The sequence below is a fragment of the Pholcus phalangioides genome, unplaced genomic scaffold, assembly GCF_987345545.1.
Source record: "Pholcus phalangioides strain wild (caught in Gottingen) unplaced genomic scaffold, Ppha-v1.0 ptg000018l_1, whole genome shotgun sequence".
Lineage (NCBI taxonomy): Eukaryota > Metazoa > Arthropoda > Arachnida > Araneae > Pholcidae > Pholcus > Pholcus phalangioides.
Genome location: NW_028301611.1, coordinates 14,590,092 through 14,659,536, shown reverse-complemented (window position 1 = coordinate 14,659,536; position 69,445 = coordinate 14,590,092). Strand labels below are relative to the sequence as shown.

The following is a 69,445-nucleotide window of genomic DNA, read 5'->3' as shown; positions in this document are numbered from 1 at the left end:
TGTATCTCTAGATTTCGAATTGGAATTTTGAGCGGAATTTTTTTTTTATATTTGCTCTACAATATTTATGATTATTATCATTATCATTAGTTGAGAGGCACAGATAGTAAGTAAATAACTTATCGTCATTAATTGAAATGGATAATTCTGTTCTTGTGAGAAGCACGAGTTACAAGAAAGAAAAGTCGATATTTTCGATTTTCTTCGTGTAGTAAAAAATGTATGCAGGTTTTGACCATGCATAGTATTTTCGTAAGTAAAACGTAATACTGTATTATGTAACGCATCCGATAGTAATATGACGATGTTTGTTATATGGCTGATTCACTTACCTTTTTTTTATATTTCGAATGGGGTTCGATATTTGATGTTCTTATGCTGTGTAGGTAGCTGGTGGTGTGGACACATGACCTAATTTTTTTTTCTTCGGTGATGCGTAGTTTCACGCCAGTTCGTCATATTGTGAATGATTTGTCATTCGGGAAATCACGTAGCTATTTTATTATACGGCACACATTTATTTCTTTCAGCTTCCATTGTTCCACAACCTTAGTTCCTTAATCATGACTGTGCAGTTTTTAATGTTTCATTTTTCAACTGCATTCATTGCAATTAATCTGTCTGAATTTCTGCCTTTTATTTATGTTTTTTACAACGTTTGATAGTTTTGTTTTATGACCAAGTATGTGGCATTCACTGCGCATGTGCAATGATTATTTTTTGTCAGAAATTCTATTTGATGAATTTCTGTCTGAAATATAAACATATAAAAGAGTAAATGTATGAAATGCGTGTCTCTAATTCATCATAAAGTTTTCAATCTTAGATTCGTTATTTAAATATATTTCAAACTTGTGAAATTTCTCTTGTGATAATATACTTTTTCATACTTAATATTCAACTAAATAAATATTTAGTTGAATAACGTTTTTTTTAAATCAACAAGTTCTTGCGAACATGCCTGTTAATTTGTTGAGACATGCACGTTGATGACATATATAATTTGCCATACTACCTTCATCTATTAAGAACATGGTCAAGATGTTCCGGTTTTGGTACTCTTTGAAAAAAAAAAACTACATATTTTCTGTTGTGATATAAAATGAATGAATATTTTTCTCCTTTTAACAGCGCATCAAAGTATTTTTTTAACATTGTCTCTTTTTCAGAATTTACCTCACAGGCCTCAACAAAAGTCCTTAAACATTAGCATGGGTCCATATTGCTGTCATATACCATATTCAAATTTTGTTTAGTTCCAACGGAATACATTTTCATTGTAGCATTGTATCATAATAAATGAAATTAAAACAAAATAAAAAATATATATATATAACGTCGATATAATATATAAATTCCGTCAAAGCTAAAAATTATCATTTTTTAACGCTTCGATGTAACGATCTCCCAATGTTACGTCCGTTTTCCGTGGAACGAAGGTGGGAGTTAAAACGAACATCGACAGTACTACATGCATTATTGCTTATTAACATTATGTATGAAATTTAAAAAAAAAAAATCAAAAATTTATATACCATCTTCACTTCTTCGCTTTGATAAGCAATATAGATTTCTGCAAAAACACGAAACAACCACATCTCTGACAACATAAATGCATAAGTTGGGGTGAGAAAAAACCGTATCACTCTCTTTTGTCATCCTGTGCATGAAATTACCTAGATTTTTACACTAAGAAAATTAATATGAAGCTCGTTGCTGTTTTTATCGATAACTGCTAGTTTGGTTGTGGACATTCATCAGATCTTCAACGAAGAGTTTTTGTTTTTTTTTAAATTACCATTGATAGAAATTTGAAAAATGCATTGTTTCATATGTTTTAGAATGATGATTTTATTACAGACGACTAAAGTTTTATAAAAAAAACAACAACAAGAACAAATTATCTCTAAACATAATTTCTGTATGGAATCTCCTATGAATTACTAGTATTTCCAGGAATCGAGGGAGGAGTTATAATCGAAGCAATAAAAATGTTACCAGAAGGGGAATAAATTCAAACTAGTTCCCGGTGTTGTCTTTCCTCTCTCCTAGTCATCGCGAAGCTGCATTTTTTAATTCTATGCACCAAAGTCTGTTTTCCCCCTTATTTTTTGCTATACTCTTGTTAGTGATTTTTCAACCCACATATCATTTATTTTTCTGCTGTATACACCGTACATTGTAAGAACGTTAGGTCGAGGTTGAAAAAAGAAAAAAAAACTGCTCTTGTCTACTTATCTATTACTCTGTTTTTTCCTTTTCTATATTCTATGCCTTTCCATTATAGTATTTTTTTTCCCCCCATTTTCCTTTTCCTAACCAGCAATTATTTTAGGATAAGGTTACCGTATTCATCGCCAGTTGTTCAGATAGATATAATCCAAATTTATTGGCAAAAGCTTGTGAGCGAAGGGGTTAAGATATCGTTTGTTTGAATTTGATAGAAAAATAGTCATTTCAATTGTTAAAAATGGTTTTGGTTAATAAAATTGCATTTCCTTTTTATTTTGTTAATTAAAATGTGAGTTTCTCAAGTTCACATGGTTTATAAATATAAAATATTTAACTAGTAGGTAAATATAAAAAGCAGGTGGATAATCATTCATCAGATTTACTTCGCATGTATCCCTTACAAGTGGTGTACTACAGATAAGATCTAGCGCATCACCAATCACTTCGGTTGGAGGTATCTTTCACAGTAGTTCATCACTCTCGTTCACTTCTCCATGCAGATGGTTATGTTGATGGCTTATCGGAACAAGACAACGGTTCATCGCCAGTCAATATCAAGGCAACCGTGAAGAAATCTATTTGCCCCTCGGATGAAATGTAACTCTTCCTTAACTCCATTGCACAACCGGGCTATACCCGAAGTTGCAGCAATACACGACTGCATATTCTTGCTCTACTTCCTACACGAGTCGTATCTGATCCATGGAGAGGTAGTTTTGACGAAGCTCAAATTCAAGAACAACGCCCTCGAGGGAGTAAATGCGAGGTGAGGAAGACTACAGGAAAGATCTCACTGAAAGGAGAGCTGAGAGCACTTCATTAGTATTCACTGAGTTGGAAAATGCATTCTTCCCTTTTACTCACACCCTATATACCCTCTGACACGCGTTTCCTCCTCCAAACTATCTGCATATATCAGTGAATTTAAGGGTTACTAAAATTGGAGGGAAGGGAGTAGACATTGAATTATCTGGAAAAGAACTTGTCTCTGAAAAATCATGAGGAAAAATGATCCAGTTATCACTGAAGGAGAACAGAGAAATATCAGTGGGGAAAAAATATGTTTTCACACAAATTTATAATTTTGTATATTTTGTTCCAAAGATTTCTCCTGAACTTGATCTAAAACTTTTTTAATATATTCCATTTAATAAACATCAATTTAATTTCTTTACATTAAAAGTATAACAATTCTTTTGTGAGCTCTTAAAATATTCATAGATATTTAATGACTTCTGTGATGGTATTAAAAAATAAGATTTTTCATTTCAATTTATCCAGGAATCAAACATGTACTATAGGGTGGATGTTTTATTATTCAAATCAGTTTGATGGAAGGTGGTAACTATCGACCGCCCAATAATTACATGCGTGATTCCATGTGAAAAACTAATATGGAAAAGTAAGTTATAACGCTTTAAAAATTGATGACGTCACTAAAAAAAATTGGGAAATTCATCAAACGTAGAGCTTAGCATTTTTGAAACTGGGTAACAATAGTATAACCCTAAGAGAAGTTGACAAAAAGCAAACAAGCTTTTTTTTTCTCCTCTCTTGCGAGAGAGTGTGTGTGTGTGTGCGCAGTTTTAAAATTTTTTCGCGATCGTTATACCCAAAAATATAAAAAGGTTATTTGCTTTTTGATTAATGTCTGTATTCATTGACTTCTCTCGTTTAAATACATTACGTATGAATAACAATTTAAGATGAGATTTTTCCCAGTTCACACTTCAAAGTTTTACATATTGCATCAATGCAGTGCAGTCTTAACGCATGGACCCACCCGGACCCAATACGTGGCTACAAGGGAAAAAGGCCTAAAAAATGAGGTATAGTTGAAATGTTCAAGAGGTATGCGTGTAAATTTGCGTGGTAGAGTCTCAGAAAAATCCCCAAGCCCAGACACTCATGGTTCTCTTAAGACGGTGATACACCCATGGTCGCCAACACGGGTGGGACTGACAGAGTGCTAGCCCTGGGGGCCTATACTTCACGAAACACCAACTCTGACCATATCGCTATATATCGCAATTTACTGTCATCAATGAAGTGGAAATGAAAGCGTTGCGCATGGGTGGTCGCTTCCAGCTCGTTAGGGTAAATATCTAAACTATATCCTCTGTCGGTTTTGAACCTGGGACTGACGAGCATCTTACCACCACACTACTCGGGTGGTAGGCCCAAACACCTGTTCCAGGCCCCACGGCTGGGACATATAATATTATCATCATTTTTTTTTCATGTTATAAATTCACTATTGAACGTCCCCTGAAAAGTCTGGCTGGCGTGGCCCGTCAAAGATCCCAGTGTAGGGGCCCTGCCTTAGATGTGGCTGTCACGGCTGCACCACGTCTTTTGAGATTGTAATTCTGCAACATAATTAACTTGATTAACACAATAAGCATGTTGAATGAAATCGATCACAGTTACAATTCGTACCCGATGAAGTCTAAGAATTGCAGTTCAAATTTATCGCGGCATCTCTTTTATGTTATGAGTGTGCATGAAATAATTAGTTTGGTTAAAAGTTGTTGGACTGAATCGTTATTGTTTTACTGTTTCCAGTAGTCATTTTTTCCAATCTACTATTTTGACATCCTTCATTGAAGATTTTTACACGTAAAAATTGCGATGAAATTTTGAAATAACTCAAAAATATATAGATATTACCGTGATTCAATGAACAACATTTCATCTAACTTGAAAGACAGGGTAAAGAAATGATCTCGCAGTAAATGTGTACTCAACAATGAAGGAGAACGAATTATACCACGTTTTCGCATACAAATGTTGATTATGGGAAAAAAAAAATCGTCAACGGATCTCATTTGGCTAACTATTCACAGATTTGGTGATAAATTTGCCAATATAGTGGGGCGAATTTATTACGCTATAACAAGGTTACAACGTCACACAAGAACGAAAAAAAAAAGCTCCAATCACGAGAGAATTGGGCTTCCAACAGGATTGGGTATTTCAGTTCGTTCATGAGTGGCGCAGTGGTAAGATGCTCCTCTTTCACTATAAATGCTGCCGTCATGTCCACGGGTTTGAATCCGGGTATAGAACGTCAGAAACAAGTTATTTACCTACCGAGCCTGGGTGACTACCAAGATGGAGCCTTCATTTCCCCCAACTCCACTGGTTGGAAATTGCCGTATGGAGATATATGACCAGAGTCGGTGTGTGGTGAAGTAGTTCGTTTATGAAAAGCAGCAATCTACCCCTGCTGAGGGAGAAATTGACCTGTTCGCTCACAAGCGACTGGCAAGAAATTCGGATAGTCGGGAGTGCATATGATAGAAGTTTCGATAACCTTGATCTAAAGTAATGATATGTTGGATATAGTAGAACCTATTTAACCTTAGAATAAAAGCCTTTTAACTCCTCATCGCGTTGATGAAGGGAACTACATTTTTCATAGGGTTGCAGCAAAGTTTCGCGTTGGTGAGAAGAGAGGAAAGAAAAGAGATTTCCTCGAATTTTTACGTCCTTGATCGTAAAGTGGTTAACTTTCAGTCCGTGTCGCGCGTAACTGACTGTTAGAAAAATGAAGCGTCATAAAATTTGAAAACGTTATAACTCCCATGATATTCGTCCGCGATTATACAACGGAAAACACATTTCCATATTAGTTTCCCATAAGGAATTATGTTTGTAATTATTGGGCGGATAGTTACCATTCTATATATTGCTGATAAATATTTACAAGAATAGGGTACACTGGAATTTCAAATTCTTGAGCAGTTTATCCTTTAATTATTTATGTTAAACAATCTATGCACCTAAGTACTCAGAGATACAGTCAGGTACTTATATTTGATCGGGCAAATTATTTGCCCGATCATATATTCTTAGACCAGAAGTGAACTTTTCCAGTCCGCGGACGACACCAGATGTACTGTATTTCTACAACTCGCGAGCCAAAAACTTGCATGTAAAGATATGACCACATGTGAGCCGTACTTAACTGAATATTCCAGTAATTTTTGGTGTCCCAAATGTGCTTTTTTATAATTATAATAAAATTCCACTTTTTTCATTATTTTCAACAAATATTAGTTGGATATTTGAAATTATGAATTGAGATTATTTTCCTGACTCATTAATTTTTAATTATAAATTATGTATTTATGGCAATTTCAATTATCTATAGTGAAATAAAAATTACTCACATACTTGTCAAAGACCTACGTTTTTTGGTAAATTGTATTGCTACCCAATGCGACATGCAGTAACCCTCTATATCAGCCGTCATTGGAAATTTTTCAGCAATCTTAACGATAGTTGTCAACTCTATTATCATTTGGCAATTTTTCGCATTAATGGGCAATGTCATGGTTCCTTCTATTTCTATAAAGGGAATATAGTCATGCTAGGCATTTATCGTATTGTTTTCGTATTGATACTTTCTTACCGAAACCTTTCTCGGGCCAGGTGGAACCCTATGTCGGGCTGCATTTAACCCGCTGGAAGGAGTCTGTACACCCTAACCTTAAACTCATTTCGTACTGATTCTACATTTTTGTCTTCATCTAACTAGCTGGTCAGAGAGGCGTCGAAACTTTTTTTCGCCAAGTCGTCATTTTGAAAAATTATTTATACAACCTGATTATATTTTTTGTATTGGAATAAACATTTGCAGATGCAGATCAAACTGGAACACAAGTTAGGAAATGGATTCCTATCATCGAAGCTCTATTATGCAAGCAAAAAATACGCCACATATCCACGGTTTCCCCTACGAATATTTATAGCATAAAAAAGGGTTGTTGTTTTTTTCCATATTGCAATTACGAAAGATTTTCTTTTCAAAAAACAAAACAGTAGGAAAATAAATTAAATGAAATTTCCAATGGTATTTTTACATCATGTACACATGACTTATAATTTTTCTATGGCAGGTGTTCGAGAATCCCTTCTCTCACAATCGTCAAGATCTGAAATTCGATTACGGAATCGTGAATTTAGTAAACGGGTAAATTTTCGGGATGAGGGAAAAGACGGGTGGGGGTGAAGGATCAATTTTTCGAGCATATATATATGGGGGGGGGGGAGAGAACGAGAGATCTTATACCCGGAGCTTTTGCTTTTGGATTTGGTCCAAAGAAATACTTTCTAGTCTAGTTGTAATTCAGGCGTTCTCCCACCCTTCAACCTAAATAGACACAAGGGATTAATTTCTGCGTAGGAGGTAAGGGGGGATCCCCTTTCTATCCAAACGGTTTAATTTGCATATATTTACTATGCCGTATAAATTACTATTGGACTTGCCCTAACCTCACCTCTTTCCATCCGAACAAAAGAGATCTTTCGTTCCCACCTCACTCCGGATCCTCATTCTTTCGTTGTTTCTCCAGAAAACGTAAGATCTTGAATTCAATTACCGCATAAAATCTCTAAGAATAATCTGGTTTTAGCCGAAGGAATTCCTGCCTTGACTCTAAGCGCTCCTTCTCATTCTGTTTTTTTTTTGTTCTAAATAAGTCTTACTCTTGCTTTATTTTTCTTACCTTAACTAGGTTTTAAAATGCAAGATGTTGGATTTGAAATTAACCCTCTTCTTTTTTTTCCATTCTTATTCCATATTCGTTTCCTTTATTTGTCTGAATTATTTCTTTTCTTTATGTTAAAGTTTCTCCTATTGGATCGGGAAATGGTCGTCATTAAAATCTAACTTGTTGTATATTCAGTATGTCTCCTCAAATGGAGGTAAAATGAACGATTTTTCTTCAGCCGATATGTTGCATGGATAAGGAGCGAGAAAAGGAGATATAGAAGAAGGAGAAAACGGTTGATGATTGGGATAACCAAGAAGTTTCCAGTTCCCACGGAAATGTTCATTGGAAATGGCTTAAAAGAAAATTTTCATGGTCGAAATGATGGCTGCCATCTATCCTTTCAAAGCTGCATTTTATATTCTACTTAATCGGATCGGACGATATTCAGACGTAGAGAATTAAAAAAATAATAATAATAACGAAATCATTTTATAATTAGTTCGTTTTGAATATTAATACAGTTCTTTAAAAAATGCTAATTTTCTTTCAAAGATCAGCATTTTTTCCATTATATTCTAAAATAAGCAGATTAGGGCAATGCTTTTTCCCCCTCCATCGTATTCAATACGTTAATTAGTTATAGCTCGATGATTTTTTTTTTGCTTCGGGAGGTACATACAATGAAGAAATTGTCATTAATATTAAAGAACATTTAAAAATGTAATTATAGAAAATTTCTTGTACGTGAATACGAGCCATGTAACCAGTTACTTAATATTAATGTAATTAATTTATGTATCCTCATGGATTTCTAAATTATTTCTGGGGAAGTAAGGAATCGAATGATAGATATTTTTCCTTTCCATTTGGCGCCCTATAAATGGATTTCATTTATGTTTATCTTTGTTGTGCAATTGAAACTAAGTTGGGACGGTCGAATTGGATGATTTTAACACTAGGAAGACGGGCAGGGGTCTGTGTGACTCAAGTTACATCTGACATCAGCCCTGTCTGTGTGACTCCATTGCTTTTCCAGACAATTTTTAAAACCACTGTCATTTAAAGAATACTGTCATAACTCAGAAACTGACGAAAGTGAGTCAGTCAATTCCATATTAAAAACATTTTATTTTTCTCTACAAGTCAGTAATATTGACATTCCTGCAGCTACAAAACTGCCCTCTAAGTAGCAGAAGTTTCGCTCCAGTAAGCAACCTATTGTATTAAAAAAGTGAAGTTTATTTTCGTTATTCTGCAATTTGACGTTTTTTGAATTGTGACAGCGTTGCTTTGGGTGTGCGATATTTTGTGTCGTTCGGTTTTCTGGCCCAGTATTTAAATAAACTGTCCTTAAATGGTCATTCAAATATTACGTCATCATCGATGGGGTTAGAGGGGGGTTTACAATTTGATGACTTTTTATGACAAGGGGGGGGGGTTTGGATGATGCTTACGTCATGAACATTTCCCCTGATGATAAATCCTTTACAGAGCCACTTAAGCGGTCTCAAAATGTTTCACGGATCCTTCGAGTGCTGAGGAAATGAGTCCGTGCCGCTTAAGTGTTGTGGAACTGCGCTACGCATCACTCAAGTAATCCGTACATATGCCGAACCACTTAAGTAATCTGTTAAGTAATCTGGGAATGTTCCGCGGGTAATTTGAGTGATATGTAGAACCGCACTGAGGGCTGCTTTAGTGCTCTTAAACTGTGCAACATCTCACTCAAGGAATCTAAATGTGCCACGGATCGTTTAAGTGTTCTGTAACTGTGTCGCGGGTTAATTAGGTGATCTTTTTATGCATGAGGCCTACCTCAATGATCTGAAAATAAGCCACGGGCCACTTAAATGTTGTGTAATTGTGCCACGGGTCATTCAAGTTAATTCGCGCTTAATTCATTTCTTCAAAATTAGGTTTGAGGGGGAACAAGCCGCATCAGATAATCTTGAGGATCACATTTGGTCCGTGGGTCAAGGGTTTACCATATATTGCTTAAAGGGTGGCTCGCAATGAATTTTCTAAAGAGAAATTTTGAGTTCTTACCCTTCAAATAGCATTGAAATTAACAGGAATCGATTATGAAAACACATATAAAGTCATTTTCTTTCGAAATTTTAATTTTTTTTTTAAATATTTGCATTAAAAAAGTATTTTTTTTCGTCTGGGGGGAGGGAGGCGCACGAGCCCCCATACCCCCCTCCCGCGCACGTTTCTGATCCCACCAATATACGTTAAGATTTAGGGGGCAGCGATGACGGAATTTTGCTGACAAGGACTGGAGAGGGGGTTAGAGTTTTGCTGATTTTTGCTGACAATGGGGGAGGGGGTCAAAAATTTCTACAAATTTGCTTACATAATACTTTAACGGCCCCTAAGTCGAATTCGCAGCAAGAAGTTCCAATATTAAAATGAGATGAATCAACATGAGACATGATTCTTGTCTCTAATGGTATACAAAATATTTTATTATAGTTCTATATTCTTTCCTTGATTTCGCTTTTTTTCATATTGATCATAAATAATTCTAATAACTCAGATAATAGTCTTATGATTTCCATCCATGCTATCAGGATCGAACATAGCTACAAATAATTCCCGTAGATCTGGTGTTGCTCATCTTGTTAGATTGAACGAAGGAAAGTAGTTGCAAATCACCATAATATATATATATATATATATATAGATATATAGATAATCATCAATAATCAACTCATCTTTTTTCTCACCCGAACACTATCACAAAGCAGCTTTAAATAGCCCGCTAACTATCCCCATCGAACGCTTCCTGGAATGTTTTCACCGTGCTAAACTCCACGTGTAATCTCTGAAATTTATCAAAACCATAATCAAGACAAATCGTGCGCACATCGCACACCTCGCAGCAGCAGTGGTGTTACGATAAACACATGTTGGGTGCCAGAGCCAATGCCCTGCACAACACCTCAACTCTCTCTCTCTCACTACTATATAAGGAAAGACTGGAGGTTAGCGCGGTGTTCTGGAAGCAAATCTGTGCTCTTACATTTATTACGAAGAGTCAGCTTTATAGGAAAACAAGCAATCAGAATGGGAAGAGAGGTGGTGGTGGTGCTTCTGGATAGAGGAACACAAACTTGGACGTAGATGATGGCGTAGGCAGATATCAGTGGCCCACATCCAGTGCGTCTCGCTTGTGCTCTCTATCTCTCTCTCTCTCTCTCCAACTCACTCTTTCTGTATATAACATTCTCTCTCTGCAAAATGGGGCATCTGCACTTTGTAAAATCCACTTTTCTCTCACTAGAACTGACGGCAAGCATCGCTGAACCCACCCTAATGGTATTTAATGACTTGGAGCTTTCCTAACAATCCCTATTGTATTATTATATCTACGGAGTACCCGTCCCGTTTTTTGTGTTTTTTTTTACCCACCCTACACTTGATAATGTAAAAAAAAAAATACATAAAAATACACACACACACACATTCGATAGGATTTTTTCCTCCTCTTCTACTTCATGTTTTAATAATGTGGTAGAAATAAAAAATGAAGCACTCAGCATTATGTATAGCATTATTATTATTATTTTGTTTTCATTTTTTTTTTCATAATGCTGAAAAATTCACAAACATGTTTCTCCATTTAAGTCAAAGCAAGCAAAGAAAAGTATCAACTTTCTCCGGAGGAATTCGTTGGGTTAATGTTTAATCTTGGTCCCGAAATTATTTCCCACTTTCTCGCAAATGACTTTCCGGAGGCATTTAAAAAATATTAAATGGAAGGTAGATTCAGAAGGCTCCATATTTCACGCTTTTCTTATTGATCTCATAAGTAAATTATCTCGGCCGGTCTTCATCAAGTTATTTTTACTTCTTTCTTTTTTCTTTGCAGTTGGTGGGGAGCAGTATATATTGACTGCTGTTCTTCGAAAGTAATTTCGCGAACAATTTTTATGATCTGCGGGTAAATACACATTAATATTAATTTGGTTTGCTTATCTGCTTGTAATATGGACTTATTGTTTTCTTTCCATACTTCAATAAATCAGTTCAGGGTTTTTAAATGATTGCATACTCTACCAATTAGCATTATTATTATTATCATCTCTCGATAAAGGATTTCTATCCAGTATACTCGTGTATTTTTATTTTCCCCCCTTTCTTTATAAACAGGATGGAAAAAAACATGATTTTAATATGCATGATATACAGGGGGATTCCACAGTTTATCTTGCTGCATTTTACTGGCGGACCGTGTATCCTAGAGGCATATTTCAAATTGGAAAAAAAAAATATCCAAATAAAACGTGTAGAACGCGGATACGTCATTCGGCTTGCAAGGGGTTGTATAGTTATGGAGATAACTAAAAAATATATTAACTTAATTAAACCTGATATTCGCAGGCGCAACAGAAGTCCATGTGTACACAATCAAAACACCGTTACTTATTTTTAGCTGTAAGCTTCTAATATCAAAGTTGAGGAAAATTTTTATATGATCGTTCACATGGCATGTTCAGTTTTTCGTCATACTTTTCATAACTCTTCATGTGGCATGAGAGCTGCTGTGAAAACATCTTAAGAGACAGAGGCTCAAATTATTATTTTAATGATTTTTGAAATTATTTCTGTTCACATTGATTCTGAAGTTATTTCTGTTGACACTGATTATTTCTGTTCACCAATTCTGAGATTTCTTTTTGAAACCGAGCTCAACTCAGGTATATGGCAATCAGGTATCGCCATGGGCAATTTACTACCTAGTGAGTTGAGCCGGAAGTGTAAGTGTGTGTCCCTAACAGTCTGATTGCCTATATAGTGTTGTGTATGATTTTTCAGTGCTGCCATCTATATTTCAGAAGTGAAGCGAGTGAAGTGTAATGTCTGAATACTTGTACTGTTTGTAGGACTGCTGCTCTCTAATTATGAGGTTATTTATGTTCACTAATTCTGAAATGATTTATGTTCACTAATTCTGAAATTATTTATGTTCACTAATTCTGAAATGATTTATGTTCACTAATTCTGAAATTATTTATGTTCACTAATTCTGAAATTATTTATGCCACTTTTTTGAAAATTCTGAAATTACCTATTGTGGTAATCCGGAAATTCTTATTCTCAAAAATTCTGAAATTATAACTAAAAAATTAGGTGTGTGTGACTTACTTCTTCCATTAATTCAGAAACTTTATCTGTCACTGACGACACAGGTAATGCACCCGATGCACGACGTTAATGGTAGTTGAATGCAAGCGTTTAATCGATTTCTTATTATTTTTAAATTTCATCGACTTTCAATGTTTTTTTAGCTATTTACTAAAACTAATCGGCGGGACATTTCGAAGAGCCCGAAGACCACATTCGCCCCCCGGATCGTGCTTAGAAGACCTCTGATTTATAGGGATCTTCGTAATAAAATATCATTTTGTCCGTACATTTGATCATAATCATCTTATACGTCGTAAATTCGAATCAAAAAGTCGGTGCCCGAAGTGCCACTGCCGTTGTTCTGGACTCTGCAGTTCCCCTCGGAATAAATTTCGCGTGTATAACTGCCGCTCAGTGAAGTGACAGTGACCGTCGCTTATTCGAAAACGCGTCAACTTCATGTTTATCTATTTAAGCAGAAGTGGGGGAGAACAACGGAAGCTGTCAATGTCCTGAAACGTTAGAGCAACATTGGTTGACCTATACTCGAATCTCCCCCGGTCCACTCTTCCACCGCTTTCTGGCCGTATGATGGTATGCGGAAGTAGGAGGTATTGCAATTGCCGGAATTATTTAGAGTATACCCACCTATGTTGGTAAACCGGTAGTCTACAGTATTTATACACACGTATGTATGTCCACATGTATGCACGGCGTATAAATTCGAGCGGTTTCAACGGTAGGAGAAATTGTAGCGAAAACGGTTAACTACTAATCGGTTTACCATTTGATCTCGACAAGCTGTTCGGATTATATGACGACGGAGAGAAGTATTGAATTTGTTATGTTACGCGTGTGCCATGTGTCCGTTGATTTTAAATGTTTAAATTTTCTTCGTTGAATCAAGTTCTTAAAAAATGCATCGAGTGGTGTTTCCTTCTGCTTAAATCAAAATTTATAGTTTATTCATGATCATCAATATTCGCTAGAAATGTATGTATGTGCATCTTCTTGAAATATCATATTGTCTGATCATGCATTGTTAGCAAGCGACTAAAGAAGACGCTCGTTATAACGATACCCATCCTTCCACGGGAAACGGACGTTATATAGGGAGATCGTTATATTCGAACGTTTTAAAAAAATCATGAAATTCATCTTCTTCGCTGTTGGAATTTCCTTTTAGGTGATCGATAACGTAAAGAAAGAAACTCGAACTCTTAAATTTGCTTTAATAATCAAATCACAGTTTTTAATTAGGGAGAACAAAGTAGGCTTACTTTTTGGAATATTCAATTATTCGGCTCTTTTGGCTTTCGTCAACAATTTCTAGTCAACTCTGTAAACATTTTCAATTTGAGATCTAACGTTTTCCCCCGCATTAACTTGCAGGCCACCAAAGACGAAGGGCACCAGCTATTTGAATGTTGGGGTCTGCATGTCATGTGATTCTGTATTTTTTCTTCCAGTAATTATGTATTTTTTTTCTTCCAGTAATTCTGTATTTTTTTCTTCCAGTAATGCTATATATTTTCTCTTACTCAGTAATTGTGTACTCTTTCAATAAGTCTGAATTTTTTCTCTTTCATCGATTCTATATTTTTCTCTTTCAGTGATTCTAAATATTTTTTTTTCTTTCAGTAATTCGGAAATTATTATGTTTTACTAATTACGAATTTTGATTCATTCCGATATTATTTCTTCCGGAAATTGTGAATTTATTTCTTCCGCTAATTCTGAATTTTTTTTTTTAAAGTTCTTAAGTTTTTTTTTTTTAAATTATGAAATTATGCATGAGTTTTTTTGGATGCGGACTTTTTCCCTTCAAAGCTAATGACCTATGATTTTACCACTCTTACATTTTGTCCCATGATTTCATAATAATCCTTTATACATATATAGAATACACGCACAATGTATGATGATTAAATATGCACGTATACAAAATACTGATAGATAAAAGCGAGTACACAAAACAATGCAAAATGTAAAAACAATACATAGAATATGCCTCGACAATTTCACATAAATATAAAAGAGAAACAGGGTACACAAAAAATAATTAAAAAAACACAAATATGTAGATTATGCTTTGTACATCTTGCAGCAGATGAGGGAATACAATGCATAAAAATGTAGAATAAAAACGTGAAAAATGTGTTTAGACATGCCACAAAAATTGAGGAAACACGGTACACATAAAAATGCATAAAAAACACAACATTATACAGATTAGACCTTACACATTTTCCGTAAATTGAGAAGACGGTACGTACGCATAAATAAGTAATTCTACAACCATTAACAGACGGTTATTGATACTGTCATCTGAAAATTTTAATTAAATTTGATTTTCCGAAGATGGCAACTGCTTAATCTGAACGATGATTTTAAAAGTTGAAAAATTCCTGATTTAAATACGACTTACTGCCAAATAAATTGCGTCAATATTCCGTTGATATAATATTACGCACCTCAGTTTGACTGAAACACATTCAAATTAATTTCACATTATGACTCCTTCACTGAATCAAAATAAATACCAAGAACAAAGCTATTTAATGCAGATAAATTGTAAAAACAAAAATATACACTATTCGTAATCACAGAGAAAATATCAAAGATCCAACACCACTTTATTTAGAGATCCAGCACCAATGTATTCTATCCGCCTAGATATGCGTCGATAGATTTTTTTTCTAATAAATAACAAATCGTAAGATCGAGAAAATAACTATTTTTTTTACGAAAAATGCGTTTCAATTTCAATAGAATCGTAATTCAAAATTAAATGGAAAGCATATTCCCCCACGAAATAATGTGAATATAAAGAAACTTTTCTTTACATTAATATAACGAAAAAAAATTGAGATTTTATTCAAAATAAATCCTGAACCCAAATTCAACCAAAATATCAAGGATAATTTGATTTAAGAGTGAAAAATATGTATTTTATGTTAGGAAATGATTTTCTGAAAACTATCGCATATTATTTACGCATTACCACAAAATATTCACTAATGTTTTGTAGATTTCGTGGGAATGTGAAAATATATTTAGCATTTTTACTGTTTTTTTTTTGAATTTTTATTAGACAATAATCCAATTCGAATTGATGACCCTGAATAATAAATCTCGTATATTTTGTTAAACCGCTTATGTCCTTTTCCTATTATGTATGTTAATGCTCATCACTTAAATAAATTATACTGAACTGTTTGAATCGTTATTCAAATCTACTTTACGCATAATACTTCGGTTGATGTTGCTTGCGAAAATCCACATTAACGTAGTATCGCTGGAATCCGTAATAAAAATTTTATCACGCCTCTTTATCTAATGTGTAAGGATAAAAAAATAATAATAAATTACTTAATAATTAACTTAATTAATATTAAGAACTAACTAAATAAAAATATTACAATAACTAACATTAATTTTATTTTGTTTGAAATGTAAAAGAGGGGGAAGGTGGTGGTGGTTTAGCGCCCTTGAATAGCATAATACTGAAAAATTTCAAGATGTTAGTTTTCATCAAAAGGGTAAAGCAATAATAATGATTTATCATTCCATTGGTAAATATTTATAAAAATTTTGAAGACTAAGTTTATTAGAAGATATAACAACAAATCTGGTATTTAATCTCTGATTATATTTCGTACGATTTTGTAAGAAATAATAGTGAATATACAAAATGTCCGAAATAAAATCATAAAGTATAGAAAGTTATCAAGAACAGTGGTTCCCAACCGCTGCTCCCCGGAGCCATTGGGACTCATGTGCACTTCCCAGTGGCTTCGCGGTGACTCGAGGAAAATAAAATAAATCGGTAAATTTGATAGATAAATTATAATAGAGGTCTACAGGGCTGCGCCATAGAAAATATAATATAAATAGGACTCCGCGAGTCAAGAAAGGTTGAGAACCACTGATCGAGAACAATACAATAAAAATTTGTATACATAAATCAAAATATTATTAATTTCTTATAATTTACCTATACACATTAGGAAATTTCCGAAAACATGCGACACCCTTCTGATAAGAACACACTTTACAGTACTGCACATAGTAATTGTTCAGTGGGGTTCGTCTTTGGTACTGTAAAAGTACACTTTTGTGAAGTACACTTTACTGGCACGTGGATGTTACGTTTTGTATTTTTCTTCAGCGAAAGGGAAGGACACTCTAACCTCTCCACAAAAACACATAATTCAGTTTACCCACCCCTGCAAGCATATAAATTATATTTTCAGTGCAAACGAGCTCAAAGGAAATATTGAGAGATTCCTTTGCAGTCTAGTGCATTCACTAAACTGGAAGGACATGGGTTTGATTCCCAGCAAAGGCAGTTGAATTTTTTCTCTCTTTCGAAAATATACCTTCGCTATAGCCTGTTACTTAAAAAAAGTTCATATAAAATATAGCCTAGCAACAAAAAATAAATAAATAAATGTCAAACTTCTTAGCTATAACTAGGTAGGGGTTCTACCAATGAAACAACCTAAAAATTTGAAAAAAAATATGGAAATGACCCAAAAATTTGCTTGGTATCTGAATTATAGTGAATAAAAGAGTACATAGCTGAAAATAAGTTTTGTTCAGGTTATCGATGACATTATTTGGAGATTAAATGAAAAGAATCAAAATCTTTCATACGGGGTGATTATAAAAAAACTATCCCGACATATGGGCGCCTAACTATCATACCATTCACAGAAACTGAATGGAATTTTGCCATAAGGTATTTTGAGGTATGCGCTCAAGAATGATATGGAAAACAACAGTGTCACTCTAACAGTTACGGTTACGGTACAGTACGGTTACGGCTAGGCAAGGAAAAAGTAAAAAGGACTTTGCCGTGCACCAAAGCATTAATGTCCGTTTCATTTGTCACACCGTTTCTTCGGCTGAGATCCCAGCCTGATTAGTCCTCCACAAGGTCATGTGGAAAATTTGTGAAACACAATAAAATGCTTTATTTTATGCTGCTTCTCTGTCCTTATTGGTTGTCCTCACTTTTAGCCTATCTACCGCCGATGATTTTCATGCTACAGTTGCCGTTCGAACGCTATTTAGGGGTTTTCACAATGGAGATCACATTCCAATACAAAAAACTTGGTGTTGCAATTTGATATTTTCGAAATTTTCTCACTGTAACCGTAACTGTTAGAGTGACACTGTTGTTTTCCATATCATTCTTGAGCGCATACATCAAAATACTTTATGACAAAATTTCATTCAGTTTCTGTGAATGGTATTATAGTTAGGGGCCCATATGTCGGGATAGTTTTTTTATACTCACCCTGAATATTCCTGTAGCTATGGTTCGTTCACATAAAATACAATAAAAAAAGTAAATAATTTTGTGCTGCCACCAAAATAATAGCTTTATTGAATTTAAAAAAAAAAAAAAAAACATGTTTTTCCATATCAATCGTCGCTAAACCACACTCGACTGAGGACAATATTTTTGAACAAGTGGTTTCTCGAAAACACCGCTCTTCAAGGGGTAAAGCATCAATTGAGTGTGAATACACCATAAAGAGAGAGCTAAGAGACCCCAACAGTGGTGAAATATCTCGTCAAAGACTGGATGGAAGCAATACATCAGAGCATTCTCTCTTTTTTTTGGCCTTGCATCATCGCGATATTTTATTTGTAAACTCTATAAAATAAAGTAGCTTTTTTTTTCTGTCTCAGTACATTTGTTTTTTCATTTGTCTCTTTCGTTTTCTTTTCCAGCCTTAATGATTTGCAAATAATTTTTTATGAAGCCTACATCATGTTAGTATGACGAGTGGGCAGATAGAGTAGCCGAAAAGTCTCTCCATGACACATTTAAAAATTCATAAAATGTGAGTTAATCGACATGAAAAAGTGTGGTTTGTACTAAAATAATTATCATGGTATTATCAAAGGTTTACTCACAGGCGGCTGTGTATGAAGAGAGTAGGCCAGGGTTTCTCAAAATTTTTTAACCCGAGGCGCCCCTTTCCCCCCATTCAATGCTTATCCGCGTACTACGCCGGCTCCTAGAGCTGTTTAGCAAAGAATATTTTCAAAAAATGTCTGTCAGGGTGCGTGGCGGAAAGTTTGAGAACCCCTGGAGTAGGTTATTATAGCTGTTTTCTAAGAGTCGAAAATGTTTAATTTGGATTAAAAAAACAAAAAAAAACGATGGTAAAATTTTAGGATTGTAAAATTTTGATGATTCAGCATTTACAACACGTAGATTATTTTGATCTCTTGGATCTTAATTAGACTTAGATGCTTCGATCACTTGAATTGTTTTTTTTATCGAACTACAGTAATTCAATTTTGATTATTTGCGAGGCCCACATGTTCGGTTTACTACGTAGTCGGGAATGCGGGTTAGTTAATGATAATCACAACAGTACTGACGGAAAATTACCCACCTCTGACTTGGATGGCTTCTCGATTGACACTAAATCACCGGACAAATTAAAATGTGTGTTAATAAATGCCAGGAGCTTGGGTAATAAGAAAGATTTTTTAGAAACTATGATAGTTGTGGAGGGCTTGGATCTTATAGCCATTACAGAATCTTGGGCAAACGATGGGGATGAATCTTTCTTACACATCTCAGGATACGATACTTTTTTGAGAAATAGATCTGATAGGAAAGTGGGTGGTGTGTTGATATAAGTGAAATCCTGTTTGAAGACTAGAGAGTGTAACGTGCAGAGAAGTGATATTGAAACCATATGGGTTGAACTTGAGAGCAAAAGACGTCATAAGCTTATTGTTGGGGTTTGTTACAATCCACCGAATAGGGATCAAAACTACATTGCCAAAATGCATGATGAAATTTCCTACATGTGTAAGCGAAAGAGGGTTCTCATACTAGGGGGATTTCAATTACCCGGGTATTGATTGGGAGAACCTTTCATCTGGAAATCAGTATGAAAGAGACTTTCTTAAGTTGGTGCTCGAAAATTTTTTGTATCAGCATGTATCAGAAGCCACTAGGGGTACTGCTATTTTGGATTTAGTTCTTACTAGTTCTGAGGATCTAGTTGAACATGTTTCGGTGGGGGAAGAGTTTTCTTCCAGTGATCATCGTATCGTCAGATTTCACTGTAACTTTTGTTTGGGTAAGGCTGATAACAAAAGACTGGTTCCTTGTTTTCGGAGAACTAACTTTGATGTTTTGCGAAGAAGGTTAGCGGAAGTTTTCAAAGACCGGTTGGAATCAGTAGGGGTGGTAAGTCAATGGGAAGAATTTAGTACGAAGCTGTCCTCTGTTTTGCACGACGTCATACCCTCTGTTCGAAAAAAGCGTGTTTGTACATCACACCCTCTATGGTTCACGGATAGCGTGCGGAACCTTTATCTTGAAAAGAAAAGAGCATTCAGGGAGTATAAAAGTGGACGAGGTGACCTATCATTGTTTACTGATAAAAGAAGACTGTTGAAGAAAGCGATAAGGGATAGTAAAAAGCAAGTTGAATCTAGGTTGGCAGATAACATTGGCTCTGACACAAAATCATTTTTTCGATACGTCAATAATGGATGTAAGGGGACAGTTGGCCCCCCTCTCGATAGGAGGCTCAAAAGTAGAGAGCAATGTAGGCATGTGTAGTGCTTTCAATGACTTTTTTGCGTCGGTTTTTAATGGAGATAATGATATTCGATATACGGGTGTTGCATGGGGTAATAAAACCCTCAACGATGTTCAAGTAGAAGACGTGGAGGTCCTAAATCTTCTGAGAAATGTATGTGCAAACAAAGCACCAGGACCAGATGATATCTATCCCAGGGTTCTCAAGGAAGGTGCTAATGAATTGTTGGGGCCAGTCGCACAGATATTCAGGAGTAGTGTTGCTGAGGGTATCGTCCCGAGAGATTGGAAACTGGCTAACGTTGTTCCGATATTTAAGAAGGGTAGTAGAGAGGTGGTGTCTAATTATCGTCCAGTGAGTTTGACGAGCTCCCTCTCGAAAATTTTGGAAATTATCATCAAAAGGCAGTTTGTGAAGTGGATAGACGAGAATAATGTATTGTCTGATAATCAGCATGGGTTCAGGAAGGGGAAGTCATGTGTAACTAACCTCCTTTGCTTCTATGATTACGTGACTAAGGCTTTGGGTAAGAGCAAAAACGTCGACGTTGTTTACCTTGATATCCAGAAGGCATTCGATCGGGTGCAACATGGCAAACTCTTGAAGCGTTTACACGAGATTGGAATAGGGGGCAACTTGCTGAATTGGATAGAATCGTGGTTAAGAGATAGGTCGCAACGAGTTATGGTGAACGGGGAAATCTATGGTTGGACAGACGTCACAAGTGGAGTTCCTCAGGGAAGTGTCCTTGGCCCCATACTTTTTTCACTTTTTATCGACAAACTCGATCAGGGTATCGATGGAATTACTAGCAAATTCGCAGATGATGTGAAACTAATGGGGGTAATCGGGAATGAAAGCGATAGGGAGTTGCTCCAGACCAACTTAAACAAGATTGCAGCATGGGCAAATGAATGGGGCATGACGTTTAGCGTAGATAAGTGCATGGTCGCTCATTTTGGTTCGAACAACCCATGGTTATCTTACGAGTTGAATGGTGTCACTATCCCGGATGCAACTAGAGTCACCGATTTGGGAATTCTCATTGACGAGCGACTTAAGTTTTCTGAACATTGTTCAGCGGTTGTCAAAGAAGCGAATAGAATGCTTGGTTTCATTTTCAAAAAGCTCTCTTCGCGTTCTCCTAAAGTCATTCTTCCGCTTTTTCGAGGCTTAGTTCGTCCTGGACTGGAGTATGCTGTAAGGTTTTGGAGACCATACCTACAGAGGGACATAGACTTGATTGAAGGGGTGCAGAGAAGAGCTACGCGTGTCCTTATTGGCACACAGGGCTTGAGTTATGAAGAGAGACTTCATTTTTTGAATATGTTTACATTGGATGAACGCAGGTGTCGAGGAGATATGATCGAAGTGTTCAAAATTTTCAATGGGATGGATAGGATGGACCATGAACTTTTAGTACACCGCCAATCAACTGCTTTTACCAGGGGACACCAGTATCGATTGGTGAGGGACAATGCAAGGTTATGGTGTCGCAGGGAATTTTTCTCTAATAGGGTTGTTAATAAATGGAATAGCTTACCCCCGGAGGTAGTAAATTGTAACACAATTGACACGTTTAAAAAGAAATACGATAAACATGTTGGGGTAAATCGAGAAGCTATCCATTCTTAGAATAATACAACCATAAGTATTCTTTATGGGCATTGTATAATATTTTATCATGTGTATATATCGTTTATAATTTGTGTTAATTGCATTTTTAATGGGGTTGCTGTATTTTTGAAACATATGACATCCATATTTTTATGGGCACCTTTATATCAGCCACCTCGTTGGGCATTTTGCCTGTTGTGGCGTTATATTTGTATTTGTATTTGTACTAGTCCGTAGTAATCACGTTTCATCACGTGGAAAGTAATTACACGGAACGTGTAGTTCATTCCCGACTATTGGACTATTCCTTCTAGATTATTAATAGGCCTGGAATATTCTATCATACTCATCGAGGCATTGATGTATTTCTAACCAATCGTAACGGTAACTTTTCCGTAGTCGTATCTTACAACGATATCATCTCTTATCCTTGATTTTAAATTATTTCCACTCGCCGAGATGGAACTTCACATAACTGAGATGGGGTTTCAGGGTCACTGAAAATGGACTAAGATGTATTTATATACTTCTGGTCTGAGATACACGACCTCCAGTGTGCATGCTTACCTGTATATCTACTTGCATATCTCCCGGTCTAGATATTTACCAACATTTGGCCCTCTACACCATAATACGTATATAAAAATCAATTACATAGTTCGATTTTTTGTAGATCCATACCTACAAACAAATATAAATAATATAATCAGTTAGTGAACCTAATAATGTACATATTTTTCTATTAATGACGAAAAGATTAAAATAACCATCATGACTGTCAAAAATTCCATAAAAATAACAAAGCCGTACAGAGGAACAAAACTGAAAATAACATGTACTATTCTTTTCAAGTATTCAACTACACTAATTAAATTTGATTTTAACCTCTATATCCTCTAAAATGTTCACAGCTGAAATCTGCAGTCAAAATTAGCACGCCGAGAAGATTCGCAAGAATCACCTCTCCTAAATTTTCTTGTTAGGTCTCTAATGTATGATTCACACAAAAACATTTACACTGACATGTATATCGGTATGCTTACTCACAAATGATCTTAAATATTTAAATACGAAAAACATTTCTGAGAACGAACATGCTCTCTCAAATAATCGTCCCCGTTGATAACACAAACTAAGAATCGATAACGGAAACAGAAACATATCTGTACATGATGAAAAAAAAAGTAGAACAAATAAGACAAGTTCGAAATGTGTGTAATATGTAGAACGACGAACAAATTCGCGTAACATACGTGTCAAGCGCAAAGTACCAAAGAGATATGAGAAAAACCTCGAAGTACAAGGCGTTTAGATGTGACGCGTGCACCTGAGACAGTTTTTGCCTTATTTATATTTTCTTGCCTCGCGTTATATATTTCAAAGAGATGAAGTCTTTGAAAATGAATACCAGAGCCTCCTCATGTTTTAAAGAAATAAGTTACACACTTAAGAAATATTGTTTCTTTTTTTATTATTATTTTCCTTTTAAACCAATAAGATGTTATCTCTGTGAGTGACAGCTGGTTTATAAACGCATTTCATATACATATTTTTTTTTTCTTTTTTTTTTCTTGTTTTTTTTCACTCAAAAGCGGCAAAAAATTGTGCATGCATTTATACATTATAGAACTTTAATGCTACCACACAGAGACTTTGAAGACTGTGAGAGATATGCTTAATGCTGAAGGGATTTTCAAAGAGATATGTGAATGTCTCCGCTTAAGAATTTCGAGTGCAGTGTACTGAATGTGTGTTGCGTGTCTATTTTTGTATTTATATTGGATTGCATTTATATTATTATTTATACACATATTTTTTTCCTCAAATATTTCTTTATCTGTGCTGGATTTTGTTTAGTTTCTTAGGTGTGTGTTTTTTTCCCCCGTTTAGATCTGGACACGAAACGAATACGATTTACTATTCCTTGAATATATGCTATAAAGGATAGTAAATAACATGCAGTAGTACCGGTGGTTATCTGGGTTAATGGTGAGGCAAAAGAAGATAACACAAACCGAAAATCATGGTAAAGCTGCTGGCAATTGAAATATTAACATTATAATAATGTATAATATATACATACATATATATATATATATATATATATAACGCTATATATATATATAGCGTCATTGTGGTATTATAATAATGCCAACGACTTTCAAAATACATTAACTAATCCCAAAAAAATCTTAATACGCAACAATTTTCCTCCATACACACATCGGACTTACTTCCTCCTCACGCCAATAACTGTTCACTTTAAATCTGACCGCCAACCTTAGGACTAATCACATGGTATGTACTTTCACCTTCTGAATCTTCTCTTATTGTAATTCGTATATTTCCTTCTTTCATGTAATAGTACACAAAAACAAATAATTTTCTAAAATGAAATACAAATCCCGTACGTTACAACTGTTAGAACGGTTGCACGCCGGAATAGCTACACAGGAGTGGCACCCACACCTTTTAGTTACGGTTGAATTACTACGAAGATCTAGACCAAGGGAACTTTTTAGCCGTGGACAATTTCTATTGTTCACCTCAGCATGCAGAAATTAGGATTTCACGAAAAACTCATATTATGAGTAAGAAGTTAAACTTTGCGGCCCTAGAAGCAGACATGCCATAAAATCTGCAAGATAATAGGAAGGTTTCTACAATTTCGACTTTTTAACAGAAATAATACCACCACCATGCCAACCGTGACCCCCGCTCTGTCCCCCTAGGGGATATAAGTTGTTACGTTTCAGGAGACGTGGGCCACGGTGGCAAAATCCAACCACATCTAAGACCTGTAAGTCACCCACACCAAGCCACACAGCCAACCAGGGGTGCAGCTGCACCCCTCATACAACTTCACCTCCCACACACTTCCCCACTTGTTGTACATGAAATGATATCAATAGAAAGAGATATGGGGGAACATGGGCAGGTGCATGGACGCACATCGCCTCCAAGCCACGAGTGTGGTACAGCCCACGAAAACTATTTTACAGAAATAATACACAAGAACTTCACAAGAATCTTAACTTCCAGCGGTTTTCTTATTGCTGGTGACAAAGAACGAACCGTTCCAACGAAATGCCGAAAAAACCTCTCACCATTAATATTATGAATCAAAATTGTTCGTCTGAATTAATAGCAACTTTGTGACAGATTTATCAATAGAATAAAAAGATAAAGGAAAAATTCCAGTCACGTAACACTTGGTGCCTGAAATCTCTTAAGCCTAATTAAGCCTATAAGCACAATTCGGGGAAGTTTATTATTACTCAAAATTTGTGAAATATATATTTTGAATCAAATTCTTTTACTGTGATATCTCTTAGAACATTACAACGAGAGAGATATTTTGTTTCACCTTCGAGATAACGTCATGAGAGATTCAATTTTGTTTCCCAGTAAAATGTAGTAATTGCGTATTTTGTTTTAATCATATTTGCTGGTCATCCGGGTGATTCGAAATCTAAGAGACGAACCGAGATGAGAGATTTAATTTCCGGAAATTACCGGAGCTTCGGTTCTAAATAGGATTTCATCGGTGATTCGAACGCAAAACCGAAATGTGCCCGATGAAATTCATTACTGAGCTCTTCTATTGAGGCCCGCAATCATCGGAATAATGACATTTATCATGTTTAACAGCAGGACTCGTCACTGAGCAAGCATAAAATATATAATTTCTACATATTTTCTGTATTTGTGCAGAAAATCTGCTACTTTCATTTTTAGAAAAGTAACTAGGATCTATGACAGTTGTGCATAGCCTCGGACAATAGCAGACGTTGGATTTTCGTGCACGACCATCGTTCGACCCTAAAGGGCATAATAAAGGGGGTTCAAAGGTTATGGAGAGAAATCATGCTGAGCCGAAACCGCTAAAGCAATATTTATGAAATTTGGTCCGTAGTTATGTATGCGGCATCTGGAGTAAGGTGGCATCCGGTGACTTCTGGCACCCCGGTGGATCGCTTTCAGAAGAGATGAGCCGCGGTTTGTTCTTCTTTAGGAATGGCTATATATCTACGTGACATCTGGAGAAAGGTGGCCTCCGGTGATAGGAACGACCATGGGAGGCCCACGGATCTGGACAGGAATTTAGCTGTGGCGGATCGCCTTCAGGTATGGCTATCTATGTAGGTGTCATCTGGATCAACTTAGAACACCTATGCCACAATATTAGGAAGCTGATTCAGGGCCGGCCCCCTACCGGGACCACGGTTCCGCCGAGTTAGACGCAGGTTACTGAAGAACGAAGTACAGAGGAATGCACCCGACTCATTTCTTCATTTTATTGACATTAGGATTACGTTGGCTTACTGGGTGAGAAAGTGGGGCAAGGGACACACCAGCTCGTGTTTCACCTCTTGATACTCTCCTGCCTTCGAGTAAAAGCCCCGATTTTCATATTTCATCCCAGAATCTCAAACTTTTCGGAACACCTTATTGGATGCCCCGTGACATCAATTTTCTGAGTGACAGCTGAGGGTTTGGAGCATTCCCTTCCCCATCGAGAGAGAAGTTTGATGAGTCATCAAGGGAAAAAAAAACAAAAACGAAAAACAGCCATTTTCAAGAAAAGATGAGAAATCAGGAACAAAAAGAAACAAAGCATTTTTACAGTATCTGCAGAAATTCTAGGTCAATTGGTCTGAAATTTTTCATTTTAGGTTCCAGGAAACTTCCCCGTCGAACGAGACTGTCATGAATAGTCATGAGCGGAGGGGGAAGACAAATCAGAGAAAACCTTAAAACTATAATTCACAGTGGAAGATTCAGAGCTTAAGACGTTTTAATGTTCAAATATTCCAGGTATTCATAATGGGTACATATTCAGAGATATCAGCTATTTCAGGTCACAAATTAAAAACTATTTGTTATGCATGGTAAGATTAGGGAATCGAAATTCAGAGCTCTTAGAAATTTAAATAAACATTTCACGTACCAGATCTGGTTGTAAATATTAGTCGGTTACATCGGTGAAGCCAGAAAAGATAAAATCCGGAGTGGTGATACTAAGAAAAGTCCCGGGGCACGGAAGACTCCAAGTACGTCATACTTCTTGAGGAAGGACCCATGGATGACGAGGTCTGGGTAAATCGTGGTCGCACCGTTGGGACATCATCTGCTCGGAACCAGTGGACGGACCGCCTGGTTGAAGTAATCTCTTTCCATCGTGACGCCTATGGGCTCGCCGTACAACTCAACGTGATTCAGTCCATTAGAATTGGGTGTTCACCCATTTCCATACTTTATTTCCTGCCTTTACGGTAGCTTTAAACCCGGTTTTTACATTTTTGGATTGTAAGCCGGGGTAAAGACAACCTCGCTCGATAGCCGTTCGAACCAGAAGAAGGAAAAACTTGTATTTTCTCTTTTTCTTCCTGCCCGTTCTCCGGAACAGGTTTTTCTTTACGCCAAAACAGCCTCTTGGCGACGGTGCGCAGGTCGTTGGCGGGAAAGTTGTGTGACTTCACAACATTCCCCCTGTCCTCCCCAAAGATTTTTGAGTAACAAAAATCGTGCGATTGAAACAACAGGAAGAAGGCCACAGTGAAATGTAGGAGGAACAACACTGATTGTGCTGATGCATGCGCAACTGACAGGAAAACAAAATTATATCAAATTATGAACAAAAGAGCATGTGGTACATGTGTATGCCTGCCACGACAGGGACAAGGGAGATCCACCCACTCAGAGGCCATGTTTTGACAGTAAATTAGAAAGAAAAAAATTACATAATTGCATATATTTCATTAACAAAACAATGTAGAGCAGCATGTGCTTGAATTCTGGGTAAACATAAATACATAAATATCATTTGTGTGTTCAAGACAGTTCCAGCATTTGAGTACTCGATGTCACTCAGTGTACATCAATCTACGTTTTGTAACACTTTTCAATGCTCAAATGATTTTGTATGATTTAGAAATTATATACAAAATTTTCTATAGGAATTAACACACTCTCTGATTTCGGTCAAGCACGAAAGGTAAAGTTCCTCCAATGGGGAACCAACGGGGCAAGGATCTGGGAGAAAACAGGAGGAGAACAACACGGGCAACACACAAAAAAAAGTTTCAGACTATTGATACTGCTCCTACCAGATACTCCACCCCATGTTGGATACCAAGAAGATAACATAACCCTCGTGAAGACTGCAAGGTGCACCTTGACAGTCACAAGAACCAATGACGGAGTGTCTCAAATTATTATTCTTTTTTTTTGTTTATGCCCAGAAACAAAAAAAAATTCCTAATATGTATAAACCCCAAAAAAAAAATTCCATTACAACCAAATTCCAGAAAAAAAACAATTAACCTATTCAAACCTCCTGGAGTCTCTATTTCTCAAAGAATAATTATGATTTCTAACTCTCATATCAGGATTATTATTGTTATTATTTACATTTTTACTTACCGCTACCGATTTCCCAGGGACAGTAATCAATCTATCCACATGAACCTTCATTTTCCTACTAGGGTTATCCACTTTTTGAATTTCAAAGTTCACAGGGCCCAACTGCCTGATTATGGTAAAGGGACCTTCATTAGTTTTGAGTAGCTTGCGGCTAAGCCCCGGTTTACCTTGCGGCATATGGCAATATACAACATCTCCAATTTGTAGCTTCTTATCCTTGGCCACCTTACTACGGTGTATGCTTGGCACAGTCTGTGAGACATATCTTGGACATACGCGGTGTGGTCCGCAACGGTTGTGACAATAACCTTGCGGGTAGAATTATGTCTCTCCCATAAAATAGATAGGCAGGCTGTTCCCCTGTGGCTGAATGTACCGCTGTACGATGTGCCAACAGAGCGAAAGGAACGTGTATGCACCAGTCACTTTGTGTGTCGTTGACCAAATGGCTCAACGCTTGTACTAGAGTCCCATTGAGTCTTTCCACTACCCCATCGGTCTGAGGGGGGGGGGGTAGGGATATGTCTGAACCTTTTTAATTCACAAATACTTATAAATACCTTGCATAGCCTCTGACAAGAAGTTTGAACATTGATCTATCAATAAGGTTTCGGGTATCCTATGGGTACAAATGTACTGTTCTAGAACCCTGGCAACAGTTGTCGACTTGATATCAGGCACTGGATAGGCCTCTGGATATCTGGTAAGGTAATCTGACAGAACCAAAATGTATTTGTGGCCCTCTGAGGACATCGACAATGGTCCTACAGCATCCAGTCCCATGAACTGAAAGGAATGCTGAGCGATGGGGACCCTTTGTAGAGGTGCCACAGGGTTGCATACATTACCACGCTTGGCTATGCATGAATGACATTGTTTGATGTACAATGAGTGATAAGAGAACCATGCGTTACAATCCAAAAATGTAAAAACCGGGTTTAAAGCTACCGTAAAGGCAGGAAATAAAGTATGGAAATGGGTGAACACCAAATTCTAATTTTTAATTTGTGACCTGAAATAGCTGATATTTCTGATTATGTACCCATTATGAATACCTGGAATATTTGAACATTAAAACGTCTTAAGCTCTGAATCTTCCACTGTGAATTATAGTTTTAAGGTTTTCTTCGATTTGTCTTCCCCCTCCGCTCATGACTATTCATGACAATGCTCACCACTGAGTTTCATGCCTAGGGCAAACAGCTTGTCTTCCTCTGACTAGTGGGCATACTCCACCACTATCTCCAGGTCGAAAAAAAAGTCTTTGATTTTTCCTGTCCCATCAAATGAAGTTATTACGTCCGGCTATCGCCCTGGGTCTACCCTGTGCCCGTCGTGGTGACATTCTGAACAAGTGTGACAATTTCAAAATAACCTGATGTGTTTGGACACGTGTACTGTTCACAAAGGTGTTACTATGTTTATACGTCACAAATATAGTGGAATGAGCATTATTGTATATACAGTCCAAAAAACGTGTCGTGCAATCATTCTGTAAATGCAGTCAAAAATTATGGTCCAAGCACATCAGCAAAACATCTGCGACTCTGAATATTTTTTTTTTTTACAATTAAAAAAAAAAATTAACCAGGACCAGGTAAGGGGGTCAGGCACCATAGTCATGAATAGTCATGAGCAGAGGGTGAAGACAAATCGAAGAAAACCTTAAAAATATAATCCACAGTGGAAGATTCAGAGCTTAAGACGTTTTAATGTTCAAATATTCCAGGTATTCATAATGGGTACATATTCAGAAATATAAGCTATTTCAGGTCACAAATTAAAATCTATTTGTTATGCATGGTAAGATTAGGGAGTCGAAATTAAGATCTCTTAGAAATTTAAATTAACATTTCACGTACCAGATCTGGTTGTAAATATTAGTCGGTTACATCGGTGAAGCCAGAGAATTGTTGTGTTATTCAATCACAAGAATAATAATCAAAAATACTAACTTCTTAATGTCCATGGTACAATAAATATAATACACAATAATAATGATGTAATCAGTTATGAGACGGTAACTATGTATGTGAAATGTTTGTTTTTAAGTGTGGAAGAGGGGCAAAATTATGTGTGAGTGTGTGCTTGAATTATTGATGAGTATTACCATACTCACAAATCCAATTTTCAGGGGAATTATCGAAACAATCAAAGCCATAATAATAAAAATAATTTGGTTCTTTACCCATTTCAGGTAAACCATGTATTCATTATTTTATTAAATTTTCCCTCTCTCAATTACATAAGATTGTCATAAGGGGGTTCAAAGGTTACACAGAGACAGCATGCGTAGCCGAAACCGCTAGAACAATATTTGTGAAATTCGGTCACTACTTTTATCGCATGAAGCGAAGACTCACTAAGAAGGGGTTTTCCAAAGTTCGACTTTAAAGGGGGGGGGGGTAATAAAGGTTGTTCAAAGTTTATACAGAGAAATCATGCTAAGCCGAAACCGCTGGCGTTATCCATATTTATGAAATTTGGTCTCCATATCATGCCGTAAAGACTCACTTAAGAGGGGTTTTCCCGAAATTCGGCCCCTAAAGCGGTCATGAGGGTACTCAAAAGTGACATGGGACACTAATTGCTGAGCTGAAATTAAATATGAAATTTGGGCAGTAGTTTTTTATGACGTAAAGACTCACTAAATAGGGGTTTTTCCGAAATTCGGCCCCTCAAGCGGTCATGAGGGGGCTCAAAAGTGACATGGGACAATATTTGCTGAGTCAAAACCAACGGAAGCTATAAATATGAAATTCCATCAGTATTATATTTTGTAATATAAAGACTCTCCACGACGGAATTTCTGGAAATGCAACAACCAAGAACCAAGGTAGTCATCATTGATTCACATGCTATTGGAAACAATCATCTCCAAGAAATTCTCAGATTACCAAATCCACGAGAGCGAAGCCACTGGTATGGTGCCGTTCGATGCACACGAGCTCTAAGGAAATATTGAGATATACGGGGTAGCCTTAGAGTAAGGCGTTCACCCGGCAACCGAGAAGACATGGGTTTGATTTCCTGCACAAAGGCCAGTTTAATTTTCTTTCTTTCCTAAATTCATCTTCGATCCACCACCTGTTAATCCGTCGGGAATTTCCAATATTGAACTGAGTTGCATACCGGATTGAATTTTGATTTTTTGAGAATGATATTATTTTTGAATTGCCATTTTTCTATGTTTATTGCCAACAATGTATGTTCATAATTCTCCATATATATTTTATTGATATCTGATATATTATCCTGTGAATTATAATTCTATATACATCTTGCATCATTCATATATCCATATGTGTGTATATATATTCAGCTTGTTACATTTTTCATAATATTTTTTTTTTTTTAAACTGTGATGTTTGACAAAGTCCGTTATACTGATTGTTGTTAATTCCCACACCTGAACCTCCCCAACATTTATTACTCTATGCCGTGCTGTGCTCTTTTTATGGTATCGCTTTAGGTGGATGATGCAACTGCTCGATGTGAAGAGACGCCAGAATAGGATTGACTGGTTACTGGACCAGCAACTAGGGATTGATTGCAATGATGATAATGGTTTAATATGTGCCGCTGGATGAGGAACGGACGTACGGTTCTTCCCCGTTGATCCGATGGACGGGGAGTGACGGATGGTGACGTCCTGCTGTACGTCCGGCGGGACCATGGGCTGCCAGGGTGTTCTTACTGGTCATTTGCGTGGATCGGAAGTCCGGTGATGCGATGCCGGCCGGCGTTCGAGCGGTGGTCTTGGTGGCTGGAAGGGCTTTCCTTTTTCCAACATGGCCCAGCCGTAAGGTGACCTGCTTATATCCCACAAGGGACAGAGCGGGGCCATGTTTGGTGTTTGTGTGTTAATCCGTCAAATGTCACAAATCCTATCAATTTTTTAAACAAAATGCATTTCAGGTTGCTCTGAGCAGAAGTTTGCCAAAACAGGAAGATACGATTACATTAATGCCGCGGTAATTAAGGATGGGAAAATATAGCTATATTTAGCTTTTTTTCCCGTGAGCGGATTCCAAACTGGTTTTCAGGATGCTATTTGTGTATAAAGATACATATATAACAATAGAAGGTTTATGATAACAAAACAATAGACGTGATGCATAGATACGGTACACGGAGACCGGGGAACGTCTCTGAGTAAATATTTGGTGAATTTATAGTTTTCTGTCGAGCTTGAAAGTGGCATGAGATATCAGTTTCCGATAAGTACGCATTAATCAAAGACAAAAATAATATGATATAATATGCTGACAGTTGGAAATTGTAATCAAGACCTGCTGTTGGTATTTGCCTTCAAAGGCTATTTATGTACCATTTATGCGATTTTTATAATTAAAAAGTGTAGATTTATTTTGATTAATTAGTTTTTATAAGAACTCAAATTCTTACACTATGTGAAGTAGCATACACCAGACGCGAGATTCCTTTCTCCGATACGAAAATATTTTCTCCTGATTCTTATACGGAAAAACTTCATTAAACCCATAAAACAATCATTCCCCGTTTTCTGATTTTTTTTTTTTTTTTTGGGGGGGGGGCAGTGAAATAAATAGAGCTTTAACGCTTAGTATTTCACTTCGTAATGAAATAAAAGTTCTCAGTGTCATGGTGGAAGGGGTATTTTAACGAGTGATCTATTTCATTGTATGCCATAGGCCTCTGTTGATTTGGATAATTATTATCATAGATAAAAAGGAGTGACAAATTATTTTATTGTTAGAAGAAAAAGTATAAAAAAAAATATTTTCCGCAAGTGTGGAGCCCGTGAAAGTTCAGGGGCATGCGCTACTGCAGCTTTAGCCCATCTGTAGGGGAGGGGGAGACGCTCTGAACGCCGGACGAAATATCAAAACATATGGCGAATCCAAACATTTACATTCCATTTTTTTTGACAGTCCCCCTGAACTTATAATCAACTGAGTGGAACTGAATGAGAGTGGGTAAGTTAAGGAACCCTAACACCAAATCGGAAATGAACAACAGTTATTGTCAGCACGCATAATATTATTTGAGAAAATAGCGAATTATACTTATTTCATATAGCACTCTATTTGATTTCTGAGAACAGAAGATATCCTTATATAGGAAAATTGCATTGACATATATTCGTAGCTTTTATCTACGAATTTATTTTGAAGTACATCCCCTCAGACAACGACGAGCGGAAAGAAAGATGTTTGTGAGTGAAAAACGAACCGGTTTTTAATCTTTCACTCGAGGTTTTAGCGTTGCTTTGTTAGGCGTACACACGCGTCGTAACAATGGCACCAAAGAAATGGGTTTCTATTTCTTCCACGCAACTCCCGACGTAATATTACGTGATGAACACTGGACAGATTAAAACGTTCGTATGGATAGTTTAGAATGAGATCATCCATGGATGAAATTGTATGGATAGTTTAGAATGAGATCATCCATGGATGAAATTGTATGGATAGTTTAGAATGAGATCATCCATGGATGAAATTGTATGGATAGTTTAGAATGAGATCATCCATGGATGAAATTGTATGGATAGTTTAGAATGAGATCATCCATGGATGAAATTGTATGGATAGTTTAGAATGAGATCATCCATGGATGAAATTGTATGGATAGTTTAGAATGAGATCATCCATGGATGAAATTGTATGGATAGTTTAGAATGAGATCATCCATGGATGAAATTGTATGGATAGTTTAGAATGAGATCATCCATGGATGAAATTGTATGGATAGTTTAGAATGAGATCATCCATGGATGAAATTGTATGGATAGTTTAGAATGAGATCATCCATGGATGAAATTGTATGGATAGTTTAGAATGAGATCATCCATGGATGAAATTGTATGGATAGTTTAGAATGAGATCATCCATGGATGAAATTGTATGGATAGTTTAGAATGAGATCATCCATGGATGAAATTGTATGGATAGTTTAGAATGAGATCATCCATGGATGAAATTGTATGGATAGTTTAGAATGAGATCATCCATGGATGAAATTGTATGGATAGTTTAGAATGAGATCATCCATGGATGAAATTGTATGGATAGTTTAGAATGAGATCATCCATGGATGAAATTGTATGGATAGTTTAGAATGAGATCATCCATGGATGAAATTATACCTTATTTTTATAGTCATTTGTTCTGGCACAAATTGACCTAATTGGTCTTTCGCCACGAAAATCAAATTCCAATTGATAAAAAGTAGTAGGGATTTCAAAACGATGATAAAAAAGAAAAAAAATGATATTAACAAGAAATAATATCTATAATCTTATATCGCTGAACAATGCAGAATATAGATGTATTCCACATCAAATCGACATGAAAAATAGCGAGATGTAAGAGATACGTAGAGCTGGGATTACTCAGTGGCGCTTCACAATATGCACCTGCTGATTTATTTGGGGCTTGCTTCGCGGTCGCTTGTACGGAATTATGACACGGCATTTTAGAATTAGATTTAATTTCTTCAAATACAAAACATGCGAGCTACATACAAGTGTGACTTGCTACCACGATGAAGAACTAACAGAACTAAAGAACTAAACTGTTGCCATGTTACAAACAGTAATAATGTTAATAATTGATAAAAAAGGAAGAGAACAAAAATGAAACGATACCCCGATCGATACTCCCGCCCCAAAAGGGTGACAGACAATAATCGGCTGGCAAACGACATAGATGATTCACGGAACGTTTGTATAAACCATTCACAGTCTTGATTTCCACAGCTCTGACCTTTCTGTTGTCACCTGGAAAGACTTGGGTCACTCAGGCCAAGTGCCACTTGAGGGGATGGATGTCTTCCTTCAAGATAACGAGATCGCCGATAGCTATATTTGACGTTTCCACTTCATCCTTGGTCGAGGACGGGTCAAATATTCCCTGGACCATCGATTTCAGAAATCCTTTTGCAATTTTTGTATCTTGGCCCATTTGGCTTATAGACTTACCGATGCTTCACCATCACCTTCGGGTACAGCAGTCATTGGAGTACCGATGAGAAAATGTCCAGGAGTCGAAGCTTGCAGCTCGTTTGGATCTTGGCCGAGTTGAGTGAGGGGTCTTGAATTCATGCAAGCTTCAATCTGGACTGTCAGAGTAGTTAACACCTCATAAGTGAGAGCACTTCCCTTGCACGTTTTCAACAGACGACGCTTTAAACATTTGATGTTGGATTCCCACAGTCCCGCAAAGTGAGGTGATAACGGAGAAATGAAGTGTCAATTGATTTTTTTCTTCAGAGATAGCCTTCTGAACATCTTGAGATTTACAGAGTTCGAACTGCACCTTTAAATAATTGGCAGCACCCTTGAAGTTGGTTGCATTGTCCGAATACATATCTATGGGCTTCCTTCTTCTGGATATGAATCTTGTAAATGCTGCAAGGAAAGCTGCAGTACTTAGCTCTGACACGATTTCAATGTGAATTGCCTTTGTTGTGAAGCATAAGAACAACACTAAGTATGACTTGAGCCGAACCTTCGACCTCTTCAATATCGGCTTCGTTGTAATCGGTCCGGCAAAGTCTGCACTAGTTCTTTGGAACGGTCTGCAGGGCAGGACTTTGTGTGCGGGCACATTACCCAACATTGACGTTTCAGGTCGTGCCTTGAATCTGTAAGAGGTTACACATCTGTTGAGTATTTTTGTTACGGTGCTTATACCTGACGTAATCCGGAATCGCTGTCGAATCATCGAGAGAACCAGTTCAGATCCAGCATGAAAGTATTTGAGATGGAAATGTTCCACTATCAGGGATGTCAGATGATGATTTTTAGGCAGGACCAATGGATTTTTGGTACTTTTACTAAGATTCGAATGTTTCAACCTACCACCCACTCGTATCAAACCCCTTGAATCGATAAGTGGACTTGGTGACAAGAATATGTTTGTGGGTGGAAGGGGATTTCCCTTATCAAGAAAACTGTGTTCGTCCTTGAACTCTGAGTTCTGCACGATCCGAACTAATGATGGAGTAGCATAATTTAATTTAGCAAGCCTTAATGTACCAACGATTTGGTTCTTGGATTTACAATGGTGGATGAAACGAAGACTCCAAGCAGCAACACGTTGGAGTGTAACAAACGATGAATACTTGCTGATCAAACTCCATTCTTCCACGATTTCGTGAGATTGGATTACATTCACCGACTTCTTTAGTTCTGATTCCACCTCCATCAACTGGTCTGAAGGGTCGGAATGGGATGGTATCAACAAACCACTTTTACCTAACCAATCTGGTCCTCTCCACCACAAGAAATTTTCTCTCAGCTGTGACGGTGATAACCCCCTGGAGACACAATCAGCTGGGTTCCCCTGACCAGAAACGTGATGCCATTGATTTGGATCACTTGATGCGTGAATCTGTATCACTCGGTTCGTGACAAATGTCCTCCACCTAGAGGGATCCGATTTTATGCAATGAAGTACAACCTTCGAGTCAGCCCACAAAATTGTATTGTTGATTTTCAGATCTCAAGCTTCTTTCGGTTAGTTTAGCCAGCAATATGGCTCCACATAGTTCCAGACGTGGTATGGTTGTAGATTTCAATGGGGCAACCTTTGTCTTTGCACATATCAAGGCTACATTCACTTCATCATCTATAAACTCGGTGCGAAGGTAGCAAACTGCAAAATATTACTTACATGATGCATCACAAAATTGATGAATGTCCATGTTCCTGACAGTCCTTGTACTTCCCATAAGAAATCTGGGAACAGAAATGTCGTCCAGGAGAGAAAATTCCTTACTAATTTTTCTCCATCCGATATTTTGTTCATAGAAGTGGAGGAAAAAGGTTGGCATTGTTTTTTCATTGAGTTTTTTCGTCCAACATGTTTTTGAGAGAGAGAGAGAAAGCAGGTCTTTGGAAACAAGGGTTGACATTTTTTATGTAATTGGGCATAGCCACCCTTCAGGAACGCCTACACTTTTCGAAGCATGCATGGTGTTCCCTGATGACGACCCTCTGCATAGGTTCTATATTTCACTCTCATAAAATTCATTTTTGAAATCTCTTACATCCCAGTTTTGTGGTAGACCGAAATGTTCCAAACTAACCCATTATTTAATTTCAATCCTTTATTGGCCAAAAGACATAGGCACAAATTATAATTCTGATTTTGCCTTGATATATGTCAGAAGATGTATCATGCTACTGTAAAAGTTTTATGAATATCATTGATAATATGAAAATTATGGGGTGGGAAATAATTATCCCACCACCCGTTTAACACAACATGTGCATAGCGTGGGCGATGGGATAATAATTTCTCACTTTATATCTAAATAGAAAAATCAAGTGAATGAAGCAATGTTATATTTAAAATTGAAAAGTGATATATAAAGCAATTTTATTCTTTGGTATAAAACATAAAAAAAAAGTCTAATGCACAAAGAATTAATGAATATCAGAGCTGTGAATAGGAGCAAAACAAACTTTACATGAAGCCATATCAAATTTCTTACAAATCGTATTGCTTCTTTTCCCTTGGCCTTTGGGCGGCAGAATGTACAGCGCCTGTATTTAACAATACTGATTGATATATGTGATTCTTCATTTGAAACACGCAATTTATTTTCAATCACAGGCCTTTCCATCAGGATTATTTGTCTTCTTACAAATTTCCCGTGAAGGTACGTAACCAGGGCTGCAAAATGTGCTAATAAATTAATTTGCCAAAATTCAATTGTACAGAATTGTAAATTGATGTATGGGTTTCTGATGGTTAAGAGTAATATAATATAAATTATAAATGTACTTGTGTGTGTGTGTGCTTTCTGCTTCACCTTCTCTTCACAAAAGTTAATTTTCCTATTACTTGCAGACAGATGCATTTCGAGGAGCTAGAATCTATGCATGGAATGATAAAGGAATTCACTGCCTATAACATCTTTGTCATAACAGTTGAAAATAATAAAAATAGCTATTTGTAAGGCTAACGAATTCAATGATTTGAGAAAAAAACAAAAAAATATCATAAATTATGATGCATTGCGGGGAAAAAATAGGAATGTAGAATTAAAACTGTCATTCTTACATATTTTAAAGCTCTCTTATTAACAAGATTTTTAACACCATCGAGAAATTTTTAATACCAAATTGTACACCAAATTACAGTGAAATTCATTACATGCCTTTTAAATAAGTCGCTGTTACTTTAAGGAAAATTTGAACGCGAACTCCACAGAAGAATGGCATCCAGTTTCTCCTGTGGAATATTTACTTTCCCACTTTACCCACTTACTTTACCCACTTTCAATATAGGCGGGAAATGTATCTGATATCAATAAAATGCTTCCATCTATGAACATTGTTCCTAACTTCATACAACTTCTCCAGAAAACATAATAAATTTCAATAATTACATCAATTTTAAATGGTGATTATTATCCCAGAGACCATTCCATCTGGGGTATAAATCAATACAATACACAGTAATAGTATGAATTTGAGTTATGAAGTAGTAGAAATAAAGGAATATTAAAAATCATATTCTATTTACAAAAGAAAGGTGTGTTGTGAGATTTTACACATCGTTACAATTATTAGATGGCAGCACCATTTTAATTTCAGGAAAAAAGACAACCAACAAGAAATTTTTCTCCACCGATCGATAGCAGCATCGCAAACGAGACTAATAAGAACATTGAACATTTAGTAACACGCACGCTTAAGTGAAGCGATGCGGTTTCTTCAAACGGAGTGTCTTCAGCTGTTGCGTTTGTCATTTTATCACTAAACGTCAGAGTCGATTAACGATTAATTGAAGATTTCGCTTTCATTTTGTCATGACGGATCGCTGTAAAGTGCGTGGGGAGAGGGGGGGGGGAGGGGGGTTGTGCTAATTGAAGGAAACCGTTCGTGGATGTCGGAAAGCTTGATATCAGTTTTGAGTACAAGCGAACGTAAACTTCGCTATTTGCCAGCACCATGATTGAACCGCATTTAACTTGTGCAACAGTTTAAAAAAAAATCACGATGAAGAAAATTAATCAAAACTTGTCAAAGAAGAGAAGTTGGGAGGGAGGGGAGGATATATCGTGGATTTTGAGTGGAATTCGCACCAACAATAGTGGAAGTGATATAGTTCTATGGGCAGCACCAGCAACCGATTTTCATTGTTGTAAAATAATATCGGGTTGTTGCGGAAGTGTTTGTGTACGTGACTCAGAGTCTGCGTGAGTGTTTAGTGTAGTGTAGTTTCGGTTTTAGTTGCGAGGAAATGTGTATAGCAACCTGTTACTATCTAAAGCACAATGCATGACATTGGAATTCCTAACACGTATCCCCCCATTTTTGGGACCAACTATTTGATAGAAAAGATTATTTATACACGTAAAAGTACGGTAAATGATAACATTGGGGATAGAATTGTATAATTGTTGTACATTACTGTGAAAGACCGAAATTCGAGAATGCCAATATTTTCCGGTGAATGTCGACATATACGACAAATACGTCGTATTTGTCGTATACTTAGACCGAATACTTAGTTATATACTTATACATTCGGACCATCGCCGGTGTATGTCGATAAGCTCTGGTGTAGCTCGAAACTAGATGAGGCAACTTGGAGGGTCACATGATGTTACAATTCAGCGTCATAGCAGTTTAAGTTGTTGCAGTAAATAAGATTACTTGTATAACGTTAATCACATGATTTATATGTAGGTTTTTATTATTGGTATTTTCTTTTCTCATTTAGAGTGTACTGCTCGTTTCAAGTTTTACAGTTTATGTACATGTCAAGCGACTATGTGAATGCTAACATTCCCCGGGGAATATCGACATTTGCTAGATATCGGTCTTTCACAGTGACATACATACTGTAATGCACGGGTGTTCGACCTTTCAGGCATTGCGGGAAACATTGAAACTTCCCACGAATCCGTAGTTAACCAACTGAGGTATTCAGAATTGTATGATAGAATCAAAGTTTACGAGGGCTTAATATAGTGCATAGTCATATCTTGACAGGCGAGCAAAGGTGTCTAAAGTCAAACAAGGAGATCAAAATAATTAGACATTATATAATCTGAAATAATTGTTATTTGTTGATAATAAGTTATTTAAATAATGATTTATTTGTTGCAGTAGTTCTGGAATTATTATTCCATTAATTCGACATTTTCAATTAATTATTACATAATTTCTCGATTGTTCTGAAATTATAATTCCATTAATTCCGAACGTATGCCATATAAAAATTCTGTATTGTTTCTTCTACATCAATACAGTGGAATCTCGTTTTAACGAATACCGTTATAGCGAAAATCTCGTTTTAACAAACACTTTTCTAGTAAATGGCCTTTGGTCTCTTGGAGTTCGTTATAACGGGATTCGACTGTGTATTTTTTGGTATTTCTATATATTCTGTTTTTTGAAACTGTTTTATGAAATGCGATACAAATAAAAAGAAATGGGAATTTTTTTAACAATATTGTGGAAAAACAAAATAAAGATATTGTGTTGCCAGATTCTACTGATACTCTAGGACTTGCAATTCAATTCAACACCCACTTTGATCATATAAGCCACAATACGTCTTTATTTGGTAACAATGATGATTTTAAAAAATACCTTGCGCCTACCATAAATTCCTTTGCCTTTTTTGATGTAGTCGATCTTGAGGTACATAGTACTTTAAATTCTTTTTCTAAAATTAATTCGTATGATTACGATGGAATTAATATATACTTGACTAAAGAGTTTTCTGCAAATGATGTCGCATTTATCACAAAGTTCATAAATACCTCATTTCAACTTGCTGTATTTCCTGAGTCACTGAAACGAGCCACGATTACTCCTGTTTTTAAAGCTGGCGATAAAAATTCCCTGCTGAATTATAGGCCTATCGCAATTGTACCGATTTTTTCTAAACTTATTGAACAAATTCTTCCAATTAGAATATATAATTGTTTGTATTCTGTGGATTTTTTTGCTAAAAACCAATTTGGTTTTCTAAAAGGACGAGGTGCTGAAAATGCCCTTTTGGCCTTTTCGAAATTTATTTATAATGGCATTGACAAGAACAAATTTACTGTTGCAATATTTTTAGATAATTCAAAGGCTTTTGACAATGTGAACCATTATATTCTCATTCAAAAACTTAATTCAGCTGGTATTCGGGGTCATATTTTAAATTGGTTCACTTCATATTTATATAATGGAGAACAAAGAGTCAAAATAGAGGATAATTTCAGTAATTATGTCCATATAAATAGAGGAGTCCCACAAGGATCTATATTGGGTCCTTTACTTCTTGTGATTTTCATTAATGATCTTTGCATTTTAGAATTTGACGGTTCCATGATCACTTATGCCGATGATTCTGTTTTAATGTATTCATGTGATGATCCTGACAGCCTTAAGAATCATATTAACCACGATCTAATATTAATTCAAAAATGGTTCCATGCTAATGATTTAAGACAAAATACGTTAATTTCAATCGTATGCAATCTGATTTACATCTTAATCTAAAATTTCATACCCTCGCCTGTGATTTTCAACCTCATTGTCATTGCGATGCAATTCAAGAAGGAAATAGTAATAAATACTTGGGTTTAAATGTAGACAGCAATTTAAAATGGAAATCTCGTGTTCATGAACTACTTAAAAACTTCGTTTTGTATTATATAATTTTTATTATATAAGTAAGAAAGTTTCCGCTAATTTCTTAAAAGACCTTTACTATGCTTGGTTTTATTCACTTATAAATTATGGTGAAATTATATGGGGTGATGATTATAAAACTAATTTATTGCCTTTATTTTCAATACAGAAAAGAGTTTTCAAAATTTTGAATCGGGGTCAGCATCATTCTTCTACAGTTTTTAAAAATCTTAATCTACTTCCTTTACGCCATAATGCTCTTTTTCGTATTATTCTGTTCTTAAACCGTAATAAAGGCTTATGCAGTTTAAAAGATAATGTTTCCGAGCGTAGACTTCATATGATTTACCGTATTCCTACTTTTACGAAAGAAATTTTTCGTAAACATTTTTATTACTTAGCTCCGAAATTATATAATTCACTACCACTATAAATACAAAATATACCCACACACGCGGCATTTAAAAAATCATTATTCAAGTTATTAATTTCAATAGACGATGTAGACTCTTATTTTGACCTTTAGTAGGAGCAATAAAATTTATTCAATTTAGCTTTGTCACTTTAATTATGTGTATTTTTTCAATTAAAAAAAAAATTGTTCTTGTCTGTGTTTGTCTATGTATGTGCGAGTTTCATTTTCTTTCCTCATATAACTTTTATCTATAATGCTTTGTTTTATTTCACATTTCTCGCCATGCATTAAGAACTTTGTCTTTTTTTTGTATTGTGTATGTTTTTTCGTTAGTCATTTTTTTTTATCTTTACGTATTTTTTTATTTGACTGATTATTTTGTCTCTTTTATGTTGTATATGTGTCTCTTTTTTTTGTTTCATGTTTCTGTTCATGTCGTATGTTTTATATATTTTATTCATTAATTATCATGTAAATTTTCAATCATCCGTACAGGCATAACAATCTCTGGATGATAAATATTGTTTGTTTTGTTTAAACTAATCTAAATCTCCGTATGTTGTGAATGAATAAATTGATTTGATTTGGATTGGGGAATTTCTGTCATAGAAATATCAGGGGGCTGGCTTCAAAAACTGTTCTGGCTTCATGTTCCCCCCTTCCCCTCAACATGTTTAGTGGCCTCCGGGCATTAGAAAAAACATCTTTTCATTTATAGCTACTTCCAATCTTCTAGTCTCTTTTTTACATGTGTGGCGGGCCACGTGAAATCGTACCATGCGTTGAAGGATCCGATCGAATCAATGCAATGCAATGCTTGTCACCCTTCTTTTAAATAAATTTCAAAGTTGGTGCTGCCATCTGGTGTGCACATTCCATCATACGTGGAAATTGTGAAATTTTCACCTCATTTTGAATTGTTAGATGACAGCATCAGTTTAAAATAAGGCTGCTACTGTCAACAATTTTCCACGGATAGATGGCAGCATCGAATTGTGAACTCCAAGAGACAGAGAGAGAATAATTTCGAAGGAATTCCAGTTTTTCTACATTGTTCATATGTAATCTTATTTGGGGGATTAGAAACGTGTTCGTTAAAACGAGATTTATCAGCTATAACGGTATTCGACAAAATGTTATTTGTATATACAGTCGAATCCAGTTTTAACGCATGCCGTTATAGCGAAAATGTCGTTTTAACGGACACTTTTCTAATCCCTCAAATAAGTTTACATGGGAACAATGTAACAACCTGAAATTCCTTTATAACGAAGTGATTTTTCCGGCCTCTTGGAGTTCGTTATAACGGGATTCCACTGTATATACACAATTTCACAATTCCTGCTCGATGCTGCCATCTATCCGTGGAAAATTGTTGATACCATACAAGCAACCTGATTTCAAACTAGTGCTGTCATCTAACAATTCAAAATTAGGTGAAAATTTCGCATTATACAGTTATAATAGAATTTGCACACCAGATGGCAGCACCAACTTTGAAATTTATTCATTACAAGTGTGAACAGTCTTTTCAAATCGAACAGATTCGATTAGAAAAATGTCATAAACCACCCCCACATTCCGTACGTCATTTTACTGGCATTTTAACTTTACATTTTCTGGTGACAGTAAATATTCATATTGTTTTGGTTGCTTCACCATCGGGAAAACCTGCATACTTGACTGACTCCCAAGCGGCTACTATAAAACTGTAGAAGTTCTAGTAAATTAATTTTTGTAAACTGATTGTCAGTTTCCAATTTGAGCAATAAGCGGGGGAAATGTGAGAGATACGAGGTGCTTTCGGAATCTCTGCTTCAAAACTTCTATGATTGCCCTGATTCTCAGGTTGCAAAACCGATTTCTCATTGGGTGGGAAGAAAATAAGTTTTCCATAATCTACAGGAAAATTCTGTCTTTCGGATGGGGAAGCACAATTCTCCACTTACAGGAATAAAAATTTCTTCTGTTTTCTCATTGTTTTATCGATATCTTTAAGATAGTCTTCAAAAAATTGCTGCTGTCATGAAAGCTCTCTTGCTTTCGTATATACACGGGGAAGACATGGTTACTTCACGTGGCTTCATTTTCTTTGTTTTTTTTATCTATTTATTTATTATTATTTATTTTATTTAATTATTCAAAACAGCACACATAAATACATGAATACAAATATGCAATATGAAATAAAGACAACAGAACAAAAGACAAAACATACAATATGCAGCTCTTAAAGCCCCATACAACCCGTATTACATTTATAATCAAATACGTCTTCTTTATTGGGATTTTAATTTCCAAAACACACAGCGATAAAGAAAGAAATGATGTTGTTGAACCACCAGGAGTTTTTTTTTTTGGTTTGCCGATGACAAGAGGTTTCAGCTTTTCTGAATCATCCATAACTGGGCCGAGCAAGACTGCCGCATATTCTTTGTTTGATTTTCAACTGTGGCATTTTCTACCTTTGAATTCGTGTTTTGCCATATTGAAAATGAGGTCACATTTGTCGACGTTAAAAATATTTTTGGGTCTGTAATCCAGCCTCGGAACTGCTTTTTATTTCCTTGTCAGCTACCTCGCTGGGCATTTTGCATGTTGCGGCCTTGTATTTGCTCCGTGTCCTGTACAGGGTAGGCGAACAGTTCGTAGAAACTTTAAAAGTTCATAAAAACCGAAAAAATAACCGAAATAAAAAACGGTTTGCGTAGTTATAGCATCGCTAAGTCACGGAAATTTTTTAAGAATTTTTTTAAGACATAATAATCATGATGATTCCCTAATTATTCCACACAACAGTTACAAAATATCACTGAGATGTCACTACCGCAAATCTTGATTGGCCCAGAAAACAGTTACAAATTTCACTGATAGATGACACTACTAATGGTGATCACGATTGTCGCAGCAAGCACTTAAAAATCGCACTAATAGATGACACTACTAGATCTGTTCTTTATCATTTTAGAAAGCAGTTAAAATTCTCGCCAATAGATGACACTGTCTATTAGAACTGACTACCGTTCACGCCAAAGAGTCACAGAAATACATTTAAATAATTTTAAAATCAAGTTCTGAAACGCCATCATCACCTATAATTTAATCAAAAAGTCCCAGTGGAGAAGTCTTATTCACTGGACATATATATATACATTGGCGGGGAACGTTTCGAATTTGCCTAACATTCTAAGATACGTGTGCACAATGTCCAGCCCGCGAAAGTTCTGTCGGAAAGGTACTAATTCGCACACACAACACGATAAATGCCTAGGCTGGCCATATTTCCTGTCTAAAAATGCTGCAGATAGCTATCACCAATTATCCCAATTAATTTTTTTCTTCAAAATTATGTTCAAGGTGAGTAAATCTTTCAATCAGAACTAATGAAAATTTTGGTAAAAGGCAATAAAAGTTGTCAATTACTACTATGAAATTTTCAAAGACAAAACTTCGAATAACAGCCAAGAAATTAATTGCAAGCAAATTTGGAAACAACCGTAAGTATTGTCAAAGAGAAGTGAAGTTGCAAATTTACGTTCGAAAATACAGGTCACCCTATACATGTACAAGTTTCTGGCTTGTGAATGGCAGCATTACCGCACATCTGCCACGCAAACTGCAAAGGTTGTGCATCCCTTGTTCTAGGATTCCAGGTAACGCAGAGTAAAATTCTCAAAAGAAAATCAATTTAATATTTCGTTGAGGTGTATGATCAAATATGTCTGTGTTGAAATATCCAAGGCTGGAGCAAAAATTGTTTTGCATTGCATTATAATACGGGCAGGACCCAATTTCCGCGAAGACAAATGGGGCAAACAACATTGATTTGCCATGGACAACATGATTTTGGCACCAGCCAAAATTAATGAGGTAGAGGAAAACATTTTCTGTTACTTTATATGTTGATTTTTCCCAATTTTTCCACAATTTTGATTTCAAACATCACATTTCAGTGAATATTTCACTTAGAAATGCAAAATTCATTCATTTGGGTAGCCTTGAAACACGAAAACAACTTTCTCCCTTTAGAATTTTAAGCACAGGGTTTCCATCTAAAAGATTTTTTTTGATCTCTCACACACCCCTTGCAACAAGAATAACGTATCTCGGGTCCATACGTTATTTAAATGGAGTTGTTGTTCGTGTGCGTGTGTATGTGTGGTGTTTTTTTTTTTAGATATGCCATTCTAGGATCAGCGGTACGCCATCAGACTGCGGCGCGCCTCGTCTTCCACTAAAGGTTAGCATTAAGGTCCATGGGTTCGATGAATCCGGGCATAGAGCGTCAAAAGCAAGTTCTGTACCTACCGAAACTGGGGCGACCACCGATGGATGGAGTCTTCATTTCCCACCCAACTCTACTGGTTGGAAACTGCTGTATGGTCATATATGACCGGAGTTGGTGTGCGGTAAAGTAAGTAGATTGCGGTGCCAGCTTTTAGCAATGATCATCGTGTATAACAGTGATTTGTATGTATAGTTTGTATAAGTATCAATGTATGAAATAATTTATGCTTTTCTTTAGTAGTAAAATGAAAAAATACTCGAGCAAATGTATTACTTTAATAAAACTTAATTGAATTGCTATTTTAGATTTCTGCAGATATTATGACTCGTGTTTTCACGTTCAGAACTGTTTCGGAGAGGATTTTTCCACACTTATTTTTACGTACAGATCCATCGGTCGGTAAAGCAGCCCTCAAAAATTATGTCCAGCCATAAGGATATACAAATGATGTGTGAAAGGGGAGTGGCTTCATAGTTTTTGTTTTCAATCGCATAACACTGTGAATCGCAAAAAAATAATGAAAAAAAAAAATTGCGAAACATTGCGAATTTTTCGAATAAATTATTATTTTTCCTATTTGGAGTCATCATCTATGAAAGAAAAATAGAAAAAAATAGGTGGTTATACTGTTTTTAAATCGCTGTTTTTCAACTGCGCCTATAATCTTTTCATCACTGTATACATAACGTGGAATATCGAAGCTTCTGTTTCCAATACCGAATGGTTCTTCTCTGAAAACACGTTCACAGTGGATAAAAGTGAATGGAAAATCGGGCAATGTAAGTATAAAGAAGGGACAAAAGACATCAGGTATCTCCCTCTTATAAGTGAGCAGCTGCAAGTGAAGCACATCTTGGAAAAGCTCTTTGGCAATTTCTTATTCTCTCGCAATTTTTCAGTGTTTAGAGATAAAAGCATCTCTTTAACTTAGTCGTTGAAGTATTTTTTTAGGATGTTTCTCAGAGCGCGTGATATCCCCTTAAACGTTTTCTTACATTTTATATTTTGCCTTCTATTTTTTATCTGCTGGATTACTCGTTTTTGCGACTTTTCGTTTCAAATCTAAGGTGGAAAAATTCCTAACGAGCTTTTGTGAAGATGATAAGCCCATTTTACCTGATGTTATCTCTATCCTTAGGTTTTTATGATTGATCAAAAAAATATCAGTGCAGAAGTTATTCCGAAGAATAGCGCAATTTGCTTTGAGTTTCTTCAGCATTTATTGCAATATTAGTTATGGTATATACTCATTAATCACAAATGTTTTGATGAAACTCTAATTATTATTATACCAGTGATAATACCAAATTTATTAGAGTGTGGTTTATAATATAGCAAAAACGCAGAGACGACAACTTCAATTCCTGTAGGAAAAACACCAGTATTTTTTTTTTCTTTAAATAACATTAAAGAAAGTCTCAAGATCATGTCTTCAAAATTTTTGAAAAACTAGCACTGATTGTACTGATTTAAATATTCACAAAAGTATAAAATAATCTATCGGAATTGTGATGAGTCACTCAAAAAAGAAAGAAAAAGAAGTGAATTTTAATATTTTGAACGCCAATAGAGGCCAATAATGTAGTGTTAGAGTGACGTCATTGAAATAACACATGATCACAGTGCGACACAGAGATAGAAAGTGAAAGGAAAAATACAAATAATACTAGCTTTTTGAGGCTGGAAGAAAGAAAGGAAAATATAGTGAATATAGTTTCTTTTATAGATATCGCCAAGAATACTCGAGAGGCGATGAATAGTCAACTATTACATTTTAATAACGTTTTGCTGCTTTAATAATTGCATTTTGCCGCTATTTTTTTGTTTTTATGTGTTTCTGGGTGAGATGAATTTCTGTACTTGATTCCTTTCATAATTTTTGGAGAACGACACCTTGGGACCCTTTCTTTGTTAGATATGAATTCAATTGGGCAACTCCAATTTACGAAATCATTTACGTACATGACTCAACTAAAAAGGAAGCAATTGTTTGAAAAAAAAATATGTACAAAGAGTTTTAAAGCCACCTATACATATATGATATTATAACATACTGACTAAACAACCTGTTTCTAGGAGTTCTAGAAACACGTGGGCACTTGCAGAATCTGTACAAAAATTAATTTTGATAGATCATATAGATCACATTCAGTAATTGTAGTTGTATTATGTTATCATAGGAACGTGGATGACACTAAAAACTATAAAAAGCATCGAATCCCCTCTCCTCCTCCCCCCTCTCACTGCGATGTTTGCATGGTATTAGCATCTCGTGATAACTTATTATCGTTACCCAAGTATCTAATAAGGCCGGGAATGCACAACCTGCGACACGCAAAAGGGTTCCATCGGACCTGCGATGGGTGTTCCGGTAGAACATTATCAGTACCAGGTGCTGGCATCGTTAAGAAGTGCCTAATTTGCCTTGCTGGATACGCAAATTAGGATTAGTGGACGCAAATTAGTGGATTTGTTTCAATTCACGAGTACAAGACTTTCCAACAGTTCACGGACCTATGTTTCTTTAGCCTGTCCGGCTTTGTTTTCCTTCTAATTGTTCATTGTGGCTTTTGAATCCCGAAATCACATCCGGAATGATGTGATAGGACAATAAGCACCGAGTACTTCGATTGGATGTCTCGATGATGTCGTTGATGGCCACGAAATGGAAAGGGTCTAAGTTACTTTACATACGGGATCCACGTCCTGTCGAGCTTCATTGCTTACTTTCTCCTATCATAGGAGTTTTGATGTTCGAATATTCTAGTATTTTCTCCATGCATTCGAGAAAAAAAGCTATCATCATTTGCAAGCACCTGGGTTTGAGAGAAGTTAATTTTATGATCATTTTTGAGAGCATGTTTTGTTACACCTTACTTTCCAGTTTTGCCTAATTTCTTTCAAGATCGACATAATCTACAACGTATTTTGAGTTTTTTTTTTCCAATCTACATCCTTCGAATTTGATTTCATTCAAACTGCTTTTTAATTCGACCTAATCTACAGCTTTTATATTTTTCTCAGATATTATCAATTCCATTCAAACATATTTACTTAGGACAAATATGTATTTTCGATATTAATTACGCTGTTTTCATTACTAAATTTCAAATGCCCATATTCTTTAACTTTCGAATATACATTTAACAATGATTCAATTCTTATGTTTGATACCTAGTCGGTGATAGATAAATTTTCTCCTATGTAGCTTGCTTGTTAGATAATCGACTAACACCATGTTAGAAATGTTCATACGAGTACATATAACTATGAATTATCCATAAACGGACAATATATAAAAATGATTATTTCTCGAATGAAAACATACATTTGCTGTTTGGTGAAAAAGTGACTTTTTCTTGATCAAGGAAAACTCTCAATAACAATTTCAATGAAAAATATCTTCGTAACAGAAAAGGAAGTATGTGGTAAAGTTCTGAAAAATAGTGGGCAGGTTCCAAAAGGAGAAGATTGCGTTTGATTCATTTCTTCCAAGAAATATGTCGGTATTTCATTTCTTCTTTCGGTCAAAGAAACTTGTGTTTCTATGGGGCTTTTTGCCCGTTATTTTCTTGATATACGTTGCTCATTCACGTAGACATTTTTAATGAAAAACTATATAGTTCTTTATTTTCGATGGAACTCTTATTGAATTCCCGACATTTTTCTGTTTTCCTTGTGGGCAACAGCCCTCTATTTTTCAACAAATAAAATTCATGATACTGGATGCAAGCGTATAAATTGAATAGAATTTTTTAAAATATATTGAAAGTAAGTTAGGATGATTTTTGTGTCATTAATTAAACTTATGGAGCGAATTTTCCTCCATAACGTGGTTAGCCACTTGTGAAAATTACAAGTGCTAATCACAAACAGGATTTTCTCGCTCTTGGAAAATTCCCGCTGGAATACGTGGATTTTCAACCAGCGAGGATTTTTAACGACGTAGAATGCGTAGTTATCCTAATGTGACGATTTCTACTCTGAAATTCCAGAATTCCATCTTTCCAAGCAGATCTTTCGAATTCATTTCGGAAATATTTAACATTTTGAGTTTCGATCGATACATCGCTTTCAAGGAAATAAGGAGTTAAAGAGACAGCTAAATTGGTTTTTAGGTTCGAGAAATAGTTGAAATTCTTCATATTTATGTGTAGAAGTTATTGTTTGACGAAATCTTGCTTTGAAGATCATCAGTAGAGAAAGTAAAGAAGCTTGATCGTAACATGATGATCTCATTTGTGTGCGTATATACAGAGTAAAATCCGTCGTAACGGACAACCCTCAGATGCAATCACCAATCTTTTCCAAGCAAATAATTGTGTGTTTCAAACCTTGGCTAACGGTCACACCTCTTTCACGCACGATTTTGTCTCCCCACCCGTGTCCGCGAAAAAGAGGTTACACTGTATATTCTGTTACATAATGTCTGTTGTAGCTGAATCATTTTTTCACCTTTCTTTTTTTTTAACTTTCATCGAAACTGCTACACGTAAAAGGTTTTAATGAAGGATGTAAAAATTATAGATTGACTAATTTCTGACTGGTGGAAACAGTAAAATAATAACAATCGATTTAAACGGAAACTTTTAATCAAACTTATTATGTTATGAATTGACCTATTCAAAATTATTTTTGGTTTCGGATTTCTGCTGGCAATGGTTTTATCAGATTGGCTCTAGTTTTTGGGATGAAGTGAAAGTTGAATTTCGATGGTAAAACCATAAGCTAGGTGCGGATCTATGGGGGGTGGACGGTGTTATCTATCCCCTACAAGCAAAACGCGAAAATTCATAAAATGTTCGGAACTATTATGATATATTTCATTTCTTTTTCAATCAGTTCGCTGAAAATTACCTGTATCAACGTTTTTGATTAAATAACAAATTCAAGAAAACTTCGGCTAAAAATAGGAAAAAACCAACAAATGTTTTTTTTTTTTTTTGAAAAAATTCGAGACGGAGAAAAATAAAGCATAAAAAACGGGACTATTCCGGAAAATACGGGAGGGAATTAAGGATGTATGGCCACCGTATTCACAACGAAATTAATGCACACAGCGTATAAATAAACATTGCCAACAATATGGTCTTAACTGGTATCCACGAGAAAAGAAAATACTTTAATTTTGAAGTCAATTTTCTAACCAATCACAACTCAAATATCAGCAAAGAGGTTTTCAAAACTATTGTATTTGCTCAATTTTCTCGTATCAAACATATATGTAATAATGCCAATGATTTTCAAAATGCATTAATTAATCTCAAAAAAATTTTAATATGCTACGGGTTACCTGCTTACACCTTGGACTTACTTTCTCCTCACACCAATAACTATAACTATTCACTTTGAACGCAACTCGGCAATCTAGGACTAGCACATGTTATGTACTTTTACATTCTGCATCTATTTTTTATATCTATATATATAAAATTGATTTTCTGTCTGTCTGTGTGTGTATGTATGTTCTCTATACAAATCTACAATTTTAGATCGATCGTCGGCAAATTTTACATATATACAAACGATAGGCTACTTTAAAATTTCGTCAGAGCAGGTCAAATGCCCTAAATGGGTAAAAACCTGTCGGGCAACAATGGTTTTCGGGCCTAAACAATCACTTTCCGAACGCTTACTTTGGTTACCGTGGTTCCCTAGCAATGCGTTTAAGACGCGTATATGCCTTTACAATGGTTTGTCATTTCTTCAAGGCTGTCAATATATGTATAATATGACATGAATGTCGCTCTCCACTTGTTAATACAAGATATATAGAAGACTGGATGTTGTGAAGATATTTATTATTTGAGATGTTAATTTTTTAAGGAAGGAAAAAACTCATCTCTGCCTCTACCGGGAGTCGAACCCGGGTCCCTCGATTGCCGGACGAGTGCTCTGACCACTAAGCTACAGAGGAGATAGAGATTTTCCTTCACTAGAGCGTATATACGCTCTAGTGAAGGAAAATCTCTATCTCCTCTGTAGCTTAGTGGTCAGAGCACTTTTATCGGCATATATACGCTCTAGTGAAGGAAAATCTCTATCTCCTCTGTAGCTTAGTGGTCAGAGCACTCGTCCGGCAATCGAGGGACCCGGGTTCGACTCCCGGTAGAGGCAGAGATGAGTTTTTTCCTTCCTTAAAAAATTAACATCTCAAATAATAAATATCTTCACAACATCCAGTCTTCTATATATCTTGTATATGTATAATATTTATGCCTTATAATGGTTTGCCACATTTTCAATACTCCCAGTAATGAGATTTTTGGAATGACGTCATGATCATCAGCATCGCTTTGAGGGTCAGGAAAAGGGTGATCCTCATAGAATTCAGTGCTAAAATTGCCGATTTTAATGTAAAAATGCGGAAATTTGGTGGGGTTTTCTGTCAAATCAATATAGAGGTCATGTCTGTCTGTCTGCCACATCAATAACTTTAAAAATCGTATTCAATACTCGAATTTTGAAATATTCAGTTCGCTTAGAGATATACGAAGCCCTGAAAATTGGATATGAAGTAATTAGCCGGACTTACTTTCGAGTTGGATATTCATGCAATAACATTGATTTCAACTTTTTATTTATATCTTCTCAAGCACGAAAATTAATGTCTCCATATTGTTTTTTGATATTCAATTGCATAAATTCATATAGTTAAGGATGTTTTAAAATTAATTATGGGCCCGTAAAAAGTACATCGAAAAAAATTCCACAGCTTTAATTAAGCATTTTTTGAAGCAGAAACAGGCAGAAATAGATAACTTGAAGTTCGGGGGGGGGGGATCGAAATACCTAGCACACCCTTTAAAAAAAAGAAAAAAATACATTTTTTTACGTTTCTTTTTAAATCTAGATTTGTTTCTTTCATGAGTCGTGCAGGAAGTCGCCATATTGGTGAACTTAGACACGGTTTGCATGTCCGTCAAAGAAAGGGAGATATCACGTGATCCAAAAACGTCTCATTGAAGAAAACCCGGGCAACGCCGGGTATTATAGTTAGTTTTATATATTTTTATATTGACTGCTACTTTGCTATTTCATAAACTTTCATTGGCTATGATTTTTGAATTCAAATGCACTACATCAGAACGTCGGGGATCGAGCATCTATTTGGGCTTTGGAAGCCAGGAAATGCTGTTCAGCGTTAAGCCAGTGTTCATTTCATTTTTCAAATTAATTGTTGGAAGCTTTCAAAAAAATATTTCTACTTCTTAAAATATAAAAAGAATATTACTGACAGGGAAAAAATGTTTTCATCAAAGATAATTTTTTTTTCCCTTGTGAAACTCCTCCTCTGTAATTTATAAGGGCCAGTATCGGGATAACAATCAAACAAGAGTACTTATATGGCTTCCACAGTATAAAAAAAGAGGTTTGTACTAAAGTTGCTTCGAATTACGGAGTAACTGTTGGACACCAGAATTATGTGTATTCCTATTTATTTTATAAGTAATATTAAGTTATCGGGCAAGTAGTATGGAACTTTACCATACTCAAAACTGTACAATACTTATTTCAAAGCTACCCCAGTTTACGGTATATACATATGTTTTATACCAATAGTTTCTTTTCAGTTCTAAATTGCATTAAAATACATCCTAACAATGAGCAAAATTGAATACACGAAAAAAAAAAGGTTCGTACGTAATTGTAGAAACTTACGTAACTTGATGCAATACGTTTTTACACAAATCCATGTTGTATATTTACTCAAGAAAAAAAGAATTTACAGAGAAACGACTGACATACTTTTCCTTTACTCGAACGAACAAATAAGTTGAAAATGGTATTTTTGAATTCTTGTACGCATTGTAGAGTTGTATACTTAAACTGAAAGTGAAAAAAATAAATCTTAAAATCAGCATAAAAACAGATTCCAAGTGAAAAGAACGAACAACAAAATAAGCTTAAGAGACGTAAATATAAAAAAGAAGGAATTTAGGGAGTCTTAAGGAAATAAACAAGCTGCTTTGAAACATAAGTTGGAAGATTCCGTGAGAAGAATCAAGTCGACATTTTCTTTATTTATTCCTGCTGAGCTTCGGTAGACAAAAAATAAATAAATAGTAATGACCTCGTGTGTAAAATATTTGATGGCTACTGAATTATATTTTTCTCGAATAGTTTAGATACGGAGAAGAACAGTTAGAATAATTTATATTGAAATGAATTAACAAACGAATTACTATATTAATGACATGAGATTCTTATTTGAACATCTGAAAGCATTTCAATAGCTCCCTACTTTGTGTGCACCAAATAATTGTAGAACTTTGTTTTTTAAATTTTAATCAATTTCCTCCATTAAATATTCCCATTAAGTCTAAAATCATTATAATTTTTCAATAAGAATATAATTTTTTATTAAGTCTGAATTCATTTCAATAAATATGAATTACCATTTGTATTGAAATCATTTGTTTGCCCATTAAATACCTTGGCCAAGATTCTGTTTTAATTAATCATGAAATCATTGATTTCAGTAAATATTTTCATGTGGGCAGAAATCATTCTTCATATTAAACCTTTTTATGAAACATGAATTTTCATTGATTCTCAAATTAAGAAGTTACAAAGAAAAAAAAACAAACAGGAACAAGGATGTCGTCCTTCACAGCTTCGTATCTACCAAGAAAGTTGGTCGATCATTCATTTGAATTGGTTTTTGAAATTCTCACACAAATTTGCTGTGGTTATACAAAATGGATAAGTTTTTACATCACACGTGTTCTATGCCAACATGCCCCTCAGCTGGGATGCCAACTTGCCCCAACGTGACTCTTGACACAAGAGGGCTACTTCACTGTTCCAAAACATGAAGCATTCTAGTGCTTGAAATGCAATCGTTATTGACCATTCTACCCCCCATCACAACTGTTACAAACGTCTCAACATACTGACGGGCTTTGAAAAAAAAACCAGAAAAATCAGGAATCTTGTTGCCCTTCCTCTCTGGGAGCTCGAATCAAAGTGGAAACTACAATGGATGATGCAACACGGTCAAGTGGTTTGACAGTGGGCACACTACTTAACCACACACCAACCACGTATTAATGACATATGCAACTATGAATTGCTATACCACAATTTATTGCAACTAACGAGTTGGGTCGGAAATAAAAGCACAATCTGAGTGGTCTCTTCGAGCTCGTAAGGGGAAATATCATGTTCTATATTCTTCCCCTTGTTTGAACCTGGGATTTGATGACAACCTTCTCGGGGTTAGGAAATCATCATACTACCATGCTACTGACTTGCCGTTGCGAAGCGTGCGTGTGGATGGTAAGAACTTCGAGCACTTGTTGTGAAACTTAACGTGTACAAATACTGTCCTCTTGTAAAGCATCGCTAAATAATAAGATAAGTTTTCCCATTCATTATTGGCTTGTCATTTCTGCATCTCCGTTTATCCTCCAGCTGATCCGGCGATACATTCCTATGTGATTCTGTTTGGTTTTTGTGTTTTCTACCTCCCCTAAAAATTTGTATTTTGTGTTTTGAATCCCCCTGTATCAAAACTTTTAGTAAGATATATATATATATATATATATATATATATATATATATATATATAATGATAGAGAATGAAGAAAGATATATCGCAAATATGCAATAAAAATAATTAAATTTTCCACCACCAGGTGGAAAAGTGCTCTTTTTTTGCATTTTCATTTTTACATACAGCGTATATATATATATATATTTTTTTTTTTAAACCTAGCACAACTCAGGTCTATCGCCATGGGCAATTTACTACCTAGTGAGTTGCGCCGGAAGTGTACGTAGTGAACAGTCTGAGTGCGTATCTAGTGTTGTGAATGATTTTTCAGTGCTGCCATCTATATCTCAGAAGTGAAGTGTAATGACTGTGAATGTTTGTACTGTTTGTAGGACTGTTGCTCTCTGTAGCGAGACTTTTTACCGGGGAGATCGGCTCGCATTTGCGCCTTGAAGTTGGGAACCACAGGAATCAAACTTCAGCCGACCACCACTGTGGCGACGGTGGCTCGAACCCGGGACACCGCGATGCGAATCCGTCACTATGACTACTCGACCACCACAGCGGCACAGCGTATATTATAGTTTCTAAAGGCTACGCGTGCGTCCACCAGATCGGGTGCTACAGAGGTTTAAGTAGTTTCAGTATACTGCCAATGATGAGATCTCTGTTACGTCCGTTCTGGTGGACGCGTTCCGTTAAAACTTGGTATACACGCTTTTTATGGACCTTGGAAAAATGAAAGCAATAAAAATCGCCACTTTTTTCACCTGATTGTCAAAAATTGCGTGGGCAGTAGCTCGTATCTGCTCCTCAACAATTTAAATAATTTCTCAAGTCTCTTCATGTTATGAAGATAATTTCTAATGAGTCTACGGAACATCATCTAAACTAAACACTACGCATTAAATATCACAAATATATATAACCTCGGTCGCTCCAATATTAAATTATACTGCTATTAATAATGTCTAATTTTAGTAGCATGTCTGTATTAGTTCGAAAGTGTGAAATACCTTGTTCGCTAAAGGTATAAATAGACAGCTACAGAATTACTACGAGAAGCTGTCGAGGAGAAAATAATAAAGCCTTATATGAGAAACAAAAAAATGAATTTTCCCGAAACGGAAAAGAATAGCTTCCCGAATGAAGAATGTTACCCAGGGCGTTGTTGAAAGCGTTTTTATCGGTGTTTGCGGTTAGTTTGAGTCGATAAATCCGCGTCCAGATGTCAAGACGAACTAAGCACGATGCCAATTAATCACTTCTTGCTCATCTCTATCGATTATTTTTCATTTCTTTATCCTCCCTTCCTATGTTCCTTTGTGTCTCTATTTCTCGATTTTCTCTGGAAAATAAAGTTCTTTTGTTTTTATTTGGTGCGGTATCGGGTCTAGAAAAGCATCGATAACATTGCTCAACATTGATCTTGTTCCAGAAGATATTTCAGTGATTTTTAGGGTGGTTTTGGGGCTCTGATACCGAAACTGGAATTGGTTTTTTTGCTATATTTGCGCTAGTTTTCTCCAGATTTGCTCTAGTTTTTGAGATAATGTTAAAATTAAATTCGAATGACAATACTATAAACGACGTACACATCACATTGATACTGTGCGTTATAAGTAAATGCGGTAAATCATCGGCAAAGATGTTTCAGTGAATTTAGGGTAATTTTGGGGCGTTGATTCTTAACCTGAAATTGGTTTGGCCGAATTAGTTCCAGTTTTTGGGATAATGCGTACACTGAACAATGTGGGATATACCCTGCTTATGGTACTATAATTGGAATTTATTTTTCACTTTATCTCAAATTCAGAGCCAATTTGACAAAACCAATACCAGAATTAGAATAAGCAGTCCCAATATACCCCAAAACCATTAAAATTTACTTAAGAACATGATTATTTTTTGAGCAGTGTAATTATTATAATTTTTGTTACTCACCTTTTATTTTATGTCTAAGACCAACAATTAGACCGATACCTACAGTACCATTTCAAAAGTCTGTGCATTAATGACAAGATTTAAAAAAGAAATACAGCATTCTTTTTAAAACAACGTTTAAAGTTTTTATTCACGGATTAATTGTTTGTCGAAACCCAACACTGAATTTGATGTAACTTCGGTCCTAAGCTTTATATAAACAAAACGAGGACTGTTTTGAAACTACAAGAAACAGCGCTTCCATAAAAAATGAAAATCCATTTTTTTCAATGTCACGTTTTCAACGTAGTCGGATACCTTTTAAATTAGATAGAAAATTCAGGGGCGAAGGGAAGTTCGTAAAAGTTCGAATAACTCAAAATTCGAAACAACCACGTTTGAATTAACTACACAAGTTCTACCGTATTCTCATAATTCTAACACTAACGTTCGATCCAAAATATTCGCTTTTGTTCTTCTTCCCCCATGTTCTAGATATGAATGCGAATGAAAAATCGAAATATATTCGATTTCCCACTTTTGTTTTATATTTTTTCTCAGCTGTGAACGTTATCGGATTTTCTTTTTCGCAGTACAGAGAAGAAATCACCGCTGTTATACTTTGTACGTAGAAATTTTTTCCGTTACTCGTATCCCATCCGAAACTCTGTGGAGGTTCTTTCAAAGTAGAATTTTTTCAAGGTTGAATTCCTAGTACTATGTTCCATATTCAAATAGGATGCGAACTCGAAGATTTTTTTTCGTACACGAAGAATTCTGAATTTCTCTACACAATAGCTTTTGTTGCTGAATGTATGTAAGGGTTTGGACAAAATAATATAAAAATGTATATTTTCCATTTTATGTTTTGAATAAAACTTTACATTTCTGAGATTGATCAACAGTGCCAAGTACAACCGTGATATATTAGTTTTGAACATCATATGCTTCAATTACCGTCAATTCGTTCCAGCTCTTTCAGCTTTGCTGGTGTAAAAGTAATTACAAATAGTTTTTAGATAAACAATTCTTTCAGATTGAATCCAGGTTGGCAATCAGATAATTCGAAGGCATGTGTGCATGAGAGGCCACAAAATATGACAACGTGTTTTACAATATCAGGAGCGACAGTGAAACTAGTTACCAGTCATAGATAGAAGAAATTACTATTTCTCCTTTCTTCTCTTGATATTAGGTAAGCACGATTGGAGGAATTTTTTTTTTTTCATTCGAGTGTTGACGTTAGGACATTTTATCCTCCCTTTTTTTCGACTCAATTGTCTTAAATTTCATTATAACATTGAACATTGAAGTCATTCACGACCCTCGTGTATATTGCAAAATTGTTAGTCCATCACCCCTGTCATTCTGGCGGTAGAGAGTTCTGGGAAACCTTGTAAAAGTTGCGTCCGAAGTAAGGCTTGTTTGTTCGCGAATTGGACGAGATTTTTGGCCAAAGCCCGTATTTGAAAAGTGACTCGGGCTTTCGCCGGCCAATTTGTGAAATAGCTGGAGATTCGTTGCCAAATTTCGATTTGTTGATATAGGTTGTTCCGGTAGGAATATGGTACCTATATCCATTTTTTTTTCATTGCCAACGAGTGATACATGGTTATATATAGCAGCTGAATTGGATTAAATCATTGTGGCACGAGGAAAAAAAAAGAAGAGAAATTTGAGAGAAATCGCAGGCTTATATTTGATAGAAAACTGAAAAAAATATAGACATAGTTTTTCTGTCAATTTTTTTACAATTGTGTGAATCCATATTGTTACTACAATGTTTATTACTACTACTTCGCCAAACACCAACTCTGGCCATATCGCTGTATTGCAATTTACTGCCATTAGTGAGATTGGTTGGAAGTGAAGGCGCTGTCTATCGGTGGTCGCCTCGAGTTCATTAAGGGAAATATCTTATCTATATCCTCCCTGGGGGTCGAACCCGGGACTCTGCAACAACCTTCACGATGGTAGACGATCATCTTACCACCATGCCACTCGGGCAATGTTTATTAATACTACTACACCGCACACCAACTTCGGTCATATATCGTCATACGGCAATTTCCAACCAGTGGAGTTGGGTGGGAAATGAAGGCTCCATCCATCGGTGGTCGCCCTAGGTAAGAACTTGCTTCCAATGTTCTATGCTTGGATTCGAACCCATGGACCTTGATGGTAACCTCCATAGTGGAAGACGAGTATCTGTACCACTGCGCCACTCGAACACAATATTTATTACTGTCAATTAGTGTCAATTACTACCGGTTATTACTACAATGAGAGCTGTGACCGCTCTCTGCAGTCACAAGCCCTGAGCGAAGGCCTGCACCCTAATCGTGTATATTGGAATGTACGAGAATAGGTTGTGAACCTGTGTAATGATTTTTATAGTGCTGCAATCTGCCATCTATTTCTCGAAGTACGTGGGTAATGATTGGTGTTTTATGACATTATAGGCCTGTTTCTCTCAGTGGCGAGACTTTCTAACGAGGAGATTGCCTCGCGTTCACACTTCGAAGTTGCGAATTTGTGAACTGGCCTGTATCCAAATTTTTGAATAATGGCCAGGTTTATTCACAATGAAATTGGCCAGTATGATTTGGCATGACGCCCCCCCCCCTCCCCCAATTGCTTTTAAAATATACCTCCATCCTAATATGTCTACTTTCACCCGTCTTAACGAAACCCAGAAACTTTTCTCCAAAACTTCCAACGGAGCACGGTAGCCCAGATTGATAAGATACTCTGCTACAGTACCAAAGGATGTTTAGAGGTGACGCGAGTTCGATACCCGGTTCGTCCTTGTCAGAAACTTTCCTGACACAATGGTACAACAGAAACGGCAACACGATCACAGAAAACGATTTCTACAGCAGGGAGACTCACATCAAGGGGTTAGCACAACAACCTCTCGATGAGTATAAAAAAAAGCCTGCCGTTCAGAATCGGCAACAAATTGTAGGTCTCGGACTAATCAGCCCTAGTGTGCAGAAAATGGCCGCGTGCGACAAAATTATGAAATGACCAACCCCCACCCTCATCTCGTCTGTGATCACCACAAAATTTGTAAATCGTGCCAGTACCGAATTGTCCGGGAAAAATATGTTGTAAAAATTTTTTTTTGTTTTTTGTTGACACAAAATAATGTGTTCCAAACTCGAACCACGAAGCTGGGCTAGAAGAGATGTTTCTCCGATAATAGTAGCCAGCAGGGCTTTCCTGAATTCTTCCTCATAACCGGAGAACTTTGTTATTATATGTTTCAGATCTACTACACGCGAATCATTCGGAACTTCCTCTCTTAATTCTACAGCGAATAGGATCCAATCACGCTTATTACCTTTGGCCAGGTACGCCATTAAGATTCTAGGCACAATCAGGAACCTCACAGCTGAGATCGAATGTCCGCTTCGTACCACCTTGCGTTCGAGCTCCAAGATGTGCGCCAATTTTGTACCCGACGTCGGGTGGAGGTGCGTCTCTTTTCCGTGAGGTGGGGGGAATATTCCTAGACACTTGATATTGTAGGGGTTTCCAATTAACGCACGAAACTACGGAACTTAATAGGACTTCATTTGAAAGCACACTCAAAACAGACAACCTTCCAGGACGGAAAGGCCACATTCCAACTCACGCTCTCTTCTCTTAGAAGATAGATTTTCCCCTTCTCACCTTCTTTTGACAACGTATAAAGAGAAAAAAACACATTATATGATATAAGGCCACAAAGAGTTAGTAAAAATTTTCACATACTAAATAAAATAGATTCATTACAAGACATGAACTTTCTCTTTAGCAAATTGGTGGCTTAAATTATCTCTGATGACAAGTTGAAATTTCATCCTTTTTACATCCTTTGTTCTAAGTCCATAAAAAGTTTTATGGATTTATAAATAACACTCAACAAATTGATATTCTACATAAAGAGATAAAAAAGATCTTCGTATTAGTGGCACATCAATTAATTTTTGAAGTTCATCTTGAGGTTTTTTTAAGTAGTCTTTTAATGTTTATCCAGGCACTTGTAAAGCTTCCGATGCTTTCAATAGTTCCATCTCTCTATTTTTTACCGGTATTGCATCTCTCTCATTTTGAACTTTTTCCACGTCTTTCTGTGACATCTGGAAAAAAAAAACCTACTTCGAAAGTGTTCGTAATATTACCTATAGGGCGATAATGGGAGAAATCAAGTGGGCGATATTGGGAACAACCTGACTCTTAAACATGACGGCTTTCACCCAAGGAATCGAATCGCAAACCAAGAGACAAACACCAAAATATAGCCTGTTACGGTTGCTATCACGGCCTCAAATGACATAACGCAACCACTTGAACTTGATTATACTAAACGTAATGAAAAGTGTTTATTAACTCATCGTACCCGAAAAACAAGAAATTATTCCCAGAGGAAAGAAACAACAACCCAGCTGCGTCTAGTTTCAACAAACAACTGAAGGGGTAAGCTTTGTAATTTCGGTAGTGGCCACCAGCTACCAGACCAGCATTAATGAAGAAGAAACCGTTGTAGGCGGTATTAGGAACGTGGGCGATAATTGGACCCTTCTACCCTATGCGATATATACCGAATTGATTCTCGAGCTGTATTCATTTCCTGACTGGAAGTTTAATCTTTACAGAGAGAACCGGTGTTTTGAGCATGACATTAATATTCAACAGAGCTTCCAGCATGGTCCAGGCCTTCTTCAACCATCTGCTAAAATATGTTAATTGAAACAGACTGGCAAGCCCGGATTAGAGAGAAAAATGCAGAAAATTATTTTAGAGAAAATATCCGCCATTATACTGAAAAAAAAAAACAAACAAAAAAAACCACAAAGACATGAAGAAATAAAATACAAACACACAAAAAAGAAAAAAAAATCTTATTGAAACTAAAGATGCAAATTTTTCATAATATTCAACTGAACTCGTAGATAACACAAAATATAGATTTAATAATGAAGCAATATATCATTAGGAGTAAAAATAATAATGAGCTATAACTTACTCTCATCAAATTCGAGTATTATCTCGAGTGAAAAATTTTTCTCTCTCTGAATATTAGATCTTATTACTACGGTTTTATCTATCCAGTTTTTCCGATTCAGAACACAAGGAATAGTTGCTAAAAAAAAGCTTAATATCGGTTTTTTTTCTTCTCTGTTTTCCGTCTCTAACTTCTCACGCGTTTTTTCTCTCATCAAACCTGAAATTGATTCCCTGAAGGTTTGGCAGAAAAACCCTCTTTTTTAAGGGTTCTCAAAGCTATTAATTTCGGATAGTTGTGACTTGACTCATATACTGCATTGTTCTTGTCGGTAGAAAATAAAATTTGACAGCGAGAAAATTGGGGGAAGTTTATATAAAAACAAAAGAAATATCATTTTTATCTTTTCTAATATAGTTTCTGATTATTTTTTTTTTTTTGTACCTGAAATGATTCTCCTACTTTTATATCTTCTTTGTTTTCTCGATATTCTATAGAGACTTGATGTACAAAGACATATTAATAAATTTTTCTTTAGGATATATATTCCCCACACGTATTATGTTTTGTTTTCTGAAGCTGAGATTCTACTAAAAACCTCAAAAATAATATCTACCAGTGCGTTAATGTATTGACTAAATTTGGATGTTTCATGGGATTTCTTTACTGCTGAAAAATATTAAAATATTTTGCGCACATCATTGAATAAATTATGTTCACTGCATTCCTGTTCAGGTTGTAATACGTGACATCACATGCATGTGATATAACTCAGAAATTTGATATTGGAATACTCTATGGCGGCGTACGTAACACGCAGCTCAAGCGAAGGAGCGTGATGTCATTCCTCCTGGACTGTATATATATGTAGCGAACTGCGATCACAAGTAATTACTTTTAACTTTTTACTTGTCACTTATCTAATCCCCTTCACACAATATGTATTTTTGAATTATTCACCATTTTAGGTTTTCCGAGGATGGATTCTAATAATTATAGTTTGGTATTTTGCACAATCTATCTTTCGAAAGTGTTGAAGTCGCCGTAAAGATATTCTGTATGTATCACAAAAAGGTTTGTTGCGTAAGAAAGTAATATATTTATAAGTTCGAGACAAATAACTGAATTTTATTCATCAATGAATCAATCGGAAATTTATGCTGCTCACAAAAAAATTATAAATGCATTTTGCGCCGGTACTAACAACGACAATTCAGAAGAGCTGCCAACAGCAGCATAAATATGGCGACTCATAATGATGATGATAATACTACCTCTCATATAAAAATATGTCCACAAAGTTGTTTTTCTTGATACAAAGAGTATCGTGATATCGAGGTTTCACTGTAATTAGATCACTATTCATCATCGTTATTTCATTCTAATTACGCTGTCAGTTAGGTAGAAAATTTTACGTAACTAATCGGACAACGATTATTTAATTGAAAAGTATTTTCTAGGGCTGCATTTAGGGACACAAATTTACTATACCTTCCGGGATCAGTGTCCATACTGGCACTCAGCTCCCCGTGATTTCCAACGAAAAAAATAGCAAAATCAGCGATCGGGGCACCAGATTCCCCCTGAACTACCCTGGTTGCGGCCCGGTTGTTCTCAACCTGCGGCCGCGGACACCTGGGAGTCCGTAAGTTTCTCTCGAAAGCCCCACGGGATCAAACTCCTATTCAACGAATCCTATATTCGGACCCAGGTATAATTACCCTCTTATATGACGAATTCTGCAATCGGACCTCGTCATAACGAACTTCTATTTGTCAAATTTTACTAGTTTAACCTGCTGCCATAAACTCTCATTTAACTAATTTCATGATCGCACCTTGAAATTACGTGCCATTTTATCAAACCATAATCACGTGCACTTTATTTAGAATTTATCAAATTTTCCAACGACACTTTGGGTATTATGGATGACTGCCGATAAAATGTATTTATTTTTTATTATTAGGTATGGACTGTACCAACGGCTCTCGGGGAATTACGCATAATTACCGGTAAAAGTGGCAAATTTATCAAAATAACCGAGACGATTGGTGATTCTGCATAATAACCGAGACGATAGGCAATTCTGCATGATAACCGAGACGATAGGCGATTCTGCATGATAACCGAGACGATAGGCGATTCTGCATAATAACCGATACGATAGGCGATTCTGCATAATAACCGAGACGATAGGCGATTCTGTATAATAACCGATTTATCTCATTCGTCGTAACATACATATGTATGAACCAGCAACGTATTGAAGAAAACGAATATCTGTATATCTCAGTTTCCATTTAGAAATTATCCGTGTAATTAAAAATGAAAACAATATTCCAATTTCATGAGCATCCATGACTACAAAAAATATGTCAAGAAAAACTGCTTTCGAAGGGGAATTTTTTTTTTTTTTTATCATAAACGTTTCGCTGTTGTTGTTGTTGTTGAATTACGATAGAGAGTTGCTAAAAATCAATTTTCTTATAAAGAAAAAAAAAAACACTGTCAAGAAGACGATTTGATATGCCTTGAGGAAGGTTTTCGCTTTTGTACTTCTTCGGGGGGCTCCGAGATACAGCGACTATTTGTCATGTGTCAGAACTCAGGAGAAAACGTTATTGGTTGCAATAAATCAACTTGATATTATGTAGGGGGAACGAGAAAGAAACATATAGAAATTCTGATCTGAAAAAGAAAAAGAATTGCCTGCAGAATACTATCTTTGTAGCAAAGAAAACAACATGCTGTGAACATGCACTTCCACTGCGAATCTAGAATATTGCAACATTTTCAATTTAGGTCTTTGATACGTGATTTGTTTTCATACTTGTTTTTGTTCTATTCTCGTTATATATTAGATTTGGAGTAAGATAATAGAGCCCAATCACTGATTTATGTAATGGTTTGTTTCCAACAAACACTATGTAGATCCAAGGCTGCACCACCATTTCATTCGGCTGGCCAGATATGAAGTGTTTATGCTGCCGTGTGGTCATCGTGCTGGATTCTGATCGTGAAGATGCACGTTGGCGCAAAGTGGTGGTCGGCTGAAGTAGGCTTTATACGGATTTCCAACTTTGACACGTGAATGTGCGAGTGGGTTAACAACCTAAAGTGTCTGATTGAGTAGGTGAGCGAGTGAGAAAACGAAAAAGTGATTGGTTGTGTGAATAAGTAAGCGAATGTGAGCAAGTGAGCGAGTAACGCAGTGAATAATTGAGCAGGAGTGATTGGGGAATTGCGTAAGAGTGAGAAATTGAGTGTTTCAGGAAGTAGGTGAAAGAGTGAAAGAGTGAGTGACATCGTTAGTGAGTGAGGGACAGTGATTGAGTGGATGAGCGAGTAAGTGAGTGATTGAGTGGATGAGCAAGTAAGTGAGTGATTGAGTGGATGAGCGAGTAAGTGAGTGATTGAGTGGATGAGCGAGTAAGTGAGTGATCGAGTGAGCAAGTCAGTGAATGAATAAGTGGTTGAGTGAGTGAATGAAAGATTGAAAGAATGAACATGTGACTGGGCGAGTGAATGAAAGATTGAAAGAATGAACATGTGATTGGGGGAGTGAATAAAGGATTGAAGAAGGATGATAAACTTGCTTTCTTTTCTTTCTTTGAAACCGAACACGGCCCAGGCTCTATCGGCTTTAACCAATTTTATCCATTGCCCCTGTGAAGGGGCGGGACAGTGTCGGAGAAAACTTTATTATACATAATCAAATGTACATAGCCAGAATCTCATATACACAAAATATTACAGCACAAAAATGCGAAGGTTAAAAAATGAATAAAAACACAAAACAATGCACATAAACAATGAAGATTGCAAAAAAAAAAAAAAAAAAAAAAAACCAGTGCAAAAAGTATAAAAACGATGCAAAAATGCAATATATATATATATATATATACATATACACACATACATACACATACACTAGAATTATATAGAATGATCAACTGATTGAGTGAGTAAATGTGAGCATTTGTGTGAATTAAAGATGATTGCGTAACTGAATAAGCGATTTAGTGAATGTGAGCAAGTGACCGAAAGGGGGGATGAGTAAATGGTTCAACCAATGAGTAAATGTGAGCATTTGTGTGAATTCAAGATGATTGCGTGACTGAATAAGCGATTTAGTGAATGTGAGCAAGTGACCGAAAGGGGGGATGAGTAAATGGTTCAACCAATGAGTAAATGTGAGCATTTGTGTGAATTAAAGATGATTGCGTGACTGAATAAGCGATTTAGTGAATGTGAGCAAGTGACCGAAAGGGGGGATGAGTAAATGGTTCAACCAATGAGTAAATGTGAGCATTTGTGTGAATTCAAGATGATTGCGTGACTGAATAAGCGATTTAGTGAATGTGAGCAAGTGACCGAAAGGGGGGATGAGTAAATGGTTCAACCAATGAGTAAATGTGAGCATTTGTGTGAATTAAAGATGATTGCGTGACTGAATAAGCGATTTAGTGAATGTGAGCAAGTGACCGAAAGGGGGGATGAGTAAATGGTTCAACCAATGAGTAAATGTGAGCATTTGTGTGAATTCAAGATGATTGCGTGACTGAATAAGCGATTTAGTGAATGTGAGCAAGTGACCGAAAGGGGGGATGAGTAAATGGTTCAACCAATGAGTAAATGTGAGCATTTGTGTGAATTAAAGATGATTGCGTGACTGAATAAGCGATTTAGTGAATGTGAGCAAGTGACCGAAAGGGAGGATGTGTAAATGGTTCAACCAATGAGTAAATGTGAGCATTTGTGTGAATTCAAGATGATTGCGTGACTGAATAAGCGATTGAGTGAATGTGAGCATTTGTGTGAATTAAAGATGATTGCGTGACTGAATAAGCGATTGAGTGAATGTGAGCATTTGTGTGAATTAAAGATGATTGCGTGACTGAATAAGCGATTGAGTGAATGTGAGCAATTGTGTGAATTAAAGATGATTGCGTGACTGAATAAGCGATCGAGTGAATGTGAGCATTTGTGTGAATTAAAGATGATTGCGTGACTGAATAAGCGATCGAGTGAATGTGAGCAAGTGACCAAAAGGGGGGATGAGTAAATAGTTCAACGAATGAGTAAATGTGAGCAATTGAGTAAGTGGGGAAAGTGAGTGAGAAACTGAGTGAATGAGTAAGTGAGAGAGAGGACGAGCACAAGTGAGTGAGTAATGATTTGGTAAAATAGTTAGCAAGTGAGTCAGTGAGCTTATGGGTGACCAACGTATATCGTTTTGTTCTATCATTCATCTCGATGGATGTAGATTATACCAGCAGCGCATAACTACTCCTCTCACATGTCCTGCTTTATGAATGCACGTTTTTTAGTTTTTTTTATTCCTTAAAACCAGCACAAAAGATACACTTATATTTACTTAGCACTAGAAACATCACGCGCCTGTCATTTTCACTATTTCCGATTCTCAGGATGAACCAGATCGTTTAGAATGTTGAAATTTCATGATTTTGTTTTAAAAGTGCTTTAATATTACGCAGTCGAACTATCATATATTAAAAAAAGTCGACCGAGACATTTTCCGTTATACCTAGAGGGACCATTACCTGTCAATTTGACCGGTCGTTATAAACACTTTCATAGCCATGCGCATTTCATTTTCATTTCATACCGTGCACTGCCCAGGCTCTATCGACCATTGTCAATTTTAGCCATTTCCCCAGATGAAGGGGGGGGGGGCTGAGCGGTGTCGGGTGCTTTATTATGCATATGAATATAGCCATGCGCAGCAAATATTTCGTCAAATCGTGACATCATATTTCTACTAATACAAATATCCTCATTTCGTCTAATTGAAATTACATCCTTAATGGTCTGCGAATTATGAAATAAGAATACTAATGTGGCCAAAAACGTAGTGAATGGAGAATCATTGAACTTCTTCTGAAAGCTAATAGAAACTTCGAGCGAGTGATGATTCGTTTTGTTTTTTTTTTCTTTAGCACTTGCTGAAATACTGAAGTAGAATAAGACTCTCTTGGTAGGTATAATAATAATAATAAAAGATCGAAAAGACATTTCACGTGGAATTCATCAGGGACCACTTTATACGAAACGTGTATGAAGCGTTTACACATAAAGATATTATATTTTGTGTTTTCTGGGTGAGAAAGAAGATAACTTTCTCTCTGGTACGTTCAATGCATTTAAATATTGAAGCATATATTCTCAAAGTGCGAAA

At 36.1% G+C, this 69,445-nt stretch overlaps 1 protein-coding gene across 1 annotated transcript; it reads right to left on the bottom strand.

Moving 5' to 3' along the window:
- Positions 1-25,822: 25,822 nt before the first annotated feature.
- Positions 25,823-36,687, bottom strand: LOC149071762 (uncharacterized). The gene is made up of 3 exons (XM_089248006.1): positions 35,781-36,687; positions 35,460-35,599; positions 25,823-25,891 (listed from the first exon to the last, which is right to left on the bottom strand). Exons 1-3 carry the CDS (start codon positions 36,685-36,687, stop codon positions 25,823-25,825), a joined length of 1,116 nt encoding a protein of 371 aa, XP_089104132.1.
- Between the last annotated feature and the right edge of the window lie 32,758 nt (positions 36,688-69,445).

What these genes read in the sequence shown, in the direction of transcription:
- LOC149071762 (XM_089248006.1), bottom strand. Translation starts at nt 36,687, where the DNA reads ATGGAGGTGGAATCAGAACTAAAGAAGTCGGTGAATGTAATCCAATCT. An exon ending in AAAGGTGCAGTTCGAACTCT is followed by an intron (nt 35,600 to 35,780) that starts GTAAATCTCAAG and finishes CTACTCTGACAG; the next exon opens with TCCAGATTGAAGCTTGCATG. An exon ending in AAGGTGATGGTGAAGCATCG is followed by an intron (nt 25,892 to 35,459) that starts GTAAGTCTATAA and finishes TATGCCCTTTAG; the next exon opens with GGTCGAACGATGGTCGTGCA.